The 68,466-nt window shown below is 63.8% G+C and overlaps 1 protein-coding gene across 5 annotated transcripts; it reads right to left on the reverse strand.

The window, feature by feature from the left end:
• Nucleotides 1-272: 272 nt before the first annotated feature.
• Nucleotides 273-29,977, reverse strand: FGFR1 (fibroblast growth factor receptor 1). Of its 5 annotated transcripts, none has more exons than XM_074563905.1 (18): nucleotides 29,739-29,977; nucleotides 22,882-23,069; nucleotides 13,406-13,669; nucleotides 12,574-12,657; nucleotides 11,943-12,118; nucleotides 9,921-10,044; nucleotides 8,954-9,144; nucleotides 7,123-7,267; nucleotides 5,385-5,581; nucleotides 4,660-4,805; nucleotides 4,380-4,501; nucleotides 4,145-4,255; nucleotides 3,833-4,023; nucleotides 3,566-3,688; nucleotides 3,344-3,414; nucleotides 2,733-2,870; nucleotides 2,117-2,222; nucleotides 273-1,998 (listed from the first exon to the last, which is right to left on the reverse strand). In XM_074563905.1, the coding sequence occupies exons 2-18, from the start codon at nucleotides 22,970-22,972 to the stop codon at nucleotides 1,822-1,824; spliced, it is 2,457 nt and encodes an 818-aa protein (XP_074420006.1). In that variant the 5' UTR covers nucleotides 22,973-23,069; nucleotides 29,739-29,977; the 3' UTR covers nucleotides 273-1,821. The 5 variants fall into 5 exon arrangements, with proteins under 5 accessions (XP_074420006.1, XP_074420004.1, XP_074420005.1 ...); XM_074563903.1 differs by having other exon boundaries at nucleotides 4,660-4,804; nucleotides 5,378-5,581; XM_074563904.1 differs by lacking the exon at nucleotides 29,739-29,977 and adding an exon at nucleotides 24,694-24,777 and having other exon boundaries at nucleotides 4,660-4,804; nucleotides 5,378-5,581.
• Between the last annotated feature and the right edge of the window lie 38,489 nt (nucleotides 29,978-68,466).

Consider the following 68,466-nt stretch of genomic DNA (forward strand, 5'->3'; position numbering starts at 1 on the left):
TGGGTCATCCCCAGGAGACACTTTCTGTCACATCCCGGTCACGCAGGTGTCCTTTTGGTAGCAAAAAGGCAGCGAATGGCATTTGGTTGTTGAACGGGAGAATGTTTTTGCAGGGAATGTTGGAGCCATGAAAAACAAGAGTTCCCACAAAAGCAGCCGCCATCCTCTGAACGTCGCTTCCCCAAACCGGTCGTTCGATGAGCTTTAGTGCCCAGACCCCCTACAGCCCCTTCCCCACCGCCCCCCCAGGGACGGGGCCAGGGCTGGCAAAGTCTCGGTTAAAGTCTTTAATAATTACAAGAATTCCAGATTCATTACAGAAGAGTTTACAACAAATAATATTTCTCCATACAAAGGCAAAATAAACTTTTCAAGTAACAGCGCCCTGGCTCTGGAGTCTCACCGCCAGCGACAGGGGAGGGAGGGGGCACAGGCGGCCCCTTCCCCAGCCGGGGAAATGCCCTGTCTGTGGAGCGGAGCTCGGGCAGCCGGGCACCGCCGCCGGGACGGAGACGGATGGGCAGCGCGGAGCCCGGCTGAGGATGCTCCCCCGGGCGCCGGTAAGGCACTGGCGGGCATCGCCTGGGGAGCGGGGGCTGCGCGGGGCACGTGTCCTCCGGGCCAGCAGCGGGCACCCACGTGGCACCGCTCCGGTGTCCCAGCGTGGGACCGGCGCGACCCCCCGCTCCCTCCCACAGCGAGCGGGGCAGGGGCTGCAGCCCCCTCCCCAGGGCACCGGCCCGGCATCACCTAAAGCACCAATATGGTGCCGCGGGCGATGCCCGGCCCCAGGGGGACACGGCGGGGGGGAACCAGGGCAAGGCCAGGCACGTAATGACAACGTATTCCCAAAAGGCATCGACACATTATTATTATTATTGTTTAATACAACCCCATATAAAACTGAAGCAGCAGCAGCAATTCTTATCGAGGGACCTAAACTGAAATAGGTTTAGAACATAATTTAAAAAAATAAAAACAGCAAAAGTAGCAAAATATATGAACTTTTTTTTTTTTTTATAGCAACTGATATCTACCAGCCACTAGTACCTTACTACCAAACTGGTATATCTCTGGTAACAACCCTTTTAAAAAGACATGTAAATATATATTCATATTTATACATATTTTTAGTTATGTACACAGGACGTTTGTTTCGAGCACTGGTGTACGTGGCCGCCCCCGCCCTCAGTGCCGAGCAATGCCAAGGCCGCGTCCCCCGCTTCCGAGGGACCAGGGGTTGGTCAGCAGAGCCCGGGGGCGCTGGCGCTGCGGGACCAGCCCCGGAGCATCTCGGGCAGCGACGCCGTGTCGGCAGGACTCCGGTGCTGCCAGCGAGGCTTCCAGCGTGCCCACAGAAACCCGTCACCGGGCTCGGCCGAGCGAGTTCTCCGAGTCACAGGTAAGCCTGGACACGACACGCCGCCCCGGGATGGGTGGCTGGCTCCCTGGCCAGGCGCTGCCCACAGGAGAGGATTTCGGCTTCACCAAGCGGAAATATTCAAGCACAGACTTCTTGGAAAAGAGGGTGTTTTTTTTTTAAAAAAAAAGGAAACCAAGAAAAAAACCCCACCAGAACAAAACCTTTGGGCTGCAGAGAGCTCACAACTAAGGCGGCAGGAGAAGCTGGCAGGAGAGGTGGGTGGTTTTGGTTACGTGAGATGCTATGGTTGTGTCTCTGAACCCTTTCTGCAATAGCTCAGCACGAGCGGGCTGCGCGGGCGGCGTCCGCGGGCACGACACGGCGCGGCACACAGGGCACGGCACACAGGGCACGGCACACAGGGCACGGCACGGCAGTCCCTGCTGGCAGCACCACCCTCAGTGTCGCTTCAGTCCACCGTTGGTGTGCTGAGGGGGGAACTTGGGAAGGCACGGCTCGTCTGGAAGAGGGTCGTGAGAAAATACAGAGTCCTCCCCCGAGGAGCAGGTGGAGCTGCGGGTGTCCGGGAAACCGGGAGAATACTGATCCAGCGGCATGGAGAGGTCCAGGTACTCCTGGGAGGGACGAACCCCGAGGACGGGCTCAGGAGGGGAGCGGGCACCCCCCGGGGAGTGCCCACCGCCGGCAGGGGGGTGCAGGGGGGGGACAACTCGCGGGTGCCGCCTCTCCTACCTGGTTGGAGGTCATGGCCACGATCCTATCCAGGTCTTCCACCAGCTGCTTGAAAGTGGGTCTCTGGGAGGGGACGGCGTGCCAGCAATCCCGCATCATCATGTACCTGGGAGGGGAGGTGGGGGCTGAGCCCAGGCGGGCGGCTGGGGACCCCCCACCCATGGGAGCGGAGCAGCACCCAGAGACAGCCACCGGGACCCGTGGCCAGCAAAGACGCTATTCCAGGGATTTAGGGCTAATATGCCTTGGGTGGAAGGACGGGAACTCCCTGCCCACCCTCCCAGCCACTGGGAGGGATGCGGAGCTGTTTCGGGAGGAGGGTGTCCGGGGAGCTCAGCTAGTCCGGGGTCACCCCGGGATTCACTCCCGCTGAGAAATAACGAAGGGAGATGGCGATTATCCCAAACAAATGGAGCTGATGTTTTTGCAGGGCTGGGAACTGCTGGGAAAGGGACTCTGCACATCTGCCCGCGTCCCCCCGCGTCCCCCAGCCCCTGCGATGGCACCCGGAGGCTCCCGACCCTGCGGGGAGAGGCGGCGGTGCCGGTCCCCGGCCCGGTGGGGGGGCTTGGGGTGCCGACATCTCCCTCCCTCCCGGTCCCAGGGCCGCACTCACAGCTCGTTGGTGCAGTTGCTGGGCTTGTCCATCCTGTGACCTTCCTTCAGCAGCTTGAAGAGCTCCTCCACCGGCACGCCAGGGTAGGGCGAGCCGCCCAGCGTGAAGATCTCCCACAGCAGCACACCGAAGGACCACCTGCCCGGGGCAAGCACAGGGCAAACGCTGGGGCACGCGGCTCCCACGGAGCCGGCACCCCCATTTCATTTCAGAAGTTCGTTTGCGGGGAGGGACAAGCGCTAACAGCTTTGATTCGCCCTGCGAGACAAACAAGTCCCAGCGCCAAACGTAATTTGCATTCAAAATATTTTGTCTGCTGACGCTAATTGCATTTTCCTTAAATTAAGAGGGATCACATCTGGCGCGCCGCGGATCCTGCTCCCCAGCGGGCGCTGGGACCTCCGCAAGATGCTGCGAGATGCAGGCAGCGACGCAGGCAGCGACGCAGGCAGCAAGAGCGCTGCTGGCCGGGGTGGCCACGAGGGGCCGCGTCCCCCAGCCCACGGCAAAGTGCCCAGCAGACAAACGAGGGTTCTCCCCCTTGCTCCCCGTCTCCCCCCGACCCATCCCGACGCTGGGCAGGGAGCGTTCGCCCCGCGGCCGCTACTCACACGTCGCTCTGATGAGTGTATATTCGGTCGAACAGAGCCTCTGGGGCCATCCACTTCACCGGCAGGCGACCCTGGGACGCAAGAAAGCCCCACATCGGTCCGTGCTGCCAGGGATCGAGCCCTGCACGCCCGCGGCATTGCCAGCGCGGGTCGGGGCATCCCCGGCACGGAGAGCCCGGCTGCCCTCGCCTGCCCCCGCAAAGCCCCTCGCCCACCACTCACATTCGTCGTCTTCTTGTAGTAATCGATGTGGTGGATGTCGCGGGCCAGGCCGAAGTCAGCGATCTTCATCACGTTGTCCTCGGTCACCAGGACATTCCTGGCCGCCAGGTCCCTGTGGATGCACTGACCGAGCACGGGGCTGTCAGGGGGTCCCCGAAGCCCTGGATGGTTCCCCACGACGAAACGGGCTGGGAGGGAAGGGTGCAGCCTCCCCAAGCCCAGCTGCTGGGCTCCCCATCCCACCACCGCACCCCGGGAGCTCCTCACCTTCTTGGAGGCCAGGTACTCCATGCCCCGGGCCACCTGGTAGGCGCAGGAGACCAGGTCCTTGAAGGAGAGCTGCTCCTCGGGGACGCGGGTGGGGTTGTAGCAGTACTCCATGCCGGGGGGCCGCCGGGCTTGCAGGTACTCCCGCAGGTTGCCCTTGCTTGCGTACTCCACGATCACGTAGAGGGGACCTGCGGGGACGGCGGGATGAGCGGCCGGACCACGGAGCGGAGTCAGCCCCCTCCCGGCACGGGGAGAGAGGCCGGAGGGACAGCAGAGGGGACACCCCCCTCCCTGCTCGCGCCCCCTCACCGTCCTGCGTGCAGGCTCCCAGCAGGTTGATGATGTTCTTGTGCTTGCCGATCATCTTCATCATCTCCATCTCGGAGATGAGGTCGGACAAGTCCTTCTCCGTGGCGTCGGCTAAAGCGGTGGAGAAGGCAGCGGTCAGGGATGGGGGGACCAGGCTGGGTCCCCCACATGCTGCACACCCAGCCCCAGCCTGCGGCATCGTGCCGGGACCCCCCTGCTTCTCGCTGCCACTTACACTTGAGCATCTTCACCGCCACCTTGGTCACGCGGTTTGGCTTGTCCTTGTCGAGGCCAATGGCTTCTGCCAGCACCACCTGCCCGAAGCACCCCTCTCCCAGGGGCTTGCCCAGGATCAGCCTGGCGGGAGGAGACACCCTGAGGCGGGGGCCGGTGGCCATGGGGAGAAGCAGGTCGGTGGCCAGCGTCGGCAAATGGCATCGGCAGTGCCACCATCCTCACCCAGCTCCCACCCAGGCTGCTCTGGCAGCTCGTCCCCGCAGGGGATGGGACCTCACCTGTCCCGGGGCAGCTCCCAGCGCGGGTCCTCGGGGAGCTCGTACTCGGAGACGCCGGCCAGCATGGGGGTGCCGCTGGAGGAGAGCCGCGAGGGCCGGACCAGCATCACGCCCGAGTTCATGGAGGAGCTGGAGTCGGCCGACACCTGCAGCGGGGGCCGTGGGTTACCTTCTCGCAGCGCCGGGGGTCCCCGCCGGGAGGGAGATGCCACCGGGAGCCTTCGCGCCCCAACCCGCAGCCCCCTTCCCCTGCTGCCCCCCCAGGGCTGCCTGCAGGCTTCCACCTGGGACCTCTGCAGGCTTCCACCTTGGACCCGGACTAAATAATTTTTAATTAATTTCCAGCACGCCGATACCACAAAATATACAGCCTGGGAGTTCTCCAGTCTCCTCAGTGAGTAAAACACGCTCTTCTGCTCGAACACCGAATTGCTGTAAATCCTTCTGGTCCTCCTCATCACCCTCACCGAGCGGGGATGTGGGGGGGCTGTGCGGCCCCCCCTGCTCGCCGTGCTGCTGGACTGGTGTACAGCCCACGGACGGTCCTCACCCCGTGCCACGGACGGGCACAAGGATGGAGGGGGTGGCACGTGCAGCAGGGTGGGCTGGTCCCAGGTCTCCCCCCATCCATCCTCCTCCAGAACCTCCCCCCCAACCCGTGGGAAGGGCAGTTCCCCCAGGAGGGGCAGTAGGTGCAAACAAACCCCCTCTCTACTTTCTGTTACCTGTCTGCGCAGGGGGATGCTCTTGGCCAGCTTGTGCACGGCCAGCTGGCTGTTGAAGTCCGTCTTCTTGGTGGTGCTCTTCATCTTGTAGATGATGACGGTCACCACCATGCAGGAGATGAGGAAGGCCCCAGTGCAGTAAATGATGATCTCCAGGTAGAGGGGGGACGTCATCATGGCCGGGGTGTCTTCAATAGCTGGGTCGGCGTGAACAGGGCGTTAGCACCCGCCGGCCCGCCCGGGGCCGAGCAGCAGAGTGGTGCTGGGCGATCCCCGCCAGCTGCTCCCCGTGCTCAGCGGGGACACGCTCTGCATCGCCGGAGACCTCGGTGCAGCGCAGCGTGTGGCGGGGACTGGGGGGCTGCCTGCCCACCCCAGCGGGGAAAGAGTGCGGGCACCCCCGGGATCCTCGTCCCCGCGGCTGTGCAACGCATCCACTGCATCCGCAGGCACGTGCCGGGGCAGGATGGGGCACTGGGAAGGGGTCAACTGAGAAAGGCGTGAAGTGGGGGGGACAGTGCCCATGTCCCCCAGCCGGGGCCGTGTGGGACAGAGCAGAGGTCTCCTGTCGGGGCTGCGCTGGGGATGCATCACCCCGCAGGGACGGGGCATCATGGACACCCCCAGGACGGGTCCCCTCCCCAGCTGCTGTGTTCAGCCCACGCACGGAGCTACAAGTCCCTCGGGGTCCGGGGGTTACCCTGAGCATGGTGGGGGCCACCCAGCAGTGCCCGGGGCTGCGGGAGTCCAGGCGTTACTGGGAACGAGCGGGCAGAGCTCGGGGCGGAGCAGCCAGAAGCACCTCCAGCGGCAGCAACCTGCCATGGGACCCCCAGGCTGGCGGGGAGGGTCCCATCCCTGCCGTGCCGTGGGGCAGACCCCGCTTTGGTGGCCACCGGTGGCAGAGGAGGTGGCAGTGCCCTGAACAGCTCAGAGCAGCTGCAGCCATGTGGCACGCTCCAGTGTGGCCACAAACTGGTGAACCTGGCAGGGTGGGAGCTGCCATCGCTCCAACCTGCCCCAACCTGCCCCCCCCAAAGAGCGGAGCCTCAGAGACAGGTGCAAGAGGGAGTCGAGGTTCCTGTCCCACCTCCGAGCACACCCGGCTGACCAAGCAGCGGCTGATAACGGGGAAAAGTTTTTGGCTGGAAAGCGGCAACCATGCAGCGCCCCAAAAACTTCCCCGGTGGCTGTTATCAGGCGTTGGTCCGTGCGGCATTGATGCCCGAGGAGCGGCATCAATGGGGACAGGGGCAGAGTCCCCGGCAGCGCAGCAGAAGCGACACACAGCCCCAGCACGTGTCCTGTGCCGCAGGGCAAGGCCAGCCCCCCGTAGGCAGCGCTGCCAGCACCCCCGAGCCCCCCCTGCTGCTCCCTGCCCCCCTGCGTGGGCAGCGCTGGCCTTGCCCTACGGCACGGGACCGTCCTGCTCCAGCGGAGCAGCCCCTGGTTACGTTCCCCCGGGTATGCATCGCCTGGGGCAGGGAGAGAGCGGGGGGACAGACCCCAATCGGGGGGTGGAGGCAGGGGACGGACCCCAGTTGGGTGGCGGAGGGGAGCAGACAGCAGGGGGACACGTTCCCCATCCCGCTCCGGCTGCCGAGCAGCCCCGCCGCCCTCCCGCTGCACCGTACCCAGCTCTGCGGCGGGGGGACAGGGGCTGGGAAACGCTCTCTCCCGGACCGCAATGCATACGTTGGAAAGGAGGGAGGAAAGGGAGAGGAAGAGGAGTATATACCTTCGAGAACTGTCAACCATGCAGAGTGATGGGAGATCCCAATAGAATTACCCGCCAAACATGTATACTCCCCAGCATCCTCAAATGAGACATTCCTTAAGTGAAGGACTTCCATTTCTTTGTCTGTTGTGTTAACGCCAGCCGTCTAGAAGGAAAAATGGAAGCAAAAAACGGAGAAGCAAACGACATGAGATCTTCTGGGAAGAAGGCCAGAGAGGAGGGAGAGCCCAGTCTCATTTGCCAGACCCCCGGGGAGCAGACAGAGACCACGGCAGCCCTGCGAGAGACACCCTCGGGATGACCACTCATCCCGGCGGACCTAAGGAGATGCTGGTTAAAAACCCTTCACCAAACTGCGTGTCCTGCCCATCGGAACATGCTGGCAATGGGCCACATGGAGAAATGAACCTCGGGCAGAGCCGGCCGGCTGGCGTGCGCGATGCAGGGACGGAGACGGGAGGACGGAGACGGGAGGGCAGCGCAGACAGGGGACGCGGCACCGTGTCATCCCCAGCCAGGCACAGACGGGGCGCCCGGGCCGGGTGCGAGGGTGCGGGGCTGGCAGCACCCGGGTGGGAAGCACACAGGGGAAACACGGGGACACACACACACAGCGCAAAGCCTAGCCGGCCCCGCCGAGTATTTTTCCATGGCTTGTCGCACCAGAAACACAGCAGAAACAAGAGAGCCCAGAGTTTTGTTTTCCACCGCCGGGGACTGACGGTCCGAGGAAACACCCCGCCGGGCGTTCTTCCGATTACCTTTTGCCAGAGGTCTGGTGACAGTGAGCCACGCAGACTGGTTGGCCTCGCCAATATAATTGGAAACCTTACAAACATACTCCCCGCTCTCCGCCTCTGTCACATTATACAGGGTCAGCACCTCCGCATCAGAGCTATTAATCCCCGAGTGCTGGAACAGACCAACAACATGGAGTCACATTGACGCGCTCATGAACGGCAGCGCCCGGAGCGTCGGCACCGGCTCTGCCAGCCCAGGGGGGCTGCTCGACCCCCCCGTACCCGCTGCCGGGGGGCACAGGCAGGCAGTCATGGGGCTGTAATCCTGCTCCCCACTGCCACCCAGCCAAGGGCACGGCTAGGGACACGTCTGGGGATGGCTGCGCACCCCAGGGTTGGGGACACGGTTGGGGATGGCTGCGCACCCCGGGACTGGGGACACGGCTGGGGATGGCCGTGCACCCCAGGGACATGCTTGGGGATGGCTGTGCACCCCAGGGACATGCTTGGGGACGGCTGCACACCCCGGGATTGGGGACACAGCTGGGGATGGCTGTGCACCCTGGTGACACGGTTGGGGATGGCTGGGGACGGCTGTGCACCCCAGGGACATGGCTGGGGACGGCTGCACACCTCGGGATGGGGGGCATGGCTGGGGACGGCTGCACACCCCAGGGTTGGGGACACGGCTGGGGACAGCTGTGCACCCTGGGGACAGGGCGGGGGATGACGGTGCACCCCGGGAGTCCGCAGAGCGGCCGCTTTGCTCGCTGTGCGCAGGAGCGAGCTGCTCTTGCCGGGATGGAGCAGGGGCTGGGCTCCCCCCGTCCAGCGCCGCACTCGCCCCCCAGGCTCCCCCCAGCCCCACGGCGAGAGCCTGTAGGGCTGCAGAGGGACCATGCTGCCCCCCCTGCCCACCTCTCACCCCAGCTCCTCCGGGCACCCCGCTGACGGCTCTGGGGCTCCAGCCGGTGGTCCCCAGCCCCAAGCGGCTCCTCTCGCCTGCGGCCACCACCCCACACGGCTGCCCCGGCTCGGGACGGGCGAGCCTGCGGGGACACGGGCTGGGGCAGCCCGGCGTGCGGCTTTACCTTCAGGATCTGCACGTAGGGCAGGTTGTCGGGGCCGATCTTGCTGCCGTTCACCTCGATGTGCTTCAGCCACTGGATGTGGGGCTGGGGGTCGCTGTAGACCTTGCAGACAAACTCCACGTTGCTGCCCAGGGCCACCGTCTTGTTGGCAGGCAGCCCTGCCTGCAGGATGGGCCGGTGCGGGGACCGCTCTGCGGGACCCAGGGAGACGGGGCACCTTACGGCAGGGCTCGGGGTGCTCGGCCACCCCCCGACGGGGGAGCTCCTGCACCCTGCAGCCCCCCCTATGCACGGGGACCCCCAGCTGCGGTGGGCGCTGATGCACCCGGCAGAACCATGGTGCCCCCTTCCCCGGGGGACGGCCCCCGCCACGGGGCAAGAGCAGCCAGGAGGGGTTGGGGATGGGGACAGGTGACATGGCGGCGCGGGGATGGGGACAGCAGTACCTATTCGGCGGGGTCAGAGGTCAAACAAACCTAACGAGGGCCCCGGCCATTAACAAAGCGGCTGCCACTGTGGTGAGTCAGCATTAACAAACCCCTTTGTTCACCTCGCTGACTGTTCCCTTCAGTTTGCTCAGTGTAATCAAATTAAATCACATTTTTAATGGTTCATTTACTGGCATTTAGAGCAGCTCCACATGTGGAACTGCTCAGACCAGCCTTCCCAGCTGGGAATTATGGCTAATAAGGCGATTAGAAAAAGTTTCTGTCTGGTCTATGAAATTATTTCCACCACAATTAAAACCCCCCAGAACGGGCTGAGGTGAACCTTCTGCCCCGCGGACCCGATGCGCCGCAGAGGTGCTCGCCGGGGGTGGGGGGGGGCAGCCGCGGGGATGACAAGCCCGTCCCCATGAGCACTCCCCACCCCCATTTCGCAGGGCGCAGCACCCGTTTCTGCCAGGGGTGCGTGGGGAGGGTGGTCGGGGACCCCGGGTAAACCCCCCCAGCCCCACACTCCTCACCCACGACATCCAGCTGGTAGGTGTGGTTGATGCTCCCGTACTTGTTCTCCACGATGCAGGTGTAGTTGCCCTTATCGGACGGCACCACCGAGTCCATGATGATGCTCCAGGTCGCGTAGCGGACCTGGGGGCACAGGGAGGATGACAGACCCCGTTACGTGCGAGGCATTGGCGGGCTGGAGCGCACGAGCCCTCGCTCCCACTCACGTCAGAGCTCGGCCCCCACCGTACAGGCAGGACATAAATCTCCCTTTGAGGTCACCTTTCCCCTTTCCTACAGAGGGACCGTAATTGCTCCCAGCTGTCCCAGGACAGCCTCGCCACGGAGCCAACTGCGCCGAGAAGCAGATGTTGTGAGCCGAGCGTGATGGGCTCGCCCGGCGCAGGGACACCCCTCTCGGGCGGCCCCCAGCGTGCGCAGGGAACAGACCGGCATTGTTCCCCCGCAGCCCGGGAAGAGCCGCTGCCCCCCGGCTGGGACCTGTGGCCAGCCCCGCCGGCGAGAGGGCACCGTGCCGGGCAGGGCGCAGCCTGGGCGCTTCACACCGTGCCCCCGGGACACCCCCGTGGGTGCCGCTGACCAGGCACCATTCCTCTGGGATGGGTCCCGGTGTCCCGGCTGGGCTGTGAGCGCTCCCCAGGTCCCTCCCGGCTATGGGACACCGGGATGGCATTCCTATGCCCTGCCCCGCCGCCGGTTCTGGCTGCGGCTCCTCCTGGCGAGTCCTGCCCAAGCCCCGCTCCCTGCCAGGGCGGCTGCATTCCTCCCTCCCAGCTGGAAACTGCTTATTTCCACAGTCCTGCATTTCGGCCCCATTAGCTATCCAGGGCACCCTGCTGTCGCCGTCTGGGGAGCCGTGGCATTGCCAGCAGCCCCTCTCCTGCCCACGCGTGAGCCCGCGTCCCTCCCCGGGACATGCTACATGGAGCCGAGTGCCGTGACGTGGCCGCATTCCCGCTGGGTGTCCCTGGCACCCGGCTGGTTCGCGTGGCACGCGGGGCCACCGCTGGATCCCATTTGCGCAACGCGGCGCAGGACTCGGTGGCGAGCGAGCGCCCGAAGCCACGGCCCCGCAGCACCCGGCTGGGCCGGCCTGGGGGACCCACGCCGGGTGGGCGTCTCACCCACCCAGGGGTGCGAGGCTGCAGCCCCGCTCCACAAAACTACCTGAGAGACATGAAAAAAGGGGAGGGTGCCCCCCTGTAGGGTCACCCGGGGGTCCCCGGGCTGGAGCTGCCCCAGTGCCACAGCAGCCCTGGATGCTGAAGAAGCGCCGTCCACCCGCTCCTTTGGGGAGGGGAGAAGCTGGGGGGGTCCTGGCACGCTGGTCCCACCGCTGGGGCTCTTAAGCATCAGCAGCAGCACCCCCACTGTGAGACTGGAGCTTCGAGAGGGGGAAAGCCGAGCCCCCATCCCGCCCGGGGGGGCTCTGCAGCCTGGACCCGCTGTGGGTGCTGGGGGAGCAGCGCTGCAGCCCCCTGCCCAGCTCCGGGAGCAAACGTGGCCGCCCTGCACGGGCCAGGACCCCCTCCCTGACAAGCCGGTACCCCCGGGCTGCTGGCCCAGCTCCTGCCCACCAGCGCTGGGACACGGAGGGGCTCGTCCACCCCTGCAGCCCCAGGGCTGCCCAGCCACCCCCGGGAGCCCCCGGGGACGCCGAGACCCCCTCTCCCCGGCGGGGGGATTAGGCGAAGCCGGCAAAGGCAGGCTGCTTCGCCCGCCGCCCCCTCCCCCAGGGGTTGAGCCGGTGCAAACATGACCCAGAAGCAGGTCACTGCCGTAGGGCTATTTTGCAACAGGAATGTCAGAGGGGCCCATCTGCCCCCGCCGGGGGCTGCGCGGGCGGGGGGCTCGGTGCCTCTTAAGCTGCAGAGCCCCTTCCCGATCCTCCCCCTCCCCGGAGCGAGCCCTCCGGCCCCTGGAGGTGCGGCACAGCCTGGGACAGATGGAGCCCAGGGCAGCATCCGCGCAGGCAGGGCTGGGGGCTGCCCCCCTGCTGCCTCCCGTCCCGGCCCCCGTACCTTGTACCCCCCGATGCGGTGGTCGGGTTTGAACTCCTTGCCGTTCTTCAGCCAGCGCAGCGTGGGGTTGGGCGTCCCGCTGGACGGGCACTTGAATTTCACCGTTTTGGCGGCGGGGACGGCGTGGAGCTTCTTCTCCATCTTCTCGGGATAGGTCCAGTAGGGAGCGATGGCCTCTGGGGAGCAGAGCCGGGGGGGTATCAGCACCCCGGGGCTTCAGCCATGGGCGTTTCGCCCGTGGTTTGTCCCCGAGGATGCCCAGGGAAGCTGGAGAGGTGCCGGCAGCTGAGCCTGGCTCTGGCAGGGAGGGGAGCTCCCGGACACGGGGTGTTATGCAGGAGTCACGGCAGCCCTGCGGGACCCCTTCTTTGCGAGGTGCACAGACCGCCCCAGTGCGGCCATGCCGGCACCTCCCCTTGCTCCAGCCAGGCTCCTTTGCCCAGACCCGCTCCCCGCACCGAGGCCTCGCCATCGCCGGGTGCCCTGGGCTGGAGCAGGACCCCTGCCCATCCTCGCCCCTGCCCACCCTCGCCTGCCTTTCTCCGTCCCTGGGCAATGCTCACACGCATCTGCAGCCTCCCCACACCCCCCGCCAAAGGCCTGGGCGGCCCCAGAGACAAACCCAACGTACGGTTCGGCTTGGTGTTATCCGCCTCCTTCTCCTCCGAGGAGGAATCGTCTTCGTCGTCATCATCCTCCGCGGAGGGGAGCGCGTCTGCAAGAGACGAGACGGCCCGGCTGAATATCCGCGCGTGGACCCTTCCCTTCCCGAGGGGGACCAGGCGGGAACCGGAGCATCGCGGGCTGGTGGCGAGGGACTGTGCGCGGGGGGTGGCTGGGGCAGGGCAGCGTGGTGCACAGCGGGAGCTGCGGGGGTCCCGGCTGAACGCTGTGCGTGCCCATCGGCGCAGCCAGGGCTGACAGTGCCTGCCGTCCCAGTGCCCACAGCCCGTGGACGTCACGAAGCAATGTGTCCCCAGAGGTGACTTCAGGGCTCCATGCCGCGTGTCCAAGCACGGCTCCTCTCCCCGTGCCCGGTGCCACCAGCCCAGCTGGGGCGGCAGCCGAGACCCTGTGGGCACAGAAACGCCCCAAGCCTCGGTGGACACCTCCCGACCTCGAGCATTCCTTCTCCTCCAGCCTCACGCTCCGTCAACGCCAACACGGACCCGGCTCACGCCCAGTGTGTGCCCGCTGCTGCGGGCAGCCCCGCCGCCCCCCGGCCCCGTGCAGACAAACAGGCGACAACATCCAGCTGCTCCTCCCTGCACCGCAGCGGGAGGGACGTCACGGCACCGCGCCGGTACCTCCTCTGGCAGGTCGGAGGAGACCATCGCAGGTCTGTCCCCACCTCACTGAGCGGCCGGACAGACGCATGCGTGCGGGTAACACCAGGCGTGCAGAGACAGCCCGCTCCTTCCTCCGCAGCCCGGCCCGAGGGCTGCCCCTTCCCCGCTACGAACCTGAGACGTTCACGGAGAAGTAGGTGGTCTCGCTCCCCGAGGGGCTGTTGGTCATGCAGGCATAGAGCCCTGAGTCCTCGGGCACCGCGTCCCTGACCTCTACCTCCTCCCCGGTAATGCGCGTCCGGTTGTTCTCGGCCAGCTGGACGCCGTCGCGCACCCAGTTGATGCTCTGGACGTCATCCCTCAGCCGGCAGCGCAGCTGGAGGAGGTCACCGGGGTGGGCCGAGTAGGACTCCACTTCGATTTTGGCTTTGGGCAGAACTGGAGGAGTTAGGAGAGAGAAGAAGAAAAAAAAAAAGAAAAAAAAGAAGGAGAAAAGGAATAGAGACCAGAGGAAACCATGCTGCTGCTGCTGCTGCCGCCGCGGCTCTGTGTTAATGAGGCGACATGCGCTGCTGGGACGCTCCCGCGGTGGCACCGAGGACCGGCTGCCCCCGGGGCGGAGGGGAGGGGGGAGTCAGAGGCTGCGAGCACCCCAAGCAGCACCAAGCACTTCACCCCCGCGGCAGCACCCGCTCGGTGCCCGGGGAGTCCCAAAGCACCAACGCACCCCTCAGCCTCTTGCCAAGCACCGCTCGGCCCAGGGGGAGCGTCGAAACGGGGGAGAAATGGGCAATTTGAGACACCCCAGGCAGAGCTAGCTGGAGCGGCCGGATCCTACCCAAGCCAGGAGCATCCCGAATCCCTGCTCAGCTCTGCCACTGCGCAGATCCCCACCACCGCGAGCGGGCAGCCAGCGAAGCGGGCCAGGCTCCCCGTGCCTTGCCCCGGTTAGAGCGCGTCGGGGCAGGGGCAGGAAGGGCAGGGGGGGACGAGGGGCTGCGGCAGGAGAGCAGGCGGGGGAGCGAGGGGCTGCGAGCGCGGCAGCGCTGGGAAAGGTCAGCCCAGGGGAGCTCCGGCCAAACAGGTGCCGGTGGCGGCGTTCGCCATGGCAGCGCCCTGGGCAGGGAGAGCTGCAGCTGCTCCCCATGCGACATTTGTGTCCGCAGCACAAAGATCCTTTCTCTCCATCCCGCTGCTATGTGATCTTGTCTCTCCTGGCCCCGGCAGCGCAGACGCGGCTCCGTCCTCGAGTGCTGCCCTCCGTGGCGGTGCACGCGTGGCTCTCCCTGCGCTTGGGGCAGACGCCTGGATTTCAAACCATCTCTTCGCACTCCGCAGCCCAAGGCGGGGTTCAGGCTGCTGCAGCTCGGTGGGCGCTGAGGCTCCCTGTGACGGTGCGGAGCGGATGCAGCGTGAGCATCCTCCGGGGTACGAGCAGCACGGGCCGGCGTGCATGGCTCCGGGTCCGGGAGCAGCAGGGAGGGCACACGGTGCGGCGAACGCCGCTCCCGAGGGCCAGAGCCGCTCAACAGCATCCTGGAAGGAAGCACCGCGCTTCCAGCTCTCCTCCGGGCCGGCGGCAGGGCAGCTTCGGGCGGGCTGAGGGCAAACGCCGATGGTGCCAAAGCTCTCCAGGGTGCAACCACTCCATATCCGAGGGGTCCAGGTTGGGGGCTGGGAAATCCCACCAAACCCTGCGCGGGCGGCCCAGCAGAACCGGTCCAGAAACGTTCAAACTTCAGCTCTTCCACACCTTGAGGGCTGAACCCCTGTCACGGAGCGAGGTGGGCACGCAGCCCGCAGGCACCGCATGCCGGCCACGGGGCCAAGAGCGAAGCCACAGCTCTCCCTTGGGACCCAGGCGGCTCCCAGCGAGCCGCGTGGCAATTTGCAAAAGAGCAGCTAATTGCGAACGCCCACAGCATCGGAGCGCGCGTCGGAGAGGCTGTCTCACCGCAGCGCTAACACACGCCATCACCCTTGCCTCGGTGCCCACCGAGCCAGGCAAGTGTGTTCACCCTCCGAGCAGCCGCGGAGCAGCTCGTCCCGGGCACAGCCGCCACCAAAAGCCGGTGTGGGGTCCCTGCCTGCACCAGACCCCCTCGGACACCCCCCGAGCGGCCCAGCGCAGGCGGAGAGCGCAGGCGGGCAGCGGGCACCGCTCCTCCCGGGACACACCAGCAGCCAGCAATGAAACTCGCCAAAAACCAGCTCTTCAGAAACCCTCCTTTAGCACAGCGTGGTCTGCACCGCGCTTTCTGGCCGCTCTTCTTTTCCTCCGACCGATGAGAAGCTTCATGGGAAAAACACCTAGGAGCAGCTCCAGAGTTTCTCCTTTTCCCTTTGCTTGAAGGAAAACAGCGCTGGGGAGGAATTCACTTTCCTCATCCGCTGGAAGACCAAAAGCCAGGGCTCCAGATCCAGCAGCAGGAGGTTCCAAAGCGTTTGCACGCGGAATATGAAGAGCGGTGGGAGTCCCTTAGGTGGCAGGGTAAGGGTCTTGCTTTTCCAATCCTGTTTTCCCTGTTTTTCTCTCGCAGGACGGGCACTTCTCCGATTTGTGTTTCAAGGGATTAGTCACAGGCATCTTCCAGCGCACACAGCGCAGCAGCCGCGTCCCGTCCCGTCGCTGTGTGTGTGACCACCACGGCACTCGGTGACACAACGTCCTCCTGCCCGTCCCGATTCCCTTCTCACGCAGAGCAAGGTCAGCGCGCGACAAACAGCCACGAAAACCCCAACCAACAGGAGCCGCGGAGCCGCAGCCGTATCTGCCCTTATCTCGCTGCGTCCGTATCCCCGGCGCTCGGCTCTGCCCCCCTCCCCACGCACGAACAAACACTCCTTATCCAACAGAACGACCGGCAGAAGGCGGCTGGAGCTGCTGAGGACACCCACTGCCCACAAACGTCCCCTGATGCCCCCCACTGCCTGTCCCAGGCCACCCGCACGCCGGCACACGAAGAGCCACGCGCAGGTCCAGGGTCTGGCGTCCTGCGGCCGTGGTGGGCACTGCTGGACCTGTGGGGTCCCACCACACCACAGGTGAACCGATGCTGGGCCAGCGCAGGGTCAGTTCTAGCCAGAAAGACACCACTGTGGTCCAAGAGCTCGTACAGGTCACCTCCTCGCTGAGCCTGCCCGAGGGACCACCGTGGAAAGGCCACCTGCCCATGAACTTGCCCGGAAAGGTCTGGAGGACCGTGCTGGCGGAGGGAAGGAAGCTCCTGCCATCCTCGCGCTTGGCAAACATCCCTCAGCCGGAGCTGCAGACTGGGGAGGAGGCGGCCTGGGGGCAGAGGAGGAATTCGGATGGATGGAAATCTTGGAGCCACCCCCAGTCCACCGCTGGGGCTCGGGGAAGCAGCATCCCTTCCCACGGGCACAGCATTGCGGGGGTCCCTGGGCAAGTGCCACCGCTCCTTCAGGGCACCCTTCGCTCACGCCCCGGCTGGGAGCAGGGCTGGGCCAGCGCGGGCTTGGCCGGTGGTGCTGCGGGGTGGCCATGGCAGGCAGATGGCACCGTGGGCACCGGGGCAGCCCAGCTCCCACCACAGCTGATGGATGCACAGGATTCCCCTCGGAAATGCTGCCGCTCCGTAAACCCAGGGATGGCAGCAGGTGCTCCCAGGGCAGCGTGGTCCCAGCTGCCCCTCGCCACGGAGCAGCCGGCAGCACGAGGCGCGTTACCAGTGTGTCCTCCGCCTATGTTAATTAGTGCCAGCCCGCTCCATCCCGGGGCTCCATCAGCCCGAAACGTCTCTTTTCATAGGTTCTGCTTGTCCGTAACCTAAACCAGGCTCCAGGTGCAGCCCCTCTGCAGAGCCGCCAGCCCGGGGGCTGCTGCCACCGGGGCACGAGCGAGCCCCGAGCCGGCCACCTCCGCTGAGGTTTAATCAGCCAGACAAACGCTTGGCTCTCCTCCGCGGGCCCGTGCCTGCCCGGCGAGGCTCCGCAGGCTCCCAGCATCGCACCAAGGCGGCTGGGCAGTGCCTGGGGCGGGGGGATTCCCATCCCCAGCCCGGCTGCAGGGGCGCTCACGGCATCTTTGAGCAAAACGGGGCGACGGCGAGGAGGAGGGCGAACAAAATACCAGCAGCGCCCGCTGCTCGCCTGCCTGGAGAAAGCACAATAGGCACGTTAGATCTGGCACATCTAAACTATCTCCTGTTCCCTTTTTAACTTAAACTCTCCAGCTTCCCGGTGGGGACAGGAGCCCGCAGGCACCCCCGAGGTCCCCGGTGAGGGGCAGCCCCAGCCTCGGCCGATGGCGCCTGCGCTTCCAAACGAGCCCGAAAAGTAGCTGCACGCTCCAGCGGCCAGCGCAGCCCGCCGGGGTTTTATTGCTTTATTCCAGCTTTGAAATGGAACCGAAAGCGGAGCCGAGGCTGGCGAGCGCCGGCCAGATGGAGAGTGTCACCAAGTGCATATAACTGTCACCCGCTCCCCCGGGGCCGGCCCCACCGGGGATGGCGGGGGGACGGGGACACGGGGCAGCTGCCCTGGGGAGGGCAGCGGCACAGATTAACCTCGTCCCCCTGTCCCTGTCCCCAGCAGAGCATCCCGGCGTGCGGCCCCCCGAGCGCGGGAGCCGCGGGCTGTGCCGGCCACGGTGGTGGCAATAAAGCGGCCAACAAAGCGGCGCGGGGACAATGCGGGCGGGGGGCGCGGGGCCGGGGGCGCTGGTTGCCCTGGAGACCCCAGCGGGGCTTTCCGAAGGTATTTCCTGAAGAAAAAGCACACACATGCCCGGCAGCCCCGCTAATCCCAACAGGAAGCGCTTACCGGGACGCGGGGATTGGCTTCTTTCTTATTTAAAAAGCTCCTCGCCCTGCTGACCCCCCCCCCGCCCCCCAACCCGGGCTGCACCGGGGGGTGACCCCAGGGGGTCCCCCCAGCAGAATCCCTGCATCCCGGCTGCTCCTGGGGCAATGAGCATCCCTGGCTCCCCTTCCCCGGGGAAAGGCTGCAGCAGGGAAATGCCAGCAGGCAAGGACTGGGGGCTCGGGGGCACCCCGGCTCTTCCCTGGGGGGCTCAAGGCTCCCATGGCTCTTCCCTGGGGGTGGCTCAAGGCACCCCTGGCTGGGCTCAAGGCTCCCATGGCTCCTCCTTGGGGGGCTCAAGGCACCCATGGCTCTTCCCTGGGGGGCTCAAGGCACCCATGGCTCTTCCCTGGGGGGGCTCAAGGCACCCATGGCTCTTCCCTGGGGGGGCTCAAGGCACCCATGGCTCTTCCCTGGGGGGGCTCAAGGCACCCATGGCTCTTCCCTGGGGGGGCTCAAGGCACCCATGGCTCTTCCCTGGGGGGGCTCAAGGCACCCATGGCTCTTCCCTGGGGGGGCTCAAGGCACCCATGGCTCTTCCTGACCAAGCCAGCCCGGGGGGCGCTGGGCTTCTCTGCACCCTCCAGTCCCTGGATGCTTCCCCCGGCAGGGAGAGGGGGATTTCTGCCCTGCCCCGGGCACTCCCGCTCCCCCCAGCCCCTGCGTGTCAACCGCAGCAGCATTTAATTAACAGGCGTGCGGGTGGTTTGCAAAGCTGTCAGAATAAATCCACCCCTTTCCCCCCGGGACACCCCCGGCCACGCTGGCAGCTCTGCAGCGGAGCGGAGCCCTCGGGGCACAGGCACTCACCCATGGGCTCCAGGGGACGGCCGGGGGGGGGGTCCTGCCCATGCCAGGGGGCACAAGCGAACACCCCAATCCGCACAGGCGCCTATGGCTTTGAGCAATAACCGTTGGCTCGGCGGCTTCGTCTCCCCACATCTCTCCTGAGCAGCCCTGCGCTGTTGCACATGGCGGGGGGCTCAGCAGCCAGCCAGCCCCCCGACACAGGGACACCCCCCGGCACCCTCTGGCCTGGTTCCGCTCACCGTGGGGCAGCCCGGGCTGCGGCAGGGCGCCGCTGCTGCGCCCAAAGACTCATATTTCTTTTTTTCCTCCTCAATTAAGGGCCGGAGTGACAGCGTGCGAGTGGGAAGGCGGGAGGAGGGAACAATGCCCGCTCAACAGCTGGGGAGGGGACGGCCGCCGCGCCATGCCCCAGAGGACACGGCGGTGCCCCGGGGACGAGCGGCTGCAGCGACTGGGTCTGGGGGAGCGGGGGGCTCGGGGGTGCGGGTGGGGGCTGCTGGGCCCCCCCGAGCCCCGGTACCGACCCTGGGCTGTTGCCATCAATGGCAAACATGCAGGAGGCTCCATGGGGATCTCGTAGGGCTCCAGGGGGGAATGGGCTACTCCAAACCCCATCCCCTGGGGATCCCCGGGGCAAGGGGCGGGGAGACACCCAGAGCTGCAGAAACAAGGGGGGGGGGGGTGGCTGGAGAACAGGGAAACGGGGAGCGGGACACAGACCGAGGGCCAGCAGGCCACCCGGGGAGCAGCGGGGACAAGCCAAGGACCCTCGCTGTGCCACCTCCGGGGATGCCGTGGCCGGTGACAGCATGTCCCAGGCTACTGCTGAGCCAAAGAGCCCCAAACGCCTTTGCTGCTGGGGGGGTGGGGGGCAGGTTACAGCCCCCACGCTCCAGTACGATGTTCCTGCCAGCACAGAGCGAGTTTTGGGGAGAGGCGGCAGCACAGCCCCATGCTCACAGGGGTCCCTGGAGCCAAGCACCGCCCCCCCCCCCCCCCCCCCCCCCCCAGCCCTGACTTTTGGCCCCTGGGTTGGGTGCAGAGCAAGACCCCCCCGGATGAACCGGTCACAACAAAGCCCCGGGAGCCAGGGCCCCCGCTGGCCCCGCAGATGGGCCGGGGGGAGGTTAAGCCTGCGGCCAGCTGGGCGGCTGGGAAATGGGGCAGCCCCCCGCCCCAACGGGGGCTCGGCCACATGGGGAGGGGGCTGCAGCCATGGGCTCCTCTGCCAAACCCCCCCCCCCACCCCCGCCAGCTCCGGAGGGCAGATGCATCCCCCTGGGAAAGGGAGGGGATGCATCTGCTGCACCGGGGCGGCCGTCGGGGCTCAGCGTGCCCCAAAAAGACCTGCCCAAGGCAGGACCCCCCCCCCGCCAGGACACGACAGTGCCCCGCTCCCCAGGAAAACCTGCTCGGCTGCCCTGCACCCCCAGCACCCCCCAGGCAGGGATGAGGCAGAGCCCGGGCGGTGGAAATGCCTGAAGAGCGGCGAGGACAATAGCAGACAAGGAGAGAGGGAAAGAAAAAAAAAAATCCCCTCGGCAATTTTCTGCAGGTTTCTATTTAACCTGGAGACAAAGAGCGGCTTTGTGAGGGAGCGCGATGGAGGTTGCTCATGGAAATTTCTTGGCTTTTCCCCTTAACTAGGGCTGCTCTTTTTTTTTTTTTTTTTTTTTTTTTTTACCACCTCCAAATTTAGGTAACTATAAAATGCTGCAAGTGCCCATTAATATTTTATTTGCTGCAGATTTTTCAGCAACGGGAGCGAGCCCCTGACAAAGGCAGGGCCCCCGAGCCCCCTCCCCACGCCAGGAGGGGAGGCGGGCCAGGGCTGCGAGCCCTGCGAGGCAGCGGCCACGGCCGGGCGCGGGGGACGGTGCCCTGTCTGAGAAGGGAGCTCAGCTGCCTCAGAACCGGGGGTAAACCCAAACCCCATAAACATCCAGAACAAAGTCCGGGAAAGCTGCTGCCTCCGTCGCGGAGGGGACGGAGCGCGGCTGCCGCTGCCCCCCGGATGATGCTCCGACGCTCGTGAGCCGTTGGCGATGCTGGGGAAGGAGATGCGGGGACACGATGCCCCGCGGGACCCCGAATGCCCCCAGGGCTGGACACGGAGCCCACCCTGGCAGGGGACCTGCAAGGTGCCGGTGGCACGACCCTGGCTGCGGGTCCTGGCCTGGGACCGGCTCTTCCCATCCCGCGCGTCCTGCCGGGAACATTGTGTTCCCAGCAGCCGGCCCCGGAGCCAAGGGACGGACTCTCCCCAGCTGAGCTCCTGCTGTGGCACTAATTGGGCCGCCCTGGTGAGAACCGTGTCGGGAAACGTTTCCAGAGGTTATTGTTAGCCCTGGCATGAGGCTGGCGAGGAACCAGCTCCCTCCTCTCCAGCCTCTCCGCCGCCGGAGGCTGCTCCCCAATCCCTGCTGGGGCTGCGGGGCTCCCTAAGCACCCCAAAAACCACCTTTCCTCAAATTATCCCTCGGCCTGAACACCCCGACAGCTTTCCCAGCCGGGGCTGCCAGCACCGCTCTCCCGGCAGCACGAGAGCCATCCTCACCCCAACGCCACCAGGAAACCTCTTCCAAGAAGAGCAATCTCCCGAGAAAAACATGTTTACCACTGTCAACCCCGTTGTTTACAGAAGCGGGGAGTAAGCACGCCAATGGAAAAATCTCGGAGATGATCTCTGTGAGCGGCGATGCTCTGCCCGGGCTCCTCTGCCGCTCCCGTGGGACCATTCCCAGCCCCAGCCATCTCCCGGGACGTCTCTGTCACCAGGCTACCTGCTGCTCAGTCCCCAGCCCGCCGGTGACAGCATCGCGGCATCCATCCCCAGTCGTCCCCCCCCAGGGCTGGTGCGGGGACCCCAGCCGCAGCGTGGTTTGCTCATCGGTGCCAGCTCCGTCCCCATCCCTGAGCCGTGAAGGGACCGCAGGCACCGCGCAGTGCCGTGCCCGCGCCGGCAGCACCAGCCATCCGCCTCTCGGGGTTTGGGTGGCGGGGGGAGGGAAGGGGGAGCGACCCTTAAGAAGAAAAGCAGTACCCCACAGACCAGACATTCTTGGGTAATTAAAACCAAAAGGCCGCAAGTCAGAAGCCCTGCGCGGCGCTGCCTGCTCTGTTTATTCTCCGCCTCACCGCGGGGAAGGCCAGGGCTGTGGAATGCTGGAGCCGTGCTTTCCCTCGGGGACGGGTGACCCGCAACAGCCCATCCCCTGCATCCCGGGGTGCCACCGGGCTGCGGAGCCCCGCGGGGCTGCGTCGGGGACAAACCCCCATCCTGCCCATCACAGGCCACCAGCCCTTGCAAGGCCTTTAGGGGAAGCAGCGACGAGAAGCGAGGGGGATGCCCCTGCCCGGGGCTGAGCCCCCCAGCCCCAGCGATGTGGACATCGGGGCTGCAGGAGCCGCCTGACCCAGCCCCGGCTTTGAGCCCAGCCCCGTGGGCATTCCCCAGCCGGGAGCAACGCCGGAGCATCCCGGGGGTCTCCGCGGGGTGCGTTCATCCCACACACTGCCCGCTGCAAAGCCTGCCCCGGTGCCCTGTGCCCAAATCCTCATCCCCACCTGCCGAGCCCGGCATCACCCCCGTGCCCAGCAGGGTGGGAGAAGGCTTCACGCACGTCTCGGGCTGCAGATGGTCACAGGGGAGCAAGTGCCGTGACACGCAATGATCCCCTGCCGGGGACACAGCCCCTGGGGCTTTGCACCCTCCTCCAGACCAACAACGTGGGGTTTTGCCACAATTTCCCTCCGGGTTTAACACATCCACGGGCGACGCTGGAACCGTGCACGCGCTTCTTGTGCCCACGCGAACCGCTCTCGGCAGACAACATGTGCCACATCCCCACCGGCACCAGCCAACAGCCACCAGCGTGGCACCGCGCCGCTGCCGGGAGGACGTGCCCGTGCCCAGAGCTCACGCCAGCCTCCGCCTCTCCCGCAACGGAGAGCGGTGACCGCATGGCCGGGAGAGAGCCGCACAGGAGGAGGGAGCCGCGGTGGTTCGCTCTTACCTTGGTCGGGCAGGGTGGGGGCCGGCCGGGCAACTGAGAGCGCGGCTGTGACCAGCACAGCCCAAAGGATGAGGCACCTCCAGGTAAACATCCCACTGCTGCGGCTACTGCTCGGCGACTGGGCTCCGCAACTCCCACTCCATGGGGACCCCGGGGGGGGTCTCCGCCGGGCCGTCAGCCCCTCCGAGCTGCGAAGGAGGAAAGGGAGAGTCAGGGCAGGGCGAGAGGCACCCCCGCACCCCGCCATCCGGCCCCCTCCGTGCACAGCGCGGCTCCGCGGGGGCGATGCGCTCGCCAGCGCGGGCGACGCTCCTCCGGCATCTTCCCGGGCAGCGAGATGCTGCCGAGCCGCGGCGGCCGGTCCCCGCGGAGGCTGAAGCGACCCAGCGCTGACGGACAGGGTTATGTTTTCCCCGCGCAAAAGCGCTGATGTGTCGAGAGTAAAACCGCTGGCGAAGCAGAATCGAATGCAGCAAAATCTCCCAGAACGGCGGGAGAAATTTTCAAAGGCCGGTTAAAGAAACGGGAGAGTTCTGCTCCCCTGCACTCCTCTCCCTGTGCTTGGTTTGTGCTGCGAAGAGGGACTCCCACACGGATCAACATGCCGCAAGATTTTTGCGACAAAAACCCCCATGGCCCAAGCCGGGTCATCGCGGTGTGGCAGCTCCCAGAAATTTCTTGGTTTTCTTTAACTTTGCTCAGATGAAAAACAATCTCGAAATCTTGACAAGTTCTGTGGGACAGGAGAGATGTTTCTGTCGGGCTCTGAAAGGCCACTTCTCCCCTGCAGGAATGCCGGCGAATGCCCCTCCTGCCTCTCTCCCTTCTTCCCACATCTTCTGCCCCAAACGCCCCCCTCCGGACCAGCGGCACCTCGCTCCGCTGTGGCAAATCCCACATTATTCGGACCAAAATCTGACACTGCCCATGTCACTGTGCACCCCCGGCGAGGCAGATCCTGCTGCAAACCCCGGCCCCCTCCACCCCCTGTAGGATCTATAGGGCAGGCACGCAGCCCCCCGCCATGGGAAGGCTTCCCGGAGCTGAAGGGGTTAGCTCCCGCCTGCGGCAGATCGCTTCCCACCAACAGCTGTTTTCGGAGCAGCCGTTTGGGGAGAAATCCCCCGGCTTCCACGGCCAATACTGCAATTCGCTCTTGTCCCTGCCAGCTCTCAAGCCGGGCTCTCCAGCCCACCCGTCCCCTCGCGTCCCCGTCCCCTTCCCCTGCCAGGGCACCGCTCCGCGCCAGGAGGCATCAGAGCCGGGTTCTGGCCCAGGGAGACCAAGCAGAGCCTGATCCTGGCTCAGGGCGCCCCGGGGATGTGCCCTCCATGGCCTTCATCCCTCCTCCCCGCCATGCTGGGAGCGTGGAGCTCTGCCAAAACACGTCCGAGGGGGACGCCGGAGCCAAAGCCCGAGCCCAGCCGCCCCTGGCCAACTGTTTCCAGCAGTGTGGATGCGAACGAACGCCCCCCCCCCGCCCCGCTCCACCCCCGCGACACATCTGTGACTCCACAGGCGCCTGGGATGGAGGTCCTGACACCGGCCGCCGTTAATGGTCCCGCTGGGCTTTGCCGAAGAGCTCGCCGGCGAGAACCCTGCCCAGTTCGTTGCACAACCCGAGCACGGCCGCGCTGCTCCGGCCAGGGCACTGCTGGCGGCGGATGCTCCGGGAGAAGAGGAAGGAGCAGGGTGTGGAGGGGATGATACCATCCCCAAAACCCTCCTCCAGGCTGGGGCGGCCAGCGCGCCTCCCCAGGGAGCGGCCGTCCCCCCGTGCCCCGGAGCCCTCGCCCAGTATCCGCAGCTCACCCGGTTCCTCTCTCCACCGGCTCCTGCTCCCGCAGCCCCGTGCGGAGCCGTTCCCCACCTGCCTCGGGAACCAGCGCTTCCTTTTGCCATAAGGCGCCTGCCTAAAACGTGCGCTGTTAAAAACACTGAGTAATAATCGTAGTGAGTAATAAGCCGCTACTCATCCTCCCCACGCACTTGCTCCGTCGGAGCTCCGGACACCCGGCCGCCGCCTCTCCTGTTCCAGCGAGACCCTTCGCTCCCCTCGCCCGAAGCTTTTCTCCAGGGATGGGCTCAGAAGCCGCCAGCACCAGCCCCAGAGGGCTCTGGTTTAACACCGGGTGCCGCGCGGAGCTCAGACCCCCCCGAGCAGCCTCCGCAGCCCAAGGAAACCCAGCCGAGGTGCCGGTTTGGGGGCTCCGGCTGCCTCCTCCCACCCCCAACTGCTCCGGCTCTGCCCACCGCAGGAGCATTTGGGACCCAAAGTATTGACACAAGCCGTCAGGCAGGGGAAAGCGTCACCCGGCAAACACCGGCGTTATCTGCCAGCGCTCCCAGGCGCCAGGCAGTGCGCTTTAAAATAGTTATCGAATGTTAACAATTTATCAGGGTTTGGAAGGGGGAGGTGGAATTCTTCATGGAAAAAAAAAAAAAAAAAAGTCTTCGGTATTTCTGGAAATTATTTTCTGTCTCTAAGTGGTTTTGTTTATCGACAGCACATGCTCCCCGGAACATGCCCTAATGCGGAGCGTCTGCGTGGGCCTCCCGAGCCGGCCCCGCGCCGAGGGGAGGGAGGGAGGGATGGATGGATGGATGGATGGAGGGAGGGATGAGGGATGGAGGGAGGGGAGCGCAGAGCCTCCAGAAGCGGCAGTTCCTGAAAAATGAGTCAGTGCTGGCTCGACACCCAGCAAAGCCCTTCTCCAGATACACCTCGGAGCGGGCGCCTTCCAGCTGATTCAGGGGCTCGACAGCAGCATATTTCCATGGCGTAGGGAGCGCTCGCAGCCCAGCGCTGCCCCGCGCCTGGGAGAGTCACTGGGAGGGAGGGATGCATGCCAAGATCCAGAGGGAACGCAGGAGCCATGGCAGACGGGGCGGTGGCAGCAGTGCCAGCAGGCAGGCGCGGGACAGGGACGCGTCCTGCCCAAGGGGGGTGAAACCCAGTATCCTGCCTGCTCCCCTCGGGCAGGCTCTGCAGCACCCCAGGAATCCCCGCTGCTCGGGGAGGAGAGGATGCTGAAGGGACGGGGCAGCGCAGACCCTCCCCTCCTTCCCAGGGGAAAAGGGAGCTCGGGGAGCCCCCCCAGCGCCTGTCCCTGCCCCCCCAGGGCTCCCCTGCACCCGGCCGGCAAGGAGGCGAGGCAGCGAGAGCGCTCCTACCTGCGCGAACAACGGCATGGCTCTTCCCTGCGTTTATACGGCTTTTATAGGAATCCCAACAGGAAACCGTGCGCTCGGGAGGACGGCAGCGCTGGCAGGGGGGGTCTCCGGCTCCCACCGGGCACCGTCCCCGCTGCCGCGGCCCCGGCACTCTGCAATTTACTGCTCTGGGGTGGACTCTGACGACTAAAAATGGAAGCAGCCAGAGAGGAGCCAGGGCTGACTGCCCCTCACAGACCTGCCTCCCAGGCTGCAATTACAGCCGGCCATTACACCCACGGGGCTATTTCGGAGCGGTGACGGACACCCCTGCGCCCACCTGGGCACAGGCTCCCCGCACACCCGGGAAGATGCTCTCCGGCCGCCTTTGTGCACCCGTGCGTTGAGGAGAAGCAGCCCCGTGTAACCTGTCTCCCCCGCTGTCCTCGGGGACCCCGCCGGCTGCACTTTCCCCTCTCGCCTCTCCCATGGCCGTGAGTCACCGGGGCTGAGCCATCCTGGGGACACGGCACAGGACGGGACCTTCCAGCAGCCTGTGCCGAAGGTTTCTGAGCTGAGTGGAGTGGGGAAGCCCCTTCCCGTCCCGTGGCTCATCCCCAGGAATGCATCCGAGGTGCCAAAAGCAGGAGCGGGTGCCGGAGCAGGGTGCCCGGTTGGGGTACCCGGGGGTGGGAGCCCAGCCTGGGGCTCCCCGGGATGCTGTACCATCGACCCCCCGCAGCAGGCTCTGGGTGTCCCCGCTGACGGCCGGCTCGGTGGGGCTGGGGGGGCTCTGGAGCGGGGCAGCTCGGCCCCCACCTCCCCCTTGGAGCAGAGCTGGCCTGGGCAGCACCCACCACTGTCCCGGAGGCAGGCGAGCACCGGGGTGCCTCGGCGCCAGCAACCAGCCTGTAACGCAGCCGGCAGAAAAACAACCCGGCAAGGCCAAACCCAACAGGGAGAAGAGTCTGAGCTCGGCTCCCGGGTCTGCAAGGCTTCGGGAGCCCACGGCGGGGGCTGCACCCAGCTCGGGGCCGAGGGGTGGTGACTGCCAGTGGGAGCCCTTCCCTGGCACAGATCCCCTCCAGCTCCAAAAACACAGAAAGTAGACTTGTTTTTTCTTTGAGGCTCAACACAAGCAGCCCTCCAGGCGCCCTTGGGGAAGAAGAAGGGCACGCCAAAGGCAAAATTCGTGGGCGATGCGGAGAAAAGCCTTTCCCTCGCCCAGCGCTCCTTGCCCCAGCCTGCGGCTCGGGTCAGGAACCAAGTATTTGCTGAAATAAAAAGCAAACACGACTGCAAATGTAACTATAGGGAAAAACTATAATGCCTAAAGCAGATGCATGCTTGGAAAAATAAATATCCAACTGCGCAGCACACATACTGTGTTAACCCTTCCCGGCCATGCGTGCTGCAGCCTCGCAGCTACCAGGGGCATCTCTAAGCACGGCGTTCACTGCGTGCATCCAGCAGTGGGAGAGCCTGGATGTGGGGCAGGAGGGATGGGGAAAGGCCCGGCCTCATACACAGATGTCTGTAAAACCCAATCAGTTTCAGAAGCACCCTCAAATTCAGGGATCCCTGCCCAAGGGCTTGATTTTCACATCTACGGGGCATCAATTGGTACCTGAAAATCTGCACCGGGCTGGTACCACCAACCCTGGGAGGGGACTGGTCCAGGACAGGGACACTGGGACACAACCACAGCCTGCCATCCCCTGGAAGAGGCAGAGGCGTGTTATCAGCCCGGGAGGGAGCTGGATGGGGGTTTTGCTAGGAAAGCCGCTGGGAGGGGAAGGACACACAGCAGGCGTATCTCCAACTGTTGGCATCTGCCTTCGTGCCCAGAAGCAGAAGGTCCCCAACAGGGGAGAAAGCTGAATCACCGGGATGGGACGAGCATCCATGACCCAGCCCCAGCGGAGTGGCCCCTTCCAGCAGCCAGGGCTTGTGGGCACCAGGGGGAAACCAGCTGGGGCTGGAGGCAATACAGCTCCTAGTCCAGTTTACATTTTTCGGCACGTAAATAAACTGGGAGCTCCGTCCAGTTCACACCCGAAAGCAACCCGGGCTCCTTCCCAGCGCTCCCACGGCAGGCACCTCGCGCGCAGCGAACCCGGAGCCGACCGATGCAGCTTTTGCAAGGGCTCTGCTCCCGCCTTCACCCCGCCAGGGCAGGGACTATTTTAATCCTCTCCGAGCAACACAACGAAAAGGCAACAGTGCGTGCCAGCGACCACAGAGATTAAGGGAGGAAGTGCTCCTGTGTGGGGAAAATGGCTGCTAGCCAGAGCGGTCCACGGGGCCCGGGCTCCTGCAGCATCCCCGGGGCTGGGCTGGGCAGGGGGGCTGCCCCCCGCGCCCCCACAGCCCCGCACGCACACTCGCAGCCAGCTGGTCTGCACCCAGCCAGAGCACACCCCCGCCTCCGCGCAAATCCCGATTTCACCCGGGCTGGGACCCTGGCAGACCTGAACTCGCCTGTTTTATTAAGGCGGGCAGCTGGGCGATCCGCAGCGTTGGGGTTTAAACATTGATGGGAAGGAAGCCGCGCCAGCCAGCCGTGACACTCCAGGCACGGGGCAGTAACCCAACAATCCGGGCAGAGGAGGGAATGGCGGGGAGGCTTCAGCGCTCCTCGGCGTAAGCCCAACATGGACACGCTCTGCTCCTTCCCCACGCGGGGCCGGCTGCCTGCGACCGCCGCTCGCCGCCCCGACAGCAAAAATCGCCAACGCCGCAACCAAACCCGCCCCCCAAAAGCCAACCGGGCACTGGGGCTGTGCGCGTCGGCCCAGCAGAGAGCTGGGCATCGCAGAGGCCGCCACGCCGCACGCCCCTCGCCTTCGCCACGCACGAACCAGAGCGATTCCCAGAGACCCGCAGAGAGTTTGGATAAAGGAGGCTCTCGGGGTCCCCCACCTCCTCGCGGGCAGCGCACACAAAGGGAACAAAACTCCAGGACCACGATATTCCCAGCCTCTCGGTCCCCGGTGGCCGCCGCAACGGCCCAGGATCTGAAATCTTAAACAAAACCAACCCCAGCTCCTTTTCCACCTTCTTCTGGAAGCCGCGAGGTTCCCGCTCAGCAACTTTTCGGGAATATGGGCCAGGCAGCAACTCGGAAAACAGCCCCCGTCCGGGCTCCCCCGCAGCCGGAGGGGGCTCGGCTCCCCGCCCGCCCCGGGGCTGGGGCTGCGGGGGGTTTCCAGCCCCGGTTCGGCCCGAAGGACGGGCTCGGACCGACCGCGTTTCAAAACTGCCGCCCGCCGAGCGGCTCCGGCTGCCACCCGGGGCCTCCGCAGCCCCCGGGGGGTGCAACCCGGGGCCCCCGACACACGCCCACCGGACCGCCCCGCCGTCCGCACACCCCCAGCTCCCGCAAACCGGGGGCCCCCCGGCGTCCGCAAACCTCCAGCGCCCAAAAACCGGAGCTCCCCCCGCGCCGCTCCCAGTCCCGGTGCCCGCGAACCGGGGCCGCCGTCGAGCGGCCCCGCCATGGGCGCGCCGGGGGGCTCTGGGCGCACCGGGGGGGTGAGGCCCGGGAGCACCGGGGGGAGGGTCCCCGCGGGACGGGGGTGGCCCCAGGTCCCGGATCGAGCCCCCGCCGCCATCCGCGCCGAGCACAAAGCGCTGCCCCGCGGTCCCGCTCCCCGCCGCCGTCCCGCTGCCGGCCCCGGGCGGAGCGCGGTGTCGGTACTCACCGGAGCCCCGCGGACGGCGGCGGCTCGGTGCCCGCCGCTCCCGGGAACAATGGAGGGGAGCCCCGGCCGGGGCGAGAGGCGCAGCCCCGCCGCCGCCGCGCTCACAGCGGCCGCCCCATGGCGGGGCCGGCCCCGAGGTGGCGGCGGGAGGCGCTCCCGGAGCCGCAGCCGCCCCGACGGCCGCTGCCGTTGCCGCTGCCCGACGCCGCCGCGTCCCCGCCGAGCGCCCGCCGCCGCCGGACTGAGCCGCTCCCGCCCCGCCCCGCCCCGCCGCCTCCTCCCGGCTCCTCCCCCGCCTTCCTCCCTCCCTCCTCCTCCTCCTCCTCCTCAGCGGCCTGATGGGGCTTGTAGTCGCCGCCGGGCTGCCCGCCTTCCCCGGAGACCCCGGGCTGCCGGCAGCCTCACCGCTGGGGTCCCCGCTGGGTTTTGGGGGCGGTTGTCGCCCCGAGAGCAGCCCAGGCTGCTCGCCATGCCCGGCGGGATGCTCGCCTCCGCGGGGAAGGCTCGGGCCCTGTGGGGCAGGTGGGGGTGAAGGGATCACCTGCATCCCAGCGCTCTCCCTGCCCGGCACCCAGCCCTTCTGCAAAGCAAGGGCCAGGGCACCCACTTTCTGTGAGCTGCTTTTTAAAGGGTTGCCAGACCCAAAACCTTCCTGGGAGCCATGCGGGAACCACCGCTGCTGCAGTCCCTGCCCTTCCCGGCCGTGTACACCAGGCAGCCTTTCACCGAGGTTTGGAGCAGGAACATGGCAGCTCGGACACAGAGCACCCCAAAAACTCTCTACATGTGCTGTCAGCACATGCGCCGTCTGCTCAGTCTCAGCCAGGACCGCGCCGGGTCCCCAGGCCAGAGGGCAGGGTGGGATATTGCCAGGCCAGTGAACCCAGCCTGTCTTCTGTACTCTCCGACACGGGAGCCCACCCCGCAGAGCCCCGGGTTGTGCAGCTCAGGAGAGCTCCCCCAAAAGCCGGGCTGACGCGGGGGGTGCAGGGCCGTCCAGCCTCCCTGCAGGAAGCACAAGGTCGGGAGCAGCCCCGAGTCGGGCTCCGAGTCAGGGCATCCCAGAATGAAGACATCTCCAGCTGGCAGTGAAAGACCTGCGCGAGGCAATGTGTAAGTGATTAAGTTATAAGAGGGAAGAGGACAGGCTGAATTAGCCCTGTCAATCACCAGAGCTATATTTGAACCAAATGCCGGGCATCCACCTCCAGGAGCAGCCTCTTGCTGGTTCAGGCAACTGTTCAGCTTGCCATGCCAAGACCCACGGAGTATTTTCTCTCCAGGATGACAGATGTGTGGACAGGGAGAAGGGGGGAAGGTAACACACCTGCTGGGACACTGTTCTCCCAGCGAGCTGAGCGCGGGGAGCGTTTTGCCGACAGCAGGGCAGCGGAGCCGACCCCAGCCCCCCGCACCTTTGGGGGTCCCGGGCAGCCGCTCACCCCCGGCCCTGCCATCCTCTCCCCGCATCGCCCAGCAGCCGGGAGCCAGGCCGCCCTGTGCCGAAGGCGCCAGGCTAGCAAGGCTGCTGGGGGGCCAGGTGGGCACCCACCCGAGCTGGGGGACCTGCCCTGCGCTGCAGCTCCTGGCCCTGCTCCCTCCCGAGTGGCCGTGCCCCCCGCTGAGCTTTTGTCCCAACTCGTCCCAATGTTGGCCCTGAAATGGACCTTACGGGGTTGCACCCTCGTGATGGAAAGGGGACGGGCTCACGCCGCTGCTGTTCCCTGGGGGTGAGTTTCTGCTTGACTGCATCAACGGGACACAAGTTCTTGGGCCTTTATAAGGAAAGGTGTTTGCAAATGGCAGAAAACGGGGAAAACCATCGCCTGCTCCCGGGAGGGTTGAGGATTCGGCGGCATCCCTGACCTCAGCATCCCATCCGGGCTCAGCACAGCAGTGACCACGAGCTGTCACCATCTGGTGGCATAAGCGGAGCATGAGCGGGTCCTCCAGGGTGGACAGGGAGATGCGCGCTCCCCCAGAGTGGGTGGGGGCTGCCGAGGGCCACTGCAGAGACTGAGGAGCAGCAAGGCTGAAGCCGGCGTTCAGCGCCTGCCTGTACTCCCAGGGACGGGCTGGGGCACCGTGCCTCGGCGGCAGCGGCAGCACCAGCCCCTGCCAGCCCCTGGCCCTTCTCCTGGACCGGGGGGGGATGATGTGCTGAGCAACTCCACACAGCCAGCGGCATCCGTGATGCGATTTCGAGGCAGTGCAGATGCTCATTTCACATTAACCTGGGCGTGTTTCCGTTAAACTGCAATTAATCAAGAACAGGATTAAGACAGATTTAAAGCAGGTCTCAGTTACTGCAGCAGCTGAACAACTTGCGGTGTGCCAGGCTGGCGGCCGCGTCTGGGCCATCCATGTCCTTGGGAGGGTGGCAGGGAGGCGGCTGAGAGGGGGAGGCAGGCTGCGGAGCTGCCCTGACGCAGAAAAGAGCCGGAGAAAGAAAGAGGCTTGCGAGGCCGGGTTTTGTCTTGGCTGTGGAGGAACAAAGGCCTTTGGGGAGCAGCTCCCCGGGGGCTCTGCCCCCAGAGCCTGCAGCTCTCACAGCCCCCCTGCCAGCCCCCCTTCCTCCCACGGCGTGGGACCGAGCGGGGGGTGCATGCAGGCACCCTCCTACCCTGCCCACAGGGACAGGTACCGTCCCGTCCGCGTCCCTGCGGAGGGTCACACGTGTGTGTGCGGACGTATTTACCCTCCCAGCTCTACATGTGTGCGTCCCCAGGCTCAGCGCTGCCCGGCTGCCACCTCCGCTCGCCAGCCAAGGCCGAGGGGTGGCCCTTCCTCTGCCGCCCACCGGCTCCCGGCATCAGCAAAACCCCCCCCGCGGGGCGAACCTGCACCATCCCTGCTGTCGGGCACGGGCACGACAGTGGCGACACCGATATGGGCACTGGGGGGGCTGCCCATCCTCCCTCGCCCACTCCCATGGGTTGCCCCAGTCTCCAGAGTGGTTCCAGTGGGAAGCGGAGTGTGAAGAGGGGGCACAGAAAGGGCTGAGCGGGAGGAGGAGAATCCCAGCACAATAGAGCGGCTCCCCCCTGACCTTGCCTTCCCAGTTAAAGATCTGCAGCTCTCCCCTCCTCCCCACTACAAAGGGGCTCCTTTCAGTCCCTAATTCTGCATTTAGAAAACAAAAGCAGATGCATCTAGTTTAGGTTTGGAGAGGGGGAGGCAGGAGCAAATGCTGAAGAACAAAGAGCTTCCCCCGGCAGATCCGACTGACAAAGACTTTGTCAGCTCCGTCTCTCCCTGAAAAGGCCGGAGCACATCAGGGTGCGGGGCTCCGCGCCGGCAGCGCCTGCCTTGTGGCGTCGAGCGCGATGCAGAGCACACATGTGTGCGGGATGCGCACGGCGGGACGCGCGCCAGCCCCGCCGTGGTGAGCGCCGAGCGTGCACAAGCGTGTGCTGATGTTACCGAGGGACGCAGCCCCGGGGTCAGGCAGGACACCCGTGTCCGGACGGGAGCCAGCACCGAGGGCAGGCTGTGCCCATGCCACCCTCCTTCCTCATCGCCAAGACACAACCCTTGGCTTTTCCCTGCTCTCCCCTCCTGCTTTGCGGGGACTTCCAGGTGCATTGTCTGACCTTGGCAAACTGCTTCCCATCATTCGGAATGTCTGAGTCACGGCGAGCGGCGCAGCGCGCTGCCCCAAGGCCAGCAGCTCCCGAGCGGCAGCCAGGCTGCAGGGATGGCGTTTGCCTACGTCAAGCCCAAAGCCAAGCCCCTCTCGAGGGCCAGCAGCCGGCCAGGCCACCCTGCCACCGGCCAGCAGGAGCCCCCGGGGAGCTCGCCCTCCAGCCTGCAAAAAAACAACTTTCCCAGGGAAACGTGGCACGTGAAAATCAGCAGCGCCAGGGATAAAGTGTCAGCTCCTGGGTGTGATTTGGGAGCAAGGTGCTGCCTTTTGCAGGACACCCCCTCTCCCACCTCCCCGCTCCAGCTCAGTGCAGCATCGTTATGGCTCTGGCTGCAGTCACTGCTGGTGCTCAGCTGGGCTTTGGCTGCCCGGCCGGGCCGGTCGGTGCCCACGGCAGCATTGCTCGGCCACACGCAGCCCCGTCCCGGCCCACGCCTCGCCTGCTCTGGGGTGCTGCTGTGCCCAGGTAAAGTCTTGGCACAGGCAGAGCCCTGGCTGCAGCCCGGCTCCCCAGCGCTCTCCTTGCTCAGAGGTTTCTCTGCTGTCAGCATCGACCCAGACTGGCTTTTTCCTTCCTTGGTTGTATCTCAACAGCACCGTAATATCCCCCATCTGCTGTTACTTGGCTGCTCTTCTGATGGTGACGGAGGGAAATGTGTCCTTCAGAAGCCCCTGCCTGCCAAAGCGCCCGAGCATCATCCCACTCCCGGGGGGGCAGGACCAGAGATGCTCAGGGCACCCACAGTCTCGCTGGGGTCTGCCCGCAGACACGGTGTTTAGGGGACTGAGCAGGAGCCGTACGAAGCAAGCTGAGCCAGGGAGAGCACACCACCATGCCATCCTGCCTTGCCGTCAAAGGGCTCAGCTTTTTTCGCTATTTCTGCAACGTCAGCGCAGTATCTTGATTTGAAGCACAGCTGATAAGGGTCTCTGTGCCCACGCAGGGCAGAGCCGGGGCAGGCAGGGCTGAGGGTCCCGGGCAGCCGGGTCCCCCATGGAGCCTCCCTTCCTGTCCCCCATGGACCCCCTGCTTCTGTCCCCCGCACCAAGGTTCTTCGCAGCGGCTGCTTGCCGAGAAACCGGTGCTGGGAACTGGGCAGGGTCTGGCCCCTCCAGCCGGGGCAGCCAGCTCCGCTCCCCTGCAATTGTCAAATACCAAGGAGCTCATTAAGACATCACATGGTGTTTTATTGTCTGCAGACAACAATCGGGGCAGACAGTTGCACGGGGGTGTTTGCAGCCAGGGACGTCATCCCCAGACAGGTGGCTCTCCAGGACAGGCTCCCATCACCACCCCGGGCTCCCCGGGGCAGCGGGAGGTGGGGGTGAAGGATGCTCAGGGCCCTGCATCCCCTCGGGCGCTCCCGGCGCAAAGCTGCATCCTTCCCCACATCCTTCCCCGTGCTGCTCTTCTGCCAGAGCCGCCAGGTAAAGGACTGAACCATCCATCTGAGAAACCTCTTGCCCGAGAGACCTGCCGGGTTCGGGCCACGCAGGCTGGGCTCGTGGCCGGGGAGGCATCGCAGCAGGCGGTTCAGCCCCGCAGCATCTCCCTGCGGTGGATAATCCATGGCAGAGGGTCTTGCCCTCAGCCCACGGGGGAGGCTCTTTAATTTGCTCGGAGGCGAGCAGCGGGCCCTCGGAAGCACGGATCACCCGTCCACGAGGACGATTATTCACTGCAGCACATCTCCTGTACCAGGCGGGCTTGACTTCTGGCCCCCGATTGATTTGCAGAGGGAAATTAATTGCGTTTGTTTGACATCGCCCCGCTTGCACTGAAGCTGAGCTGGTGTATGAATGTCACACTGTTCCAGCCGGCCTCTCTCGCAGGGCCGCGACGTTTAATAAGCCGTCCCAGGGGACACCCGGCACTTCCCATTAGCTGCACTGATGCTCTACTCATCCCAACGCCGCTCGGGCTCCAGGGAAGTGCCCGCACGCCCAGGCAGGCTCAGAGACACGGGAATGGAGCGGTGCAAGCCTGGAGACAAGGGAATGGAGTGGTGCAAGCCTGGATCCACTCCCTGCGAGGGGGAAAAGGGACCGGGCGCTCTGGTGAGCAGTGGCTGCCAAGCTGCCCTGGGGACAGGCCAGGACGTCCTGACGGCTGCCCAGGACAGCCCTTATCCCAAGGGCAGGGACAGGCCGCTGCCCATGCCCTCGGCTCCCCGCCCTGAGAAAGGCTCCTGCTATCTCCGCACCGGGCCCAGAGATCTCCAGGGGCAGATAAAGGTGCCGAAGTCGATCAGAGTCATAACAGCAGCCTCCTCTGGCCGTTTATCTTGCCTTAGCAAGAGAAGGAAGCTCCAGATAACAAATACTGTGGTTTGCAGTATTTATGGCGGTACAGGCAAAGAGCAGAAGCCCAGTCACTGGGGCAGATCTCCCCCGGCCCTTGAGGACGGGCCCCTTATTGCACCCCCGCGGTGGCGCCCGCAGAGCCCAGCCCACGGGGCTGCTGCAGCCCCTCTCCCTGCTGGCAACTGGGGACACGGGGACAGGTGCCCCTAGCCAGCAGGGTCAGCACAAGTTTCCAGGGGCAGCAAAGAGCCTGGGCTGCGGCAGAGATCCGCTCAGCCGCGGGATTTGCCCCTCCGGCTCTCGCATCCCGTGCGAGATGGGCCGAGGACGGTGCCGGCTGCTCTTCCTCCCCAGCGCTGGGCACACTTTGCCTTCTTGTTGCTGCAAAGATTCTGCCATTCAAATAATCTGATAATAGCGTTTTCCGCATGCTGTCATTTCAGAGCCCAGTGGCAGCTCCTTTCATCAGGAGAAAGGCTGTAATTATGTGTCATTACCCATGGGCTATGATTTTTCTCCCACTACCTAGAGCTGTTTTTCTTTTTTCTTTCAAGCAATGCTTGGATATTTATAGTGAAAAAAGCCACATCCAGCAACAAAACAACTGGGATGAGGACTTTCCCCTGCAAGGGTACAAAATGAGAGCAATGCAAAGCAAACTTGCGGGTTCAGAGCCTGGAAGGAAGGAGGGACCCAAGCAGTTGTGGATCCGCTCCTGGGAGCTGCTCCCAGACGTGCGGCTTCGCAGAGCTCGGCGGGAGGAGAGGAGGCTGAAGGGCTGGGAGGGAGGGAGGGAGGCCAGAGCGGGACGGAGAGGGTGGCTGTGGCTGCACTGATGGAATTGCTCCGTGGAGCATCCACGCTGCCTCCTCATCCTCCTGCGCCTCACCCAGGGCCATGGCTCCCCTGGACTGGGAAGCGGGGTGCTTGGTGCAGGGCTCTCCCCATTCCCAGACGTGGGAAGGAGGTTTTTTGGAAGCCTTTGAAGGATGAGACCTGGACGCGGAGGGCAGGAGGAGCTCCGCACTGCCTGTGGCGGCCACACCGCAGCTCCTGCCCGGCTGATCTGGGGCCAGGACCTCACCCCATCCAGGCATCCCGGCACCCAGCCTGGCAGCGAGCGGGCTCCCGGGGTCTGCAGCCCCTTTCAGAGGAGCTTCCTGGGCACGTTTGAATATTTCGGCAGCCGGTTTTCCCTGCGCTCCCAGCACGGGCTGCCGGTCCCCTTTAACGTGGGGAGTTTTCTCCGGTTCTCAGGCTGCTTCCTGTCTAGACAGCGCCGGAGCAGCGCTGTATTTATAGAGCGGGGCAGAGCTGTGCCCGCTCGCTCTGCCAAACCCACACCGGCCTCATGCCGCTGGTGAGGCCGGACGAAGATGCCTCCTACACGCTGGAAACGGGAGGAGGAGGAAGGCAAAACAAACCACAGAGAGACCCTAAACTCTCTAACCCCCTCCGGATTGCTAACGGCGCCTCTCGCCCTCCCCTCCAGGGCGGCCGGGCTCCTCTTGCCCTTTCCCTGCTTCTGCAAACAGCCTGGCTTCTCCATCCCTCCCTGCAGGAGCATCGCTCCCAAAGGGCCAGTATTCCCTTTGGAGTGATCCACACGCTGGCCCGAGCGCCACCGGAGCACGCCCATCCTCCCCCCTGCCACAGCTGCCCCCCTCCAGGACCAGGACTCCGTCACCTCCATGGTCCCAGGCTCTCGCTGCTCCCGCAACAGCTTCCTCGGCTGCAGCCTGGCCCCACGCAGGAGCCCGCGGGCTGGAAAGGCTCCTTTGGGGTCTCGGGTGCTGGAAACATCTACAGACACCTGAGGGTCACGGCTGGGGCCAAAGGCACTCTTCTGGGGGTGCCCCAGCAAGGAGAAACACCCTGTCCCTGCTCTCTGAAGAGCAATACACTATAAGGAGCCCCTGGTGATTATATTTAGGGTTTTTTTCCAGGTCATTTCTTTCACCACCTGCTTTCAAAACCCTTCCTGCCTCGGTCACCCCACCCTGAGCAACCCTCCCCATCCTCTGCAACAGCCCATCCTCCCCATCGCCTTCTCCAGGCCCTGGGAGACCTGCCCAGACCCACCCCCTCACGCTGGAGAGCCACCCGGCAGGGCTGCAGCACGCGTCCCTGTGGCCGAGGTGTGCCCCCAGCCAAGGGGAAGGAAGGTCCCCACGCCAGCCCCGAGAGGGGACCCTCCAAGCCCCCCTGTCTCTGCTGCAGCGGGGACGTGCCACCCCCAGCCAGCAAGGGACCAGCCCCACAGCCCCTGGGTCCCGCAGCCCCCGCGTCACCCCCGGGTTTGCAGGCAGTAACGATGGGGGGCTGCCGTATCACGTTTCCCATCACACAGGAATGTAAACTCAGGAGCAGGGTTGACCCCTTGGGAGGGATGGCAGAAAACACACGCCTGCCCCGCAGCCCCGGGACACAGCTCCAGCCCCCCACGTCCCTGTCCTCGCCTCCAGCATCCCCATCCTCGCCGCCAGCATCCCCATCCTCGCCGCCAGCATCCCCATCCTCGCCGCCAGCAGCGCTTAGCGTGGGACCTGCAGCTCAAGCTGAAGAGCTCCCCGTCTCTCCCCAGAGCCTTACCCTCAGCAGCAGCTCAGAAGAGCCCCCCACAGTGCTGGGGTGGGCAAGTGGTGCCTATAGAGAGAGAGCAAGAGCTGCACAGGTGACTAAAAGCTTCCTAAATTAGACTGTTATTGATTAATTCCTTCAGGCTTAACCTGCAGGGGCAGGAAGCATCCTCTGGTGTACCCGCCTGCCAATATTTGGCTTTAAAATATTTACCCTTCTCTTTGCTGATGGGCTGTGATTTCCAAGAAGGCTTTGCAGCCTGTTTTAACTGTTTGGTGCTAAAGGACGCGGAGCACGGCCTGGCCCGGAGGATGGCCCTGGCGGGGGCTTCTGGCCGGCTCCCAGGGTATGAACCCAAAGGGTGGGAGCTCCCGTCCCCGCTGCTGAGCGCGCAGGGGGTGACAGTGGGGGGACCCGGCCAGGCGGGCTGCAGAGATGTGTAAAACCCCTTCGTTTCCCCCTGCCTCTGCGCTGGCAGCGGTAGGGGCTCTGTGCAGGGGGAATTAGAGGAACAGAAGCTGAACCGTGTTTCCAGGAAGCTTCCCCGTGATGGATTTATAGGCACGGTGCCCTTTTTACAGGAGTTCAGGCTGAAAACAAGCTGCAGATGCTTCTCCTTGGGGTCTCCAGCAACGAGCCCAGATTTACTGCCGCCGTCTCACAGCGAGCACCCGCCGGCAGCCGGCTCCGGGCCGGGGGGTCGGTGGCTGCACCCACCGGTCCCAGCGCTGCGGCTCCTGGGGACGGTTTGGCAGAGCATCGCTGGGACATCTCCCCGTGCCCGTCCCCTCGGCAGCCCAGTCCCCACGCTGGGAGCGTGACCACTGCTGCCATGCAGCACAAGGGGCTCTCTGTGCAGAGCCCGTGCCGGGGGGCAGAGGTTTTCCCTGTTGTTCCTGAGAGACCTCAAGGTCAGGCGTTTGCAGGGAGAACGTGCCGGGCGGCTGCGGGGTCGGATTCGGCACATCGAAGGGGGCCCTTTGCCCCGGGGGTGTCTGTCTGCTCCCGTCAGAGACCTGGCTCGGCCAGGCAGGCTGCAAACGCCACCGATTCCGCGCTTTCCCTTATTCCCCAGGGAATTACCGCAGGGCTCCGCACCCGGCACAGCGCTGGGAAGGCTCAACTCAAGTCCTACACCGAAGCTTGGAAAACTCCGCTTCTGAGCAGCCCTTACCCCCAGCAAACCGTCCCGAGCAGCCGCGGTGGGAGACCCGCAGGGAAACACATGCCTGAATTCCCCGGGGAAGCTGGGTGGCCCTGGGAGCCTGTGGCTGAGCCATGGGCTTGTGCAGCGGTGTGGCGGAGTGCAGTGGAGGCGAGAGGGGCAAGCCCGGCCGGGGAGGGAGCCCTGCACGGTCCTGCCCGGCCAGAGCTCTCCGGGGCAGTTTGGGCAGAGGGTGCCTGGGGGAGGCAGGTGATGCTGCAGCCTCTCGGAACAAAAACCGCCCTCGTCGTTGCAGCCTGCGCGGTGCGAGGGGTGACGCGGCTGCCGCGAGGTGACAGCTGAGGGGTGACGCTGCTGCCGCGGGGTGTCAGCCCGGCCGCTGACCCGCTGCGGCCCCGTCTCCGGCAGCTCTGCTCCGCCTGCCAGCCCGCAGCACCGCTGCTCTTCAGAAACGGTGACCCCTGGCTATGCCCTGTTCCATAACAAAAGCAAATTCATGCTGAATAATCATGCAAATCACTAGCCCAAGAGCCTGGAGGGATGCCCACGTGAGGGGCTCGCTCCGGTTGACGGAGTCGCTGGGCAAAACAATCCCTACCCTCTCTAGAGCCGGGCACTTCCCAGACAATCATCTCCCTGTTTGTGTAACGTAACAACCTGCAGATGCCAAGTGGCCCAAATTTTCCTGTGGACGCACCCCCAGGCCGCAGCTCTGCAAGATGCCGGGCCACCTCAAGTGACAGGGCACGTGGGGACAGCGGCTGCCAAGCCCGGTTCCCACGGCTGCCCATCCTGCCCAGGCGCTTTGCTTCTCCAGAGTCACCCACTCCACCGCTGGCCGCGGGGCTGCCCAGGTTGGTGTCCCGAGCTGCCCTGGCACAGCTACAGAGGGGCTGAGATGTGGAGCAGATGCTGGGAGCGGTGGTGACAGCCAGACCCCGTCCCCGCGTCCCCGCGCTCCCACGGCAGCCGGTGGTGCAGCTGCCGGGGGTTGCAGCATCGCCTGCGGTGCGCTGGGTCCTGCTGGAGCCGTGGGAGCTCCGCAGCCCTCCCTGCCCGGCTCCATCCCTCCTCAGCCGCGGGGGCTCACCCTGTGCCCAGCACGGTGTTTTGGGTGGCCCTGAGGACCGGCTGCTCCACTGTGCCTGCGTGGACCCCAGTGCTTGGAAGCTCTTCCCTGAAGCTCCTGGGAACAGGCTCCATCCCAACCCGGTGCTTCCCGTGCTCCGTCCATGCGGAACTGGGCGGGAAGAGCAGCTGCAGCCCCAGGCAGGGGGAATGCTGAGCCACCGGCAACTCTCTGAAATTCCCCAGTGCTGTTTGGTCCAGTGGTGACCGTCGCACAGGTGGAGACCGGGGAGAAGCCACTGAAAGGGTCCCTCGAGCGCTGGGGCAGGGCTTGCAAAGTCCCCTGCCCGCCCCGTCATGGCTCCGTCACCTCCATCACTGTCTGCAGGCTACAAAGCTGGATAAGGAAGGAAAGACCCTGAGGCTGGGAGCATCCTGCCTGCCCTGCCTGCCCTGCCTGCCCTGCCTGGGCAAACTAAGGAGATTAGCGCCGGGATTGGAGCTGGTGTGAAAAATGACTCCCGTTTTGAACGGATAAAGCTGCTTTTCTCCCCTGTGCGCCGGGACCGCGGAAGCAGATTCGAAGTTTAATCCCTTCCGCCTGATCCTTCTCGTTAGACATAATGTAATTAAGGGGACGGCGAGGAGCTGCAGAGCTGTTTGTGCTACGGGGTCACGTCAGAGAACAACAGGGCACCAACTGCTGCCGGGGCAGGGCGGCCGGCGGAGGAATTTGGGGGACCTGGCGCACGGGGAGCGTGCCGAGGGCGGCGGGAGGTGAGGGAGGAGCAGACCCTGCGTCATTCCGAGGGGGATGTGGGGCTGCCCGCAGACCCCCGCACGCTGTGAGCCGGGGCGGCCGCGGGAGCTGCGCGCATCCCTGCCTGCATTCCTGGTCCCGCCACGCTCCGGCCGTGCCCCTCTACTCTCCGCATCATCCCGCTGCGGCATCTTGGCCGACGGATGCTGGGCTGGACCATCAAACCCTCCGGGGGCTGGGCTGGGGGTCCCGGCACCGAGGGTCCCAACAAAGCAAGGGGGAAAGGTCCGGACTTGGCTGGGAGCGCCTGGCCCCCCCCAGGGCTGCCCCCATCGCACCGGCCCCTCCCCACCTGTCACCCGCCGGCTCCGCGGCCCTGCTGGAATAAAAGGGCCTATTTATTTGAGACGTGCTAAATAACTCGGCGCGAACCCGCTGGCCTGGCTGGAGACACCCCGGGCTGTCCTCGGGAATGCTCCCGGGGTGCCAGCGCCAAAGGCAGCTGTGGTGGGCCTTAGATCTTTATGGCCAGTAAAGGGGTCCGTGGCTAATTTATGCCCCTCCTATAATTTACAGCCCCTTTACAGCTGCTGTAAAATGACCTATAAATCATGGGCAACATCATAGGCCAGAGACAAAGCCCCGGCATCGTCACCTGCCAGCTGGCCCCGGGCGGGGGGCGGTGGCTGTCGGGGGACGAGAGGGGCTGAGCCTGCGGCAGGTACATCCCTGCTGCACTGGGAGCACTGGTCAGGGTTTACGGCTGTAGCCCATGGAGCTCGGTGAGAGTGGGGATGTCTGGAGGTGTTGCCACACGGGACAGCCCAAGGTCTCGTCCGCCTGCACCGTGCCATCGCGCGGGGACACGTGGTGTGTCCAGGCACCATGTCCCAGGCGGTGCTGGACGTGGACTTCCCGCTCCGGGGTCCCCAACAGCAGAAGGACACGGAGCTCTTGGAGCAGGGCCAGAGGAGACCCCGGAGATGCTGGGAGGGCTGGAGCCCCTCTGCTGTGGGGACAGGCTGAGAGAGCTGGGGGGGTTCAGCCTGGAGAAGAGAAGGCTCCGGGGAGACCTCGGAGCCCCTTCCAGTCCCTAAAGGGGCTCCAGGAAAGCTGGGGAGGGACTCTGGAGCAGGGAGGGGAGCCATGGGACGAGGGGGAAGGGTTTTACACTGACAGAGGGGAGATTGAGATGAGATCTGGGGAAGGAATTGTTTGCTGTGAGGGGGGTGAGCCCCTGGCCCAGGTTGCCCAGAGAAGCTGTGGCTGCCCCATCCCTGGAGGGGTTCAAGGCCAGGTTGGCCGGGGCTTGGGGCAACCTGGGCTGGTGGGAGGTGTCCCACTAGACATGTGGGACCCAGGCTGCGCCGGCTCGTTAGCACTGCTCCTCGTTTGCCCAGCGGCTCTGCTGGCTGGGGGCCAGCGGCTCCCTGTCCCCCCGTTTGCCGGCCAGGGGAGCCGTGCGGGATGGGGCCCCCACCGCCCGTCCCGGGGCAGGGACGGCAGATGCGGCATCGAGGGTCACTCGGTTCCTCGCGGGCCCCGGGGTGGGACCGAAGGGAAACGCGGTGGCTTCGCGCGGAAGTGCTTGTGGAGGCTTCTGCTCCCGGCGCGCGGCCCAAAGGGCTGACTCAAACGCGGTGGGGAGGAAGCAAAAACCCCCAAAGCCGCGGCATCCGAGCTGGCAGGAGGTGGTTTGCGCTTGGGGCTGAGCGAGGGCTCTGGCCGCCGCGCTGCCTCTTCCCGCGGAGGCTGCAGCCCGTGTTGGCTTTGGCAGGGACGGGGTTTCTCTTGCGCAAGTCCCCGGGGAGGACGGGGCTCAGCTGGCGGGGGTGTCCCCTTCCCGGCACAGTGGCTGCCTTTGTCCCCAGGTGCGAGGGCAGAGCAGGTGCCGCCGGGGCACCCCCCCATCCTGGCATTCAGCATCTGCCAACGCTGAACGTCCCCCGGCGTGAGCCCCGTCTGCCCGTGGCTGCGGGACGCCGCTGCTCCGGGGTGGCCGTGCCCCTCGGGGGGGTCTCGTGGGATGCAGCGGGTACCTGGGGCAGGGGGTGACCCACCGCTCTGGTACCGCAGAGGCGGACTCAGCGGCTCCCCCTGCGCCACCTCCACTGTTGATTTAAACTTCCTCCAACCCCTACGTTCGCTCCTATTTTTTCCAGGCGCCGGGTGCGTGACCCCGGAGCGCAGCCGCCGGGACGGGGCTGTGTCCTCGCCTGGCACCTCTGCCCCTTCCCAAAAACCGGGCTTGGCGCTGGTCCTCCTCCTCGCCGGGCTTTAAATAGCCAACCTGCTCAGCTGTGCTTCTCCGTGTGTGTGTGTGTATATATATGTGCATATATTTATAAGCACCAATTACAAACTACAACACTGTGCAGGAAAACACAGGCGGTATTTTTAGGTGACAAAACTCCTAAAGGGACGATGGCCCAAGTTTACAGCTGGTGCAACGAGCCTGGAGGCACCTCGCTGCTCCCCGGGGGGGGTTCTGACCCCAGGTTGTACAAAGAGGCAGAGATGGGGGGTGCCCCCAGGCCTGGGGAGAGCAGGGACCAGCGGTGCCGGTGCCGGAGGGACAATCCGAGTGCCCAGCGTGGCACGGGCTCCTCTTCCCCCTGTCCCCCCCTCCTGTCAGGTCTCCCAGGGTTTGATCATGGAAACACTGGGTGGGCAGGGGGGCCCTGCCCGGGGACGTGTCCCGCTCTCTCCAGCTGCAGCCACCGCGATCCCGGTCCAGAGATGGGACACATGGGCACGGCGGGAAGCGGTGGGGAGGAGCGGTCTGGGGCCGGGGGTGAAGATGCTGGTAGGCATCTGGGGCTGGGCTACGGAGCACATTTCTGAAATGTTTTAGGTTATTCTGGTTAAAAAAAAAACAAACCACCACCAAACCAGAGAGTGAAATTTTATCTGCAAGAGAGAATGTGAGGTTTTAGTCAAAAAAGCTGCACATTTTCTGTCCTGCTTTGTTTTGACAGAAAAAGGCCAGCACAGCGTGAAAACATCTCGGTGCCTTCTCGCTGCTGCTCTACCTGCATCATCATCCTGCTGTGCCGGGAGCCTCCGACGCATGGCTGACAACTGGATCGGGCCCGGACCGTGCTGCCCCGGACCCCTGGCTCGGCTCAGATGCCCCCAACCCCCTCTTTCCCCCCGAGCCCTGCTGTGGTGAGCTGCGGCACCCGTGTCCCTGCTTCCCCCAGCACGGCACGGCACGGCACGGCAATTATCTTTTGTTGATGGTGGCTTTGCACAAGCACTTGCACGGGGTGGCACGGCGCTCTGAAAGTGGCCACTGATGGCCACTGTGTGATTCCTGGGCGGGCTGCAGCCCCCAAAGCAAGTGGTGTGGGGATGTGGGTCCGTCCGGGAGGGCACTCGCTGCTGCTGCTCGTGTGCTGCAGCCTGGAAATGGCTCTCGCAGCCCGTCCGTTAGCAGGATTTATCGCCGTCGGCACACGCGGCTGCCGCTGCCGGCAGGGTCTCGGCAGAGCGGGGGCTCGGGGCAGAGGCTGCTGCCTGCAGGCGGGAGGGGAGGCCCCGCGCGGAGGCTGCGGGCTGAAGGGCTGATTGATGGGCAAGGTAATTTTTCAGCATCTTAAATTTCATTTCACCGGGTCAGCAGCTGCTCAGCCCCCTCTCCCAGGTCTTCCTCTGGAGGAACAACCTGCCGCCTTCCACTCGGGCACAGCTAACAGCCCCTCTTCACCCGGCGAGTATTTGGGGTTTTTTTGAATCTGGTGCTTTGCCTTTTTTTTTGCAGGGCCAGACCCGCCGCCAGGAGCTGAGGGCTTGGGATAAAACCCAGTCTGGTTCCTCCTGTGTCTTGTAGAGCTGGAAATAGGGCTGAACTGGGCAGAAATCCGGCACAAGGTGCAGGGCAGCGTCACGCGTCTTGCTGCTGCCACCCTGCACCGGGGCCACTGCCGCCTCCGGCTGGGGATGGGCTCCCGCAGGTGCCCGAGGCTGGATCCCTCCTTCCCGCGGTGTCGGGGGCAGGATGGGGCCCCTCTGCCTTGATTTACAGCTGGGAGGAAGAAGCTCACAAGGGGTGTTCAGCGCAGGGATGCGCTTTCAGAGCGAAGCTCCTAATTATGAGAGCCTCTCCGCACTGTAATTTACCATGAACTCAACGGACACGTCTCATTTGTGGCCGGGGACAGATTTAACCCACAGGACGGGTGCCAGGAACCTGCCAGCCCTGCCCCACTGCAATTTCTGGGCACGGCTTCGTTTGGCTGCGGAGAGGAGCCCCTGCCCGGCCGCAAGCAGCCGGGGGCTTGGTACCAGGGAGCAGCAGCCCCCCCGGCGTGCTCCGGGGGTGTCTGACACCCCCAAATGCTGAGCGAGGCGGGTACCGAGGGGCTGGCTCTGCCCCATGGAGCTCAGCCTCCCCCCGGCGTGCTCCGGGGTTTGCGGAGGCACCGAGAGCGTGAGCTGCGCTGGGGGAGGTCCTGCTGCTCTCCCTCCTCGCCCTGCTCCGGAATAGAAACGCCAAAGAGGGATATAAGGGGAAGATGATGTCACAAAAGTTGCTGGAGGGACGGAGGGAAAATCAACAGGCGTGTTATTGGGAGCGAAGCCACCCAGAGTTTTCCAAGCAGCTCCTGCCAACAGAGAGCTCGCTGCAAAGGGGAGGCCACGCTGCAGCCCCGGCTCTCCGGGGTCTGCTGGCATATTTACTGTCGGGCTGCCCTTCCCACTTGCTTTTGGTTGGCCTTTTCTGATGAATTATTTAGCAATTACGCTGTTGCCCTGACACCTCCGGTATACGCAGAGTCTCTGGCAGATGGGCGCTGATGAGCTGACGTGTCCTGATCTCCGGGCTAGAAGGTCGCGGTTTCCAAAAGCAGAACCTGTTTTCCCTTCTCTGCTTTCTCTCTTTCAGCAGACAGCTCAAAACACTCTGTTTTCGCCAGAGCGTGACCCACGGTTCTGGGAACTTCTGTATTTCCCCAGGTGAAGCTTTCCTTGTTCTGCACAGCGGGCAGAACAGCCCAGGGATGGGCATGTCCCGTGGAAATGCCAACACGGGGACCCGGCACGCTCTGCAGGCACGGGGCTGCTCTGGGAGAGCCTTCATCCCCCGGGAGAGCCTTCATCCCCCAGGAGAAGGCAGGGCTGCTGGGGGGGCTGTCCCACGGGACCCCGCAGCTGACAGCCCTGGATCCGACGGGATGCATCCAGCCGGGCTCGCTGGGCTGCTCCTAATGGGATCATCTCTCACTAATGCACAGGGCGCTCTGAGACAGGCGTCATCCCCGACACTTACCAACTCATTAAATAAGAAGGAGGAAATTAAGAGTGAAAAGCAGAGTTTTGCGGGAGGAAGGAGCCCAGGGGAGGGGGGAGACGCTGCGGGGAGGGAGCAGCAGCGGTTCAGCAGCCCCGGCAGTAGCAGGAACCAGCGTGCTGTGTTTTCAGGCTCTTGTAAATGCAAACTAATGCATCATTTACAAGACTCAAGTAAAGCGGCCTCTCACACCTCTCCTCCCTTCCCACCACCGCGCTGGGGACGGTCCCGTGTTTCTCTCCGGCTGCGGGATCGGGGCAGGCTGCAGCCTCGAAGAGGCGGCTGTGGGGCAGCAAGAGCCTATTTCTCGGAAAGCCTGAAGGATATAGCGTAAAAAATTGGGGCTCAGAGGAAAAAATCCCCCCCCCCCAGTGCACCCTGGAAGCTGTAGAGCAGCCAGCATCCCCGCAGATGGGAGCCAGCTTGCACTGTGCAAGCAGAGGTGTCCCGTGGGGCCACCACGGTGCGAGGCCAAGGAGAGCTCCGGGGCAGAGCAGGAGTGACGGGAAGAGGGTCCGTGCTGGGCGCTGCCGAAGCCCTGCTCCCCGGGGAGATGCTCAGTGGTCCTCACTGGCTCCGGCTCCCCTCTGACAGGGCTGGGCTGCAGGTGAACCTGCACATTGGCAGTTTTGGCCCCGATTAGTGCTCCGGCTCGTTAGTGCGGTGCCTGCACTCCCGCCGCGGCACACGGTGAGGGTCCTGCAGTGGGACCCTCATCGATGCCGCGGGCGCAGGGCTGTCGGGAGCCGCACACCCTGGTGCGATGCTCCGGGCACGCCGGCGGCTGTATCGGCAACGCCTGCCTGTAAACCAGCCTGGTGTGTTTAATTGCTTCCTTTTAACGGGTGCTAACAGTGCAAAGGTTAATATGAGCTGTTAAACTCTCGGTTTTGCGCAGGCTTTTTTACGCTGCCCGAGGGATGCCATCAGCCCCAGGAGCGCTCCTCCAGGGCGCTGGGCTCCAGGCTGGGCACGTCCCCACGGGTCCTCTGGTGCCATTCAGCATCCAGGAACCAGCCCGGGAAGCCATCCAGGAGATGCAGGGGATGCAAAAAGCTTTGCTCTGCATCAGGAATCTCATGCCCTGGTGCCAGGAGCCCTGTGGGGAGGGGCAGGATCCCCAGAGCACCGTGGGCAGGAACTCGTCCTTCGGAGGAGATGCCCCCATGGGCATATCCCCCTCCCAGGAGCAGGCGTGCGGCTGCGCAGTCTGTCCTGCAGGCGCTCAGCGCTCTGGCCCTCGTCCAGGGAAGCACTTAAGAGCATCTCTCTCTTTAAATACAGGAAATTCTTTGAAAATACTTAAAGTCCATGGATTCACAGATTTGAAGACCAGAAGCAGCCACGGGGTTGGAGTGCCCGAGCCTGGCTGACGGGTCTCTTGCAGCCCCAGGGTGGGCTCAGCACCCCGCTGTGTGCCCCAACACCCAGGGACGGAGATGGGACTGCTTCCCAACCCTCCTCACTTCATCATCCTCGCTCTCACGAGCGTGTGCTGGTCCCCAGGCAAACCCCGACTGCTGCTGGCTGCCGGCTCTCACTGTGCCATGCTCTGCGCGGTTTGATTGAAGAGCTCTTCAGTGCCTGGCATTTTCTGCCCACGAAGGTACTTACTCACTGCAATCAAGCCGGCACTTCATCTCCTTTTGATTAGCTCAACAGACCGTGCTCTGCAAGTCTGCCGCGCGGGGTGGTGCCTGGGCTAATCAGGCTGCGGGCAGCACCCTGCAGAGACGCAGCACCCCGCAGAGACACAGCACCCCATGGAGATGCTCTGCAGCACCTGTGGAGATGCTCTGTAGCACCCCATGGAGATTCTCCCCATAGAGATGCTCTGCAGCACCCACGGAAACGCTCAGCAACACCCCATGGAGATGCTCCACAGTACCCATGGAGATGCTCGGCAGCACCCATGGAAATGCGTGGCAGCGCTCCATGGAGATGCTCCATAGCATCCTGTGGAGATGCTCCACAGCACCTGTAGAGATGCTCCATAGCACCCCATGGAGATGCTCCACAGCACCTGTAGAGATGCTCCATAGCACCCCGTGGAGATGCTCCACAGCACCTTTGGAGATGCTAGGCAGCACCCCATGGAGATGCTCCATAGCACCTGTGGGGATGCTCCGCAGCACCCCATAGAGATGCCCCGGTGCTGGTGATGCTTCTCACGCTCCCCTGCCCCACGGGGGACTTTAGCTGGGTTCTGGCAGGGCCCCTGCCTGCACTGCTTGGGCAGGTCCCTGGGACGGGCAGTAAGGGATTCCTCAGCCTCTGGCTTGGCTGAGACACGGCCGGATCCTGCCCCCAGCCCCGGGCCGCCGCGGAGCAGCCGGAGCTGCTTGTGCCAGCAAATCCCCCTGCAGATGACGGGAGCAGTTGCTAAGCAGAGGACGGGCTCATTAAGGGTGCAATTACAGCACAAATATTGCTTGTACGTTCGAGCTGCTGCCTCAGACGTGGGGCTGGAGATAGCCCTGACGCCAGAAGCCCGGGGGGCTCCCGGAGCCCCGCTCCCGGCAGCCCCCCTTCCCCAGCAAAGCTGGGGGCAGCAGGGAAGGGGCTGGGGGCAGGCGGCAGCCAGGGGTTTCTCCCAGCCAGAATGACTGAAAAACAGGAAAGGTTTAAACCCTCCCCTCGGAACAAATGCAGGAGGCCCCCGGGTGCCGGCGAGACACGTCTCCTATAAATGAGGGCGATTAGTGGGTTTATAAAGCCAGGGAGCATCGATCCCGGCTGGAGTGCTCAGCCCCACGCCGGGCAGCCGGCCCTGCCAGCAGGCGAGGAGCTGCGCCGGCCTAATGGACGGGGATGTATTTGCAGAAACCTCGTATCAGATTGTTGCCGTGGGGTTTTTTGCTGTTCCCGAATTGCCAAATCGATCGCCCTGGGCTGGCCTCCCCGGCCCCCGGGTCCCGGCCCCACAGGGCTCTTCCCAGCCAGCGCTGCGGCAGCTGATGTGGGAATGCAGTATGGAAATGGCTGCTTCTCACCAAGAGACGGGACATTTAGGACTTTTATGCTTCCCTCCTAACTTTTTTAGACTTCTTCTGCTGGAGAAAGGCCGCGGTCCCTTCGCTCTTCTGCAAGACAGATACCCAGATGTGCGTATTTACGTGTGCACGTTCCCATATGCATTTCAGCGCGCGCATCTCTAAATGTGTTTTTTATTTCAAAAATCCAAGTTGTTATTTGAAAGTTAAATAAGCTGCTGGCTGTGGACTGCAGCAGTGGGACAGGCAGCAGCAGCAGACGGGGAACGACGTCCTCCACGGGGTTCGATTACGCTGGTGTGAAGCCAGACCCCTTTTCTGTAACTTGCTAAAGGGCTTTTTCCAGGGTGACGGGGCAATTTTTAAAGCCGAAACGAGGGGACAGTTTGGGAGCCGGTGTGGGGCTGAGCCCCGCCGGGGCTGGGGGGTGCTGGGACCCTGTGCTGGATGGGCAGCGCATCACCTCAGTAGCACCATTTCCTTTCCCGAGGCTTAATTAGGGCCTGGAATCAAAAGCATAACGACCCTGTTCCCTCTCGCTCACTGGAGCTGTAGGAAGTGGGGAAGGAGCTCTTTGGCGAGGCTGCCTTGGATGAGTGACGCCAGCAGCCACGCTGCCCGCGACCCGCGGCGGCTTGTCCCGTTGTCCCACCGCCGCGTCCTTTAACACGGTTTGCGTCTCCACTGTCTTTGGACGCCGAAATAAGGAGCAGGTTTTTCCCAACGCGATCCGGGCGGCTGCTGCTCGGGGTTGGGAGGAAACGGGGAAATTCTCCGCTGCTCTCGGTGGGAACGGCTGCGTGCTAATGGCGCGCTGGAAACCTGAGCCCGTCCGACCAGGAATTTGCTGGCAATAGCGTAAAACAAAGGCTCTGTCCTGGGAAGTCAAAATGCCGGCGGAATTATTTAGATGAATACTTCAGATTGTCTGCGAGAGAGACGCTTCACAGCGACCGGCCCAGTGGCTTATGCAAAGGGCCATGCAAATCAGGCTGATAAATATGTAGCAGGATGGAAAGGCGACAAAAAGTGTCTGTGCTCTGCCTGGAGGGCTGCAAACGCCGCACCGGCATGTGGCCCGTCCCGGCAGGGGCTCGACTCGCAGGCTCTGCTCCGCAGGAGGAAAGAGCATCTTTCTCGTCCCTGGGGGCTGGGAGGGGACACAAGCACCTGCGGGGCCGGTCCAGGCTCTGCAGCCCCTTCTCGCCAGCATCCCCTGCCCTGCAAACGCCCCTGCTGCCGGGACATTTCGGATTTTGCCGCAGGAGAATGGCCCTGCCCAGAAACCCCACCTCGAGCTTCTCCCGCGCAACAAGATGTCGGTCAGAAACCAGCCGGGGGTGGAAGGAAAAAACCAGGGAAAAGACCGAGTGGGTGCTGCGAGAGGATGCAGAAGGTGGCTGAGAACAGAAAAGTCCCCCCGGCCGCCAGCCCCGATGGCGGAGAGACCAACTGCTGCCACCGGGGAGGGACTTCTCCTCCTCCCAGCCCCGCGGGGAGCAGCCGGGGGGACGGGGCTGCGAGGAGGGAACGGCAGTGCCAGGTCTCCTGCTTTATTCTTTCCAGTAATCTGTTAAAATCACTGGAATAAATCGATAGCTGCATGCTTGATCTCCCTCTCCTGCTTTGCTCTCTGCAGAGGCTCCGGCACGAAGCATGGAGCTCCTGAGGCTCCGGAGGCTCCAGTGGGATACGGGGGGAGAGGGGCCGCATCCAGCAGCCCCCAGGGATGCTCCGTCTGTGCCGCTGCCGCCGGCTCAGTGCTGGCTGGAGCACGGCAAGGGGCTCTGCACTGCCTCGGCCAAACCAGCCCTTTTCCATGCGAGACGGTTCCTTCGCTCATAAGGCTCTTGGCCAAAAATAAAAGTAAATCTCAGGAGCCGATGGCAGGGGCGGCTTGTGGGGGGCACGGAAGGCAAACAAGCTGCCAGCCTGGGGTGGGTCAGAAAACGAGCCCTGAGTTGGAACCAAACACCCGAATTCCCACCTTCCCTTTCACCCTCCGGAAAACTCCCCCTGCGCCGCCGCCTCCGTGCTCGGCCCGCGCCGGGGACCCGGTCTGCTCCTGCCCGGCATTCTTCATGCACGGAGCTGAAATCAATGCGCACCCACAATAATTCCCGATTTTTTCCATCTTGGAAATGCCTTGTAAATTCTGATGTAACTTGGCAGAAAAAAAAGATCATGTTTTATTGTGCTACACCCCAAGCATCTTCCTGGGAACGGGAACATTTAGGATGGCTGGAGCGTCGGCTTAGCTCACGACGGCAGCCACAAATCTGCTGGTGTCAGCAGCCCCGTTCCTTTCATGCCCGTCCATGTTTTTCTTGCATTAGGGCAGGAATGGGAAGTTTCGCGGAGCCGGGGGTGGGACACACGTGGTTTTGTTTTGAGCTCCGAGCAGCGAGCGCTTCCCAGCCCCGTGGTACGGGACGTCCCAGGCTGCAGAGCCCTGGTGTAGACCTTGCAGGCAGTAACTTCCGAACTCGGTGTAGAACAGGATAAACGATGATTTAAAGACGCCCCAGCCGAACTCCCGGCTCCTCGCGGTGGCTCTTCCACTGATGAATGTGATCTGAGACTCCAGCTTCCCCCATGCGGGGGTGTGAAGCCCGTCAGGGGCCGTGCTGGAGGACCTGCCCCCCCTGCAAACAGCCCTGTCTGTGCTCGGGGTGCTGCCCCCAGCATCCTCCCCCCAAGCCCCTGCTCTGCCCCGGCTCTGCCCCAGCTCTCCAGCACGACAAAGCTCCCCGCGATCCCTGGCCCGAGGAGGGGGTTTGCAGCGTCAGCATCATCCCCACCGGCTGCGTTGGTGGCCAGAGTCAGGACAAAGCGAGTGGCCGTCCCGGGCCAGGACCCCCTGGTTCGACAGCAGGATGCTGCGAGGTCTGGCTGCAGGCTCCGCTCCGGGTTTCTCCTGCCTTGCCTCCAAGGAGCGGGTCAGCAGCCGAAGCCGGGTGTGATTTCCTCCTCTTTCCCGCTCTCCAGGCACTAGCAGTGGCTTTTCCCCCCCCGGCTCTCCTCCGTGAAACCATCACTCACGCCAGGCCCTCTCTCCCCCGCAAAGCAATGTGTTTAGGCTGAAAAGAGCTCAGCGCTCGCAGCAGCTCTCAGCACCCGCTGAGCTCACAAATGAATTGTGCACCTTGCTGAGACCCATTTTTCTTTTATATAAGCTCCTTTTCGGCCCCCTGTGGCTCTGGGGAGAGTTTTTACAGGTGCCTGGGCTGCAATTCCCCTCCCTAGGCTCGGGAAGCATCCTCTGAGGTACCCCCAGGGCTCCTTCCAGAGCCCCCCCACCACAGGAGGCTGCCCCGGGATGCGGGAGATGGAGGAGAGAGACGAGAAAAAGCTTCTCCTTCCTCCCAGCCATGAGGCCATGGGGAAGGGCTGCGGGAAGGGCTGCGGGGTGTCCCCGCTCCCGGCCAGCCCCGTCCCTCGGAGGGTTTGTGTGTGTGCTGCAGCCTGTGTAACGCTGCCTGTCTCCCCGTCTCTGTTACCATCTAAGCTAGGAAAGGGCTTTTGTTCCTTTTGCCCTGCGTCATTTCAGCGCCTTTGTTTTTCTTGCAAAGCCAGAGTTCTTGATTTATGCTAAATTCAGCTGGCCGGGTAAGGACGTGTGCGTTTGCATAAGTTATCACCTCCCAGACTCACACCCAGGGGCCGGGAGCTCAGGAAGGCTTGGGTCTCAAAGCAGCCCCTCTTCCTACAGCACGCCAGAAAAAACACCTCTCCCTCACCGGAGAGTGAGGGTGTTAGCAGGTTTTGCCGCTCATAAATCAGAATTTCCCTGGTAATCGCCCATCTGGTATGTGGCCCCTATTCCCATGGGCTGGTGGCGGGGCGGGGAGGTCCTGAGCCCCCCGGCGTGGGGCTTCGGGGCTCGCAGGTGGTGCCGGCGCTTCCCACGGAGGGACGGGGGACACCTCCTGAGTCCCCCAGCAGACACGGACTCACTCGCGATCTGGGGGACGGGGCTCCGGCAGCCCCCTGCATCCCACCCGGCAGCGCAGCCCGGCCTCTCCCGCCGCCCCGGGCACCCAAAATTTCCTCCCCGGTTGGTCCCCTCTCGCCCTCCTCCTGCTCAGACATTTGCTGAGAAAAGCCTGGCATGAGCACGGCTCCCGGATCAGCCCCGCTCCCGCCCCGCACCCGTGTCGTTTTCTCCCCGGCGCTTCCTCCCCGTATTTTACGGCTGGATTGCGGGTTCCGACACTGGGATCACTCCAGATGAGAATTCCCCGGCATTATGATGCAGATGAGCCTATGAAAGCCCCTAAGTGCTTCTTGCCTGTGCAGCGACGGGGCTTAAAACAAAGCGGTGTTTATTCCCGGGACGCCGGGGGAATGCTAATGGCAGCGCCGGGCTGAGCATCCTCTACCCGCAGCCCGGAGCCGGGGGCTGCCGCACCGCTGCCCCCCGGCACCCCCCGCCCCACGGAGCCCACAGGCTGCTGCGAGGGGCCAAAAATGCCTTTTTCCTTACTGCCAGCTGCTTCGCCCAGGAAAGCGGCGATTTGGGGTACCCTTTGGGTTCGGTAGCCGGTCTCAGGCCAGTTTAAGGCACTGGGAGGGGGTTTGGGATGCAGCAAACGCCGCCCCTCGTCGCGGTCCCACGCAAGGTGTCGGGGGGGAGGCAAAATGAATTTACCGTCTGGAGAGGTCTGGGGGGAAACAGGTGGGGCACGAGATGAACAAGACTCTCTTCTCCTCGCCAGCGCCTTCAAATTTACATGGAACGCCTCAAGTGCTGATAAATGAGAGAGAAATGCGGTTCCCGCCGGGCGTGGGCGACCGCGGTGAACATCAGCATCAGGCCACGCTGGCAGGGAGCGGCGCTGGCAGATCCCGCCTGAAGATGGATGGGATGGCTGGGCACTTTATCCAGGAAAGATGGAAGAAGTGAAAGATGTGTTAAATGGCAATAACCCCTCGATGAAGTATTTCAGCATGTCAGGTGCCGGTAAATGATGGCAGTCGTATCCAGCCTTGATTATTTCACGTCTGCTTGCAACTCACCATTAAAAAATGTACACGCTCTCTGATTTAGCTCCCCCTACCCATATATTACCTGTGTGGTCGATGTTCTACACAAATACCTTGGATAACGAAATTATAAGCAGGACAAAATCACATTTTAATAGAAACCCTATTGGGCAACGTGCCATGCCAGAATCACGCGAGCCGAGCAAATTTTGTGGGGGAGCTCATTTCTCGTATTGGGCTGGGAAAAAATCACCCCCCAGGCAGGGGTTGAGAGGACCGGCCGTTCCCGGAGCCGGCCGAGCATCCCTGGGCAGGGAACCTTCCACTTTCGAGGGTTTTTGCTCTGTTGCAGCTCCAGGTCATTTTCATGGAAAGTTCTGCTGCGACGCACACGTTCTCCTGGAGCCAACCTGCCTCTATTTTCCAATTTTCCATCAGAAAATTGGGCTGTTTTTCAGAAAGAACAAGGCCCATTTCCAAGTGAATATGGGCTAGGCTTTGGCCTGTTTTCCAAGAAAAAGGGGATTTTTGTCTCAAAAACATGCCAAAAGATTGCTTTTTCAAGGCTTTTTTTTTTTTTTTCTGCATAAAAACTGCAGTTTCATTGAAATGGGAGGAAGGAGGGAGTGAAAATCCTCACCCAAGGCTCTTTGAAAGAGGAGCTGCAGTGTGGGGGGACTGGTCCCCCCCAGTGGCACGGCCACCCTCTGAGCTGGCTCCCGAAGGTGATCCGTGGGGTGCCCTCCCCTCGCCGTGGGGTGTGGGAATGGGGGAGATGCAGCCCAGCCACGCTTTTCCCTTCCATGCCCACCTCGGGTTGGTGGTCAGGGAGGCAGAGCTCTGGCGCTTCCCTTCATCTCCACACCTATTCCCCCCCCGGCAGGGCCGCACTGGGGATTTTCTGGCTCTGCCCATCACCAGGAGCTCCGGGGGCACCTCGATTTGCCTCCTGCGAAACCATTGCAGAGCAGGAATGTCAGCTGCCTGGCTGGAAGCTGGGGCATGTTTGGATTTTCACCCCGGCAGCTCTGCCCTCCCTTGCGATGCGCGATGGGGTGCGGGAGGACCAGGAGCTCTGGACCCCCACTCCGGATGCTCCCGGAGAGCACGAGGGCAGGGAGCGGGGAGGAGGAGAGTTTGGTGCCTGCTCCTCTCTCGGTCCCAGTTCCAGCAGCCTCAGCTCTGGCCTTGACCTTGCGCTCGGAGCGGAGCTGTGGGACGCGGCTGCATCCCAGGTCCCCAGCACCTCGCTCCTCTGCCCAGCCTGCGCCGGAGCCTCTGCCGCCGCTAGCGTCGGTAACTAGATCCATTTCTGCTCCAACGGGAACTTTCTCATGTGCAGCCCACGTAATCAAATCATCCTCGAGGTGCGGGAGACGTCACGGCCGTTGCCATGGCCCCGGGCAGGGATGGAGGCAGGGAAGGAGAGGGGCTGGAGGGGAGAGGGATGGCGGGCAGGGAGGGGGATGGCGGGCAGGGAGAGGGACAGTGGTCGGGGAGAGGCCATGCCTGGGTGCTGCATCCCAGCAGAGCTCTCAATGGAGCTGTAACCACCGTGGAGATTTTAGCGATCCTGCAGGAGGAAAGGGAGAGAACAGGGTCACCCACTATATTTGCACAAAAAGCTCTTATTTTATGTGAGGTCTTTATTGATTTTTAGCACAGCCGTGTCAGAGATAAGGCCGGTGTTCCCACATTGTGTAATGCATCCACCCATGGAGACCACAGCACGGGGCACCCTGGGGCATCCGTGGGGCTGGTCCCCGTCACCCCAGCCAGCCCGTCCTCCCCCGGCCAGCGTCCCCTTCCCAACGGGATTCCCAAGGAAGCGCTGAAAAATAGCTAAGGGCGAGCATCCCACCGCAGGGTGTACACCAGCCTCTGGGTAAGGGGGTCAGGGTGAATTATTATGGCAGATTTTTCTGTAATTCCAGCATCACTTGACTTGTTTCTGAGGCGCCTGGCCAGGCCATAGGGGCAGAAGGGATACGGGGGTGGATTAGCTCCATCGTGCTCCTTACGGCCCTTCCAAGAGGCCGTCACCAACCTCGGTGCTTTGCCCGTGCTGGGGGCTGCCGGTGGGGTGGCTCCGGGATTTTTGCGCCGCTGGCCATGGGGAATCCCGCTGGCCACCCTGTCTGGTCCCACACACCGGGGGCTCCGGGAGCACCGACCGCCTACGGGAGAAACCCCCAGTGTCCTGGGGCTGCGAGGAGCAGCTGACGGCAAAAGGACGCGTCCGACAGCAAGAGCAGAGCCGGGCTGCGTTTCAGCGTGCCATTAATAACGGGCTGCTGCAGAAAGCGCTTGGCAAGTGGCAGCCGTTCTGAATTACGATGAAAACTACTGATAATAACAACCACCTGACCACAATTGACTCCAGTCCCGGAGCTTTCCTGGGGACCGCGGGCAGGCTCGTGGGCAGGGGGCTGGTCCTGGGCCCTTGTCTGGGGGAGCAGCACCCCCCGGAGCTCGGGCTGCGATGGCAGATCCATCACTGGGGTGAGTGTGCCGGGGGGCTACCCGGGGGCTGCGCTTGCTGGCCCCCAGTGAGGGGGCTTGTGGCTGGCTTGCCACTGTGCGTCCTGGGGTGCCACCAACGTGGGACAGGGAACCCTCGGTCTGTGGCCACCGTCCCTGCCTGGCTGGGGCACCCCAGGGCAAAGCCGCCCCAGGGAAGGACTGGGCTTGCCCCCGGGCTTGCGGTGCTGTGCGTGGCCGCCTCCAGCCCCGCCGGGCTCTCGCCGCTCCCTCCCTGCCCGCGCCGGGCTGCGAGGGGAGAGCAGTGGCAGCAGCCTGCAGGCCACGGGTACCCGCGCCCCTGGCAGCTCTGGAAGGGGTTTGTGGTTGAAGGAAAGAATCCGGCTGTGCTCGAGGGCTCTGCGATGAGGGCGAAGCGCTTCGCTGTTCCTCAACAACCTGAAAGCGGTGCGGGGCGGCGGGAGGGGGCTGCTCCTGGGGCCGGCACAGGCGGATGCTGTGCGGGGACTCTCGTGCTGTCACCGACTCTCCGAAGGGTTTTGGGGGTGGCAGAGATCCAGGGCTCTGCTTACCTCTGCCCACTCTTATTTTGGTATTTATTTAGCCCCTCAGCGTGTGGGCGAGCTCCCACTGGCCAGTCCTGCTGCGGGATGACCGGCCATACCCCTGCCTGCTCCCCGGTCCAGCTCCTCTCCCCTTCACCATGGCACCCCCAGCCGGGTAAAGCCACCCCACGACCTGCCGTCCCCGAGCCCCATCCTTGGAACCTCAGGAAAAGCAAGGAAAAGCTGCCCCGGGCTCCATCCCGGTGCTCCCCCGCCAGCAGCCTGCCCGTCGCTATTGATTTAATAAGGCGGCTGTTTCTCCGTTCGCTTTGATTTCCCTGAGGAGCCCAGAACAAGTCGGAGCAGCTCCCTCGGGGCCTGCAGCTCCCCTGCAACGCCGGAGTTGAAAGGGATCGAGGCCGCAGCTGAGTTCGGTGGCTCCGTTTTCCCAGCGAAGCGTTTGCAGCGGGAAGGGCTGGCAGCAAAGCCAGGGGCTCCCGCGCTAATGGGAAACATCAACCGAGCTCCCTCCCCGCGACGTCGGCGCTGCGAACAACTTACATCGGGAGTGAAATTACGGGCTGGCGTCTGCCAGACCTTGCATTTAACATAATGACTGTTTTCAGGCAGTTTTGGGAAGGCTGGTGAATATGCCCCATGCTGGAATTCATGTCCGTGACCTGCTCCGCGTGGCAGAGCCCCTCCGGCAGCGCAGGAGCCCGCGGCTGCTTGTTTTACTCATGGATAGGGGTAGTCATCCCCTCCAAAAGGGGGGATGCTTCCCCCCATCCTCCAAAAAGGGGGGATGCCTGGACCCCTTGGTGTCTCTGCAAACGGGAAGACTCTGGCACGGCGGAGCAGGGGGTCTGACAGACAGGCCATGGCTGTCCCCAGCCTCCCCCGGCGTGGGGAGGGATCCAGCTCCATGGGGAGGTGAGGACGGGGACGGGGACAGTGCTGGTCACCCCCCTGGCACTGGTTATTCACAGCGTTTCGGAGCTGGCACTGGTTATTCACAGCGTTTGCTTCCCAGTCCCAAGGATTTTTGCAAAATTCACATCTCTGAAGGCAGTCCCAAAGGTGAGACGGGTCCGACGAGCCCTGCGCTGCTCAGAGAGGGAAGGTGTTTTGGAAGACGACCCCCTCTGAACCCTTCGGTAGGTGGGGATTGGGCTGCCGGAGACACACGCGGGGATGCTCTGCTGCCCCGCAGAGGGATGCGGGAGGGGAGAGGCCGAGGAGGGAGCGCTGGAGCCGAGCCCCGCTGCCGAAGCCCCCTCCGGCGGGGGGGACCTGCCCCGGTGCCGCCTGTGTGTGGCCTTTACGGCCCGTGACCAATGGTCCCTCTTAGCCTTTGCCGGCACCGTCAGCCGCGGGCTTTCATCCCGGGCAGGAATGCCAATTAAACTTCGACTTTCTCGGTGTCGCTTACCCAAGAGCTCAACTCTAACCCTTTGCCTTTCGCACGGAAAGCCGAGCCCTGCCACGCCTGTTAACATCTGCACAGATGTTCGGGGAGGGCGAGGAGAGGGGGAATCCTCGCTGGTGCCGCTCCAGCCCTCGCGGTCCCGGCCGCGTTCGCTTTGCTGGAGGGGTGCGGGCAAGCGCTGGACCCACCGGGACGCAGGCGGGAGGTGCAGGGAGGGGCACGGACGCGCTGCCAGTGCCACGCACCATCCCATCAGTTTGGGGTGAAACGGGGGCTCTGCGCAGCCTGGTGTTATTTTACCACGATCTGGATGCACGGGCAGGAGCGGGGCCCCCCCCTTCGCAGCGCTGCAGGCTTTGCTGGGCGGTTGTCGGGGTGCAGCGCTGTGTTTCCATCGGGGAAGAGGGATTTCCAGGGATATCCATGTTCCTGGTGCACCCCAGCTGACGGGCGGCAGCGGGTCCCTGCGGCAGAGGGTCTGCTGCGGCGACTCTCCTGGAATTCCTGCATTCTTGCACCGCTCCTGCCTTTATCTCCTGAAATCTTAATGGAGCAGATGTTGCGTGCACGACCATACGGCAGAAATTCTCTGGCTGCGTTTGCAGCCCGAGTTTAATTAGCCACCTGAGCCCCATTCTTCCTCTTGGCAGCGGACTTGCACTTTAATTAATCATCTCGTTCTATTTACAGTGAGCACCGGCACGCTGCCCCTGCCCTGCCCGTGCCACGAGCCCTGGCTGCTTTTATGGCCGGGGCGCCGGGAGCGCGCGGTGCAGCCCCGGCTCGGGCAGGAGGGAGCCCGCGGGGCTCGGGGGGGGACGGTGCTGCTCTGGCACCCCCAACCCGTCGCTCTCCTGCCCAGTTTGCTGTTGCGGGAGCTCAGGGCTCCCCTCGTCTCTCCTGGGGCGTATTGCCCCGGGCGGGACAAGGATGGGGTGTCGAGGCTGGGGAAGCCACGGGCAGGGCTAAAGGCCGCTGGCACACGGATTGCTCTCTTACCCGCCTTTGGCAAGGACAGACGTCCCCTGACACCTTTCTAGCTCCCTTCCAAGCATTAGGCGCTCTCTGAAGTAGGAAACTCTTGCCCAGAGCCTGATGAAGTTCGCTTGCCCCTGCTCTTCTCTGATCTCTGGGATCGGTGTGTTCCCTGGACGCTGCTGACACCTCTCCCGATAGCCAGACGTGTGGAGGCATCTCCTGCAGGTTGGGCTCCGTGCTGCAGCCCGCTTCAGCTCTGCAGGGAGCCACCGACGTGGGGTGAATGGTAACGGGCACAAACTTGACCATGGGAAGTTCCACCTAAACATGAGGAGGAACTTCTTTGCGGTTCCTCTGCGGTGAGGGTGGCAGAGCCCTGGCACAGGCTGCCCAGAGAGGTGGGGGAGTCTCCGTCTCTGGAGACATCCCAAACCCGCCTGGAGGCGTCCCTGTGCCACCTGCTCTGGGTGACCCTGTGCTGGCAGGGTTTGGACCAGATGATCTCCAGAGGTCCCTTCCCACCCTACGATTCTATGAGGGGCAGGTACATGCTTACTCTGCCCAGGCAAAGCCGTGTCGTGCTGAGCTGGAGTCTCACAGAGGAGGGGGCAGAGGGCTGCAAAATGTCCTGAAGACACGTCCAAACAGATCTCAAAGTCCAGGTCCTGCGGCTAGCTCCTGCAGGTAGCACCAGCAGTGTCTCTGTAGAATAAAAAAATAGAAAAATCCCATGGTAAATTGTTCTCTCATCGCAGAGATTTAATAGCGGGGCCGTGGGCGGGCTCAGATGTGTCAGAGCAGTGATTACATGGGAAAAGCCTCGTCTCCTTTTTACCTTAGGAGCGGGGAACCCCAGTGCAGCTGGCTGAGCCCGGAGCTGGAGCCCCTCGCTCGCCGCTGAGCCTTTCTGCTCCCCGCACCGGGCTCCAGCCGCCCAGGGGTGCCCAAGCAGGGCGGAGGGGGGGATTCCGGGGGTGCTGGCTCCCACTGCCTCTTCCCCCCACCCTGGGCTCATCTCTGCCCTGCGGTTGCCACACCACGACGTTTGCCACAGCAGAGCCCCAGGTCCCCGTGGCCGCGCTGCCCCTGCACGAGGTGCTGGGGGGGGGGCCCTCCCTGCCCGAGAAACCCCCGTGTAAGGAGGCAAAGGGCACGGGTGGGGAGGGCGATGCCCAGCCAAGCGCAGCGTGTCAGGGCCGATGGCAAGGAGAGGGAGGTGTTGGTCATGCTCCAGGTCCCCGTCAGAGGACCTCAGGGTGCATCGCGGTGCCAGCAGGAGCAGTGCCAAAAACTGGGGATGCGTCCGTGGGAGAAGTAGAGCGGCTGCCACCCGCCCGCCTCGTGTGGGAAGTGGTTTGCAGCAGCCAGCGAGGGACCGGAGGGTCCTTGCAAGAGGTGGAAGGATCAGACATGGGCCTCCCTCCTAGAAAGGGATGGGGTAGAATGGCGTTTGAAAGGGTTTTGCACAGGCTTGCGAGGGGGGAAGAGGGGAGGAATTACACGGAATAATATGGGGAGTGAAGAAAAAAAGAAAAAAGGAAAGGATTGCATAAAGATGATTATAAAAACATAACCCGTTCCATATGTGACCAGGCGAAAACCCGCGCGGTGGCTGGGGCAGGAGGTGGCACCGCGATGGTGCGGGGCCGAGCGGAGGCAGGCGGGTGCCCGTGGGAGCGGGGCACGGGCTGCTCCACGCCGCTGGCACCGGGCGGCACAGCGACCGCGGCGCAAAGGGCCCAGGCCAAGGGGACCTGGCTGCCCCCGCGCCTGGCCCCAGCCCCGGCGTCTTCCAGCTGCAGAACTTTCCATGACAAAGAAGGGTTTTCAGGAGCAAAGCCTGGCTGGAGGGAGGAGAGGAGGAGGAGGAGGAGCAGGAGGAAGGCTGGCTGCTGCACCGGGAAGCGACTGGTGGCCACGGCTCCCTTGGGTCACCCGTGCTTGTGCCATTGACTCCCAATCCCCCTCTCTCTGTGGCCGCAGAAATACTGGGGGGAGTGGAAGAGCAGCGAGCGATGCCCAGCCCGAGGGGGCTGCTGAGCCCCAGCACACGGCGTCACCGGCTGCGCCCCCCTAACGAGCCCTTGGCATGCAAGTGGCAATTATTTCAGCCATAAAAGTCTAAAATCAGTTCTTTTATTGACCTGGCCTGTAACTGGATCCAGCGTGCAAACTGTAAAGGGCCTGTTCCTGCAGCCCTGGTATCCCTCAAGCCTTTCCAAGCCGCTCTCGCTCTCCCCAGGAGCCCGTTGGGGTCTTGCAGCAAGGCAAACCCCCGCTGCTGCTGCACCCCGAGGCGCTTCCCGGCCCCTCCGAGCGCTTTGCCTGTGGCTGGGCAGGAATGCCTCCGACCTGGGAGCAGAGCTGGCTGGGTCTAAGCACAGGGAATTGGTGCTGGCTGGGTTTGCAGGTGGCTTTCTGGGTTGGATCCTGTGCCAGGCCTTCCAAAAATAGATCCTCTATTTTAATCCGTCCATTATTTCTTCACGGTTTCCACAAAGCACTTGTTATTTCTATGTACCATGTCCATTTATCTTCCCCTTCCAAACCTTCCTGCTGACAGACCGATGGCTCAAAGTGGCCGGTTGGTCCGTCTCTGCCGCAGATGCTCCTGCGGGAGCCCCAAGAGCTGGGCTGGGATGCGGGTTGGACCCGCACTGGTCCAGAGCCTGCTCAATGTCCCAGCCTGTGGCAGACCCTGGCAGCGTGGCCAGATGCTGTTTAGAGGCTACTGTGCCCCATTTGGGCGTTTTTGCCTCCTTTTCCTCCTCCCGCATCAGCAGCCGAGTTCAGCGCATCATCTGTGGGCTCCAGAGCACGCAGCCTCTCGGCGGAGCAGCGGGTTTGCAGCTCTCGAGGACAAAGTAACGCCACAGGACGGGTCGCTTGGCAGAAGAGCGGCTGACTCCCGGGCAAATGCAGCGGGGCGTGATGCCAGACGACCCCCCGAAATACCTTTCGCTGTCCCCTAAAGCAAAGGTGCACGCACGCGCGCAGAGACACGCACAGCCCCTCCGCTGCCCAGGAACGCGCTGGCTGGTGACGTGTCCCACTGCCGACAGCTCCGTGCCAGCCACCCAGCAATGGCAGATTTTATTTCCTATCAGCTCTGGTGGGTTTGTTCCTCTCCAGTTCTCCCCTCCAATAAATTGTAACACTGGAAAGCGCAGGGCAGAGAACAAGTGACTCCTGCCCCCCCTTCTCCGCAGCCTCCTGGCTCCCTGCGGTGAGGATGCAGCCCCTGCCCGGCCTCGGGGTGCCCGGGGAGGTACTCAGAGGTGCTTTGGGAGTCGGATGAGGTGAGGATGGGGTGAGGAGCAAGAGCTCGTCACTGCCAGGAGGGCGGGCTGGGATGCTCATCCCCCCGCAGGGAGGCATGTGGCTGCCCGCTGCTCCGGAGGAGCCGGGGTGCCCATTATAATCCCCCTTCCCCCAGCAACCTGCTGCCAGCTCGGCTTTACAGCCCTTCTCCAGGTTTTATTAGCGCCTGGTACAGACCCAGGCCTGCTGCCGTTGCCAAATTGTCAGGTTGCTCATAAACCAGAATGATTTAGAAATAACTAAGGCTGAAACTATTCGTTATCATAAAGAAACAAGCGCTCCTTCCCTGCCAGCAGCTCTGCGTGGTGGCTGCGCTCCTGAGACCCGGTGAGCCATCAAAAGCACGGGACAGTTAATTAAACGGAAAGGCATCCCCTTCCCGGGCACCGGAGGGGATGGTGTGGAGGAGCCCCACCGCGGCGCGGGGCTTTGCTGGGTTGGCAGAGAATTCAAACCAAAGGCTGGGAGGGCGTGCGGCCGTGCTGGGCTCCCCGGGATGCTCGGCTGCAGCGGGGAGAGGGACGGGTCTCTCCGGGGCTGCGCGATCCAGCATCCCTCCTGCTCGGGCGAGGAGCTGGGGGTGTCCCCAGCCTGGGCTAACTCCCCACCACGGGGCTCAGCCCCATCCCTCTCCCCAGTGAGGTGCCGGCACCACGCGCTGCCCTTCCTGGGAGGAGCCCAGCACCCGGCAGGATCCGGCTCGCGGCGGGGGATGCTGGTGCTCCTCTCATCTGCTGGGGCTGGCGTGCGGGGGGAGGCTGCTGGGGCGAGGGATCGGGTTCTCCTCTCTGCGGTGCAGTATCTCCTTGAAGCGTGACAGCTGCAATGGCTTCCAGATGTGCGGCTCCTCGCCTCCAGCCGGCTGGGGGGGATGTGGTAAACTCCGCGATGGAAACCAAAACCCGGACCAGATGTACCGTGGCAGCCTCAGTAACGCGCACATCTGGCCCCAATGCGCGGGCACCGCCGGAGCCAACGGCTGGTGTTCCTTCGGCGCGGCCGAGCCGGGTCGTGGCGCTTCCCGTGGGATCCTCCATCCCGTGGGTACCAGCAGGAGTGGGGGCTTGGCTGCCCTCGGGGCTGGTGGGGAGCCTTTTGGGGGGCTGCACAGCCCCGGGTCTGCCCACCGCTCCTTAACGCCACCGAGAGCAGGAGCTCGAGCTGCTTGTCGGGACAGGGTATGGCCGGACACCGCGGTGTTGTCCCCTGCCCAGCCCCGCTGCTGCACCAGGGACGTGGGGAAGGCCTCGTGACGTCACCGGTGATGTCAGGAAGGACCGGGATCGGTGACATCATGGGATAAATCGGGCAGGAGGAGGGATCTCTGCCTGCACAGGAGGCTCTTGGCAGGCAGCAGCGGCTGGGGAAGCGGCAGGGAGCCTGAGGACACGCTCAGCACTCGGCCATGGGAAAGGGCTGAGCGGCGGACGGCTGCCAGGCACCCCGGGGCTGCGGCTCTGCCCTGGCACCTCGCTGCCCGCCTGGGCTTTGCCTCTCCCCGAGGAGCTGCGGGAATACCCATCAGAGACGGAGCCCGGCCGCGGTCCCGGGGGCCTCCCCGGCAGCTCCCGCGTCCCCCTGCGCCTGCAGCCCGCACCAGCCACCCTCTCCCGCTGGCCCGGTGACAGCCCGGGTCCCCGCTTTTACTTTGGACCCTGCTTCTTACCTCGCGCCCAGCACTAATAACAATTATCCCCATGTACCTCATTCACAGAGGACTTGAGAGAAGCAATTAATCTCAGTAACGGGCTTTGAAGAGAAGAAGTGCTGTCTAAGCACTGTGCTCTTATCCTTTTGATGGGGTTAGCTGTGCTGGAATACGAGCGAAGACATTTGGAGTAAATTAATAAAGAGTTTAATGACATCCAAAAGTTAGGGAGATGAAGCATTTGAAAGGAGTTTATAGCTTTATGGGGAGGGAATGGCAACGCAAAGGGCATGTTTTCTTCATCAAGCCTGCTCTTTGGGCTCCAGCGTGACTGAGTCTTTGTACCTTTTACCAGGGTGCATCCGCTCACCCTGGCTCAGCCCACGCTCCCGTGGCCTCCCCGCCAGGAGCCCCGTGGCCAGTGCCGATCCCTGATGCCAGGCAGGACACAGGAGAAGGACCCGGGGAGCTGGGATTTCACCCTCTGCGCAGCCCCGGGTGCTTTCTCCGTGACAACGGTCCCCAGTTAAAAGAAGCCCTTCTGTCCCCAGGTGCTCGGGGAGCTCAGTGCAAACAACCCAGCCCGCAGAAGGGGAAATACGTGGGGCACACGCTGCCGCAGCCGACAGCTCCTGCCCGGGCAGGGATGCAGGACACCACGCAGAGCGAGGTACACGGCCCCTTGCCACTGTGCTCGTCTTCCCACGCTCCGAAATGGGAGGATTCGTGCAAAATCCCACGCCATCACTGGTGCTGGCGCCGCCGATGCCGGCTTTCCCAGAGCCGCGGTGGGAAGGTCAGGGCGGCTGCGGGGCAGTTATTTAAATCCCAGCATCCCTATAGGTGACGGAGAAGAATCATTAAAATGCGGCAGGTGCCTTGGACTGTTTTGCCCTGAAGTCTAAATGGTCTAAAAGCACTCCAGAGATAATGCATTTTCCTAGCGGTGTATTTATGAGAGAGTCAAGATACGAGCACTTGGCCCGGCTCCCGGAGCGAGTGTCCGATGCTGCACACCCCATAGATGGTGTTTTTCATGTTGTTTTTGTATTTTCAGCCTGATTAATACCCTTGTGGTGGCTGGAGCGTGGAGACCGCTTTATGTTTTGCCAGCAGGCTTTAAAGCCAACGTAATTTAGAGAGGGGCTGGCGGAGCGGGGAGGCACCCACATGCAGCAAAGCATTCCTCACCCGCCTCCTCACCACCTTCCCAGCCGGGACCGACCGGCCAGGGCGTCTGCTGGGACACGATGCTCGCCCTGTACAGCGCAGGCGACTTCACAGCTCTTCCAAGAAATGCCTTTTACTCATAATCCCGGCGGTGCTGGGGCTGAGCGGGCAGACGGCCCTTCCCTGCGGATCCGCTTGGAGGAGCGACGGAGCGGGGAGCAGAGGGGGCGAGGGGCACGCAGGGTGCCCTCCCTGCCCTCAACACCTACGGCTCTGCACAAGCGCCCGGTGGAAGCCCAACACCCGGGGTTTGCGGGGTGAGAGGGAGAAGAGCCCCCGGGACGCGCGCCCCAGCTCCGGGTGGCCCCAGAGGTGCTCCAGATGTGCACACGGGAACAGGGGCAGTCCTTCCCCAGACCTCGGCACAGGGCAAAATCAACCTCGTAGTTAGGAACACATGTTTAGGGAGTGACCAGATTAGCTTTTGCAACGGTGCTAATTACTCCGAGTTAATTAGCAATCAGTTACCTCTAGGCTATAAAAGCTCCCGGTGAATGCAAAAGCCCAGCTGGGAGCTCTGGGAGTGGTGCTTTGTGTGGGGTTTTTTCTTCTCCTCTTTGTCTTTCTCCCTGCTCGGCTGGGGCAGTGGGAAGGCGAGGAGGGACTGTAAGAACTTCATGTGATCGCAGCCAGGCAAGTGAGTGGCAGAGAGGGACGTTGCCATGGTGTTTTTAGGGATGCCGGCTGCAGGCAAGACAGAATATTGTTTCCTGGAGAGCACGGCCGGCTCCCAGAGGGGGAGTTAGAGGGAAGCAGCCCCTGGAGGAGAAATGGAGCTGTGAGTGATCTGTGCCGGCTCAGGTAGCTGCGGAGCAAAGGTTGTCTGCTCCCAGCTCAGCCTTTCACGTGAGATGCTCAGGAGCAGAAGGAGCTGCGTGTCCTGGAGTGAGACGTGACTGTGGTGAAACGGAGGGACTGGGGGGAGCGTGTTAGTGCTGCTGGCGCTCTGAAACGCGCCTGCGTCCGAGGCACGTGCACCTCCGGAGGTAACGGCCGTGATAGGGATGGGCATCTCCATACACAAACGCGTGTGTGTGTTCGTGCATCGTCCAAGGCGTTGACAGAAGCGGTGCCTGGCGCTCTCTGTGCCTTGCGCCAGCAAAGGACAACCTGCAGGCTGTTGAGGACGATTTCCTAGCAGGTAGCGAAGAAAGATGAGCGTGCTCGTGCTGTACCTAGCGCTGGGTGGCAGGAGCCCCTCGGGAGCTGGGCTGGAGGGGGCCGGGCGCTCCCCCCTCACAAGTTGGGGAGCTACAGCAAGATGTGTCCTTGTTTTGTGCAACTGCTGGCACCCTGACGCGGTGACTAACGCTGCTGGACCACGGCTGCCGGTGGCACATATGCGTGGAGAGCACATCACTTTTTCCAGTGGGCTCTGCCCAAATCCCTTCAGCCAAAGGAACTGGGACGCTTTCCAAAGCAACCAAACTCTCTGCCAGCGGAGCACCACGCCGTGCCGGAGGCCCGGTGATGCCTGGGACCAGCCCCAGGACACGGCCGGAGGAGACCCAGGGGAAATACGCTGTACCACAAAAGGAGCAGCCCCGAGTGTCCCGTGCACTGCCGCCGATGCTGGCGCTGCCTGGGTGAGAGGGCAGACGCACGGGGGCAACCTCAAACGCCGACTGGGCACCAGCGAGCCCCAAGGCCGCCGGCAGCGCGGTCCAGACGCTGCCCCTGGTGTTGCCTTTGTCGTCCTTGCTGTGATGTCTCTGGACGCGGGTGACAGGGAGCAAGTGTGAGTGGAAAAAGCTCGGGAGGAGATGGGGGAGCCGGGGTGGAAAGTCTCTCCCATGGCGGGGCACTGCTCCACACATGGACCGCATCTTCCTCCCAGGGCCGGGTGGGCTCCTGAAGTGGGGTCCGCTGCCGTGACCCTCTGCCCAGGGGTGTACGGGACCCCGTGTGACGGTCGGGGACAGCCAGCGCGTGAGCAGCAAGCCAGAGTTGCCCAGCAGGAAACGTCGGCTTGAAAAGCCCAAAGGCACTCTGCCTCCCAGCCGCTGCCCTGGGCCCGCGCCGAGGGGCTCCCTGTGCCAGCAGCTCCATGGGCGGCATCGCAACCACAGCTGCCTGCCAGCACCGTGCTCCGCGGGGCCACCGGTGCCGCGTGGATGGGGACAAGGACACTTCCAGGGGAGCCCTGAGCTACGTGGGCCGAAGATGCTCCTCCCAGACCTTGCAGGTTTCAGTTAACCCATGTTGGCACAGCAAAAGTGTGTTAGCTACATCTTCAAAATACACGGAGGAATGCGTAAAAGGCACATGGACACTTACACAAACCTACAGATACGTGCTCGT

This window comes from Larus michahellis, chromosome 20, assembly GCF_964199755.1.
Source record: "Larus michahellis chromosome 20, bLarMic1.1, whole genome shotgun sequence".
Lineage (NCBI taxonomy): Eukaryota > Metazoa > Chordata > Aves > Charadriiformes > Laridae > Larus > Larus michahellis.

Bases quoted from the DNA above. Each gene is read 5' to 3' on its own strand.
- FGFR1 (XM_074563903.1), bottom strand. From the start codon at position 22,972: ATGTTTACCTGGAGGTGCCTCATCCTTTGGGCTGTGCTGGTCACAGCC. The intron at 13,670-22,881 runs GTAAGAGCGAAC...TAACTCCTCCAG, and splicing joins CCCCACCCTGCCCGACCAAG to TTCTGCCCAAAGCCAAAATC. The intron at 12,658-13,405 runs GTTCGTAGCGGG...CGTCTCTTGCAG, and splicing joins CTTCTCCGTGAACGTCTCAG to ACGCGCTCCCCTCCGCGGAG.